Raw genomic sequence first — 72,089 nt, 5'->3', positions numbered from 1 at the left:
ATCCAAAATACTCCATGAAAGATTTCCAGAGAAAAAATACCCAAAAACCGTCCTAGAGAATTCTAAAAATACGGCCAAACATGAAGAACGACCAATCCAACCTAGAAACGACAATGAAGTGGACAAAAAACCGACTAATAATGGTCCAGATATTTGTTTTATTACTAGATACAACTCCAAACAAAACGAATTAAAGAACATCCTTAAAAGACATTGGAAAATTTTGAAAAACGATCCTTTCATTTCGGAGAAATTGACAAGCAATCCAAATATTATTTTCCGTAGAAACAAAACATTAGGTAACATTTTGGCCCCATCACGCCCCGCAAAAAATAAAAGGAAAAATAAAACCACCTCCACTTTTCTTCCTAACATCATGGGATCCTATAGATACGGATCATCCGGCTGCAAATGCTCCGACAACATCAGCCATAGGAGAAAAGATATTGATACAGGGATATCTGATAAATCTTTTATAATTAAATAACTTTTGAGCTGTGCCTCTGAACATCTGGTCTATTTGATTGAATGCTCGTGCCAGATGAAATACATCGGCCGCACAAATAATTCCCTGCGAATGCGAATAAATCAACACAGGTACTATATAAATAAGGGCTTCCTAAAACATAGCCTTTCCAAACACTTTTTCCTGCACCATAAGTCTGACCCTTCATCTATGAAAGTTACCCCCATCGAACAGATTCCAAAGGGAGAATTTTCTAGGTTACGAGCGAAAGAAATGTTTTATATTTATTACTTTAATACCTTACATCCCCATGGGCTCAATGAGGTTCTCGAAAAAATCTAGTAATCCAAAATATCTTTTACACCAACAAAAATACAGATTTTAATATATGCATTTTCATGCACTCTATTTTACCACACTGTTTTAATATCGCACTTTATTGTAAGTCTTGTTGTTTATATCTGTACTTAATAACTTATGAATATTGATTAATATGCGTTCAATTTTATTCATATTAATTTTATTATCCATTTTTTGCATGTGTTTTATGAATTTAGCTATATTCATTGATTCTTATTAGAGATGAGCGAACACCAAAATGCTCGGGTGCTCGTTATTCGGAACGAACTTCCCGCGATGTTCGAGGGTTCGTTTCGAACAACGAACCCCATTGAAGTCAATGGGCGACCAGAACATTTTTGTATTTCGCCGATGCTCGCTAAGGTTTTCATGTGTGAAAATCTGGGCAATTCAAGAAAGTGATGGGAACGACACAGCAACGGATAGGGCAGGAGAGGGGCTACATGTTGGGCTGCATCTCAAGTTCACAGGTCCCACTATTAAGCCACAATACCGGCAAGAGTGGGCCCCCCCCCTCCCAACAACTTTTACTTCTGAAAAGCCCTCATTAGCATGGCATACCTTTGCTAAGCACCACACTAGCTACAACAAAGCACAATCACTGCCTGGATGACACTCCGCTGCCACTTCTCCTGGGTTACATGCTGCCCAACCGCCCCCCCTCCCCCCCACAGCGCACATCAAAGTGTCCCTGCGCAGCCTTCAGCTGCCCTCATGCCACGCCACACTCATGTCTATTTAGAAGTGCGTCTGCCATGAGGAGGAACCGCAGGCACACACTGCAGAGGGTTGGCACGGCTAGGCAGCGACCCTCTTTAAAAGGGGCGGGGCGATAGCCCACAATGCTGTACAGAAGCAATGAGAAATAGAATCCTGTGCCACCGCCATCAGGAGCTGCACACGTGGGCATAGCAATGGGGAACCTATGTGCCACACACTATTCATTCTGTCAAGGTGTCTGCATGCCCCAGTCAGACTGGTAATATGCACCTTAACAGTAACCGCGTTGGTGGTAATGTGGTGGTGACTGCGGACCTAGTAGCACGGTTGTATTTTGTTGGTTTTCGGAATGCGGCCAGGATTAAGTGGGCTGTGGCGGGGGGATGGTGTGGGGGCTCTCTTGTAGTGTCGGTAAAGGTGAAATTCTTGGACTGCCACCAGACGAACCAATGCAAAGGCATTTGCCAAGAATGTTTTCCCTGTTGGAGGAGGAGGGGGATGTTTTTGAGGCACTACGTGTCCTCTCCATGTGTCCGTGGTAATATGCACCTTAACAGTAACCGCGTCGGTGGGAAATGGCCTCGCCGCCATCATGTCTTTGGGAAGCCTCTGTTTCCACACCCCAGAGACATACCATTAGCAGCGGTATAGGCAGAGCCCAGAATGCGTAACATTTCAGCCGTAGCATTAGGACAGGCCCCACTAACATATCAGTAGCAGCATTATAGGAGGAGCGCAGTCTTCGTTCCATGTCAGCAATAGTAGCACTCAAGACAGGCCCCAGTAACAATTCCGAAGCAGCAGTATAGCGGGAGCGCAGTCTTCGTTCCATGTCAGCAATAGTAGCACTCAAGACAGGCCCCAGTAACAATTCCGAAGTAGCAGTATAGCGGGAGCGCAGTCTTCGTTCCATGTCAGCAATAGTAGCACTCAAGACAGGCCCCAGTAACAATTCTGAAGCAGCAGTATAGTGGGAGCGCAGTCTTAGTTCCATTTCAGTAGCCTTAGTATAGCCAAGGCACAAGTTACATTTATGTAGCTAAAGTGTAGGCCAACCCCACACACCTTTCTGTACCATGAGTGCAGGCGAAGAACATAGAAATTACTATGATTACACTGTAGGTGAGAGCCCCAAAAAATTGGTGTACCAACAGTACTAATGTACCTCAGTAAAAATTGGCCATGCCCAACCAAGATGGCAGGTGAATCGCTTTGGTTAATGTGGCTTAAGTGGTAACTAGGCCTGGAGGCAGCCCAGTGTAACGAAAAATTGGTTCAAGTTAAAGTTCCAACGCTTTTAGGCGCATTGAAACTTATAAAAATTGTTCAGAAAAATTATTTGAGTGAGCCTTGTGGCCCTAAGAAAAATTGCCCGTTCAGCGTGATTACGTGAGGTTTCAGGAGGAGGAGCAGGAGGAGGAGGAGGAATATTAGACACAGATTGATGAAGCAGAAATGTCCCCGTTTTGGATGGTGAGAGAGAACGTAGCTTCCATCCGCGGGTGCAGCCTACGTATTGCTTACGTATCGCTGCTGTCCGCTGGTGGAGAACAGAAGTCTGGGGAAATCCAGCCTTTGTTCATCTTGATGAGTGTTAGCCTGTCGGCACTGTCGGTTGACAAGCGGCTACGCTTATCTGTGATGATTCCCCCAGCCGCACTAAACACCCTCTCCGACAAGACGCTAGCCGCAGGACAAGCAAGCACCTCCAGGGCATACAGCGCTAGTTCAGGCCACGTGTCCAGCTTCGACACCCAGTAGTTGTAGGGGGCAGAGGCGTCACCGAGGATGGTCGTGCGATCGGCTACGTACTCCCTCACCATCCTTTTACAGTGCTCCCGCCGACTCAGCCTTGACTGGGGAGCGGTGACACAGTCTTGGTGGGGAGCCATAAAGCTGGCCAGGCCCTTAAAGACTGTTGCACTGCCTGGGATGTACATGCTGCTCGATCTCCGCACCTCCCCTGCTACCTTGCCCTCGGTACTGCGCCTTCTGCCAGTAGCGCTGTCGGCTGGGAATTTTACCATCAGCTTGTCCGCAAGGGTCCTGTGGTATAGCAACACTCTCGAACCCCTTTCCTCTTCGGGAATGAGAGTGGGCAGGTTCTCCTTATAGCGTGGGTCGAGCAGTGTGTACACCCAGTAATCCGTTGTGGCCAGAATGCGTGCAACGCGAGGGTCACGAGAAAGGCATCCTAACATGAAGTCAGCCATGTGTGCCAGGGTACCAGTACGCAACACATGGCTGTCTTCACTTGGAAGATCACTTTCAGGATCCTCCTCCTCCTCCTCCTCCTCCTCCTCAGGCCATACACGCTGAAAGGATGACAGGCAATCAGCCGGTGTACCGTCAGCAGCGGGCCAAGCTGTCTCTTCCCCCTCCTCCTCATCCTCCTCATGCTCCTCCTCCTCCTCCTCCTGTACGCGCTGAGAAATAGACAGGAGGGTGCCCTGACTATCCAGCGGCATACTGTCTTCGCCCCCCCCGTTTCCGAGCGCAAAGCAGCTGCCTTTATGGTATGCAGGGAATTTCTCAAGATGCATAGCAGAGGAATGGTGACGCTAATGATTGTAGCATCGCCGCTCACCACCTGGGTAGACTCCTCAAAATTACCAAGGACATGGCAGATGTCTGCCAACCAGGCCCACTCTTCTGAAAGGAATTGAGGAGGCTGACTCCCACTGCGCCGCCCATGTTGGAGTTGGTATTCGACTATAGCTCTACGTTGTTCATAGAGCCTGGCCAACATGTGGAGCGTAGAGTTCCACCGTGTGGGCACGTCGCACAGCAGTCGGTGCACTGGCAGCTTAAAGTGATGTTGCAGGGTGCGCAGGGTGGCAGCATCCGTGTGGGACTTGCGGAAATGTGCGCAGAGCCGGCGCGCCTTTACGAGCAGGTCTGACAAGCGTGGGTAGCTTTTCAGAAAGCGCTGAACCACCAAATTAAAGACGTGGGCCAGGCATGGCACGTGCGTGAGGCTGCCGAGCTGCAGAGCCGCCACCAGGTTACGGCCGTTGTCACACACGACCATGCCCGGTTGGAGGCTCAGCGGCGCAAGCCAGCGGTCGGTCTGCTGTGTCAGACCCTGCAGCAGTTCGTGGGCCGTGTGCCTCTTATCGCCTAAGCTGAGTAGTTTCAGCACGGCCTGCTGACGCTTGCCCACCGCTGTGCTGCCACACCGCGCGACACCGACTGCTGGCGACATGCTGCTGCTAACACATCTTGATTGCGAGACAGAGGAGGAGGAGGAGGAGGGTGCTTTAGTGGAGGAAGCATACACCTCCGCAGATACCAGCACCGAGCTGGGGCCCGCAATTCTGGGGGTGGGTAGGACGTGAGCGGTCCCAGGCTCTGACTCTGTCCCAGCCTCCACTAAATTCACCCAATGTGCCGTCAGGGAGATGTAGTGGCCCTGCCCGCCTGTGCTTGTCCACGTGTCCGTTGTTAAGTGGACCGTGGCAGTAACCGCGTTGGTGAGGGCGCGTACAATGTTGCGGGAGACGTGGTCGTGCAGGGCTGGGACGGCACATCGGGAAAAGTAGTGGCGACTGGGAACTGAGTAGCGCGGGGCCGCCGCCTCCATGATACTTTTGAAGGACTCAGTTTCCACAACCCTATACGGCAGCATCTCAAGGCTGATGAATTTTGCTATGCGGACGGTTAATGTTTGAGCGTGCGGGTGCGTGGCGGCGTACTTGCGCTTGCGCTCGAACACTTGCGCAAGCGACGGCTGGACGGTGCGCTGAACTACACTGCTGGATGGGGCCGAGGACAGCGGAGATGAGGGTGTGGGTGCAGGCCATGAGGCGGTAGTGCCTGTGCCCTGAGAGGGGGGTTGCATCTCAGTGGCAGGTTGGGGCACAGGGGGAGAGGCAGGGGTGCAAACCGGAGGCGCTGAACGGCCTTCGTCCCACCTTGTGGGGTGCTTGGCCATCATATGTCTGCGCATGCTGGTGGTGGTGAGGCTGTTGGTGTTGGCTCCCCGGCTGAGCTTTGCGCAACAAAGGTTGCACACCACTGTTCGTCGGTCGTCAGGCGTCTCTGTGAAAAACTGCCAGACCTTAGAGCACCTCGGCCTCTGCAGGGTGGCATGGCGCGAGGGGGCGCTTTGGGAAACACTTGGTGGATTATTCGGTCTGGCCCTGCCTCTACCCCTGGCCACCGCACTGCCTCTTGCAACCTGCCCTGCTGATGCCCTTGACTCCCCCTCTGAAGACCTGTCCTCCTGAGTAAGCGTTGCACACCAGGTGGGGTCAGTCACCTCATCGTCCTGCTGCTCTTCCTCCGAATCCTCTGTGCGCTGCTCCCTCGGACTTACTGCCCTTACTACTACCTCACTGCAAGACAACTGTGTCTGATCGTCATCGTCCTCCTCACCCACAGAAAGTTGTTGAGACAGTTGGCGTAAGTCCCCAGCCTCTTCCCCCGGACCCCGGGAACTTTCGAATGGTTGGGCATCAGTGACGATAAACTCCTCTGGTGGGAGAGGAACCGCTGCTGCCCAATCTAAGCAGGGGCCCGAGAACAGTTCCTGGGAGTGTTCCCGCTCCTGAGCAGGTGTCATTGTAGTGGAGTGAGGAGGCTGGGAGGAAGGAGGAGCAGCAGACAGAGGATTCGGATTTGCAGCAGTGGACGGCGCAGAATTGCGTGTTGACGATAGGTTGCTCGAAGCACTTTCTGCCATCCAGGACAGGACCTGCTCACACTGCTCATTTTCTAATAACCGTCTCCCGCGTGGACCCATTAATTGGGCGATGAATGTGGGGACGCCAGAAACGTGCCTCTCTCCTAATCGCGCAGCAGTCGGCTGCGACACACCGGGATCAGGAGCTCGGCCTGTGCCCACACCCTGACTTGGCCCTCCGCGTCCTCGGCCGCGTCCACGTCCTCTAGGCCTACCCCTACCCCTCAGCATGCTGTATTACCAGTGATTTGATTTCACAGGCAGGAAATACATTGGCGCAAGACTGCAGCCAAATATAATTTTTTCCCTTTTTTGAAAACGAAAGGCCCCACTGCCTCTAGTGAATGAATAATCTAAGTTTAATAACTGTGCTGTGTCCCTGCTAATGTGTCACAGAACGTGAGGGTAGCAGAGTTATTAACTCTGGCAGAGCAGGTATTTTTTTTCCCAATTAAGGAAAGCAAATGGCGAAGCCAGGAGTAAAACGTAGCTGGGTGCGTCTGATTTTTAAACGTTGCACACGCAGCCGACACGTGTCCACAGCCCTTAGGACGGACAGAGGCAGGACAAATAGTTTTTTTTTCAGTTTTTTTCCACCAAAAGGCAGCACTGCGTATATTCAATGAACATGAGAAGTTTAATAACTGTGCTGTGTCCCTGCTAATGTGTCACAGAACGTGAGGGTAGCAGAGTAATTAACTCTGGCAGAGCAGGTATTTTTTTTCCCAATTAAGGAAAGCAAATGGCGAAGCCAGGAGTAAAACGTAGCTGGGTGCGTCTGATTTTTAAACGTTGCACACGCAGCCGACACGTGTCCACCGCCCTTAGGACGGACAGAGGCAGGACAAATACAATTATTTTAGTTTTTTTCAACCAAAAGGCAGCACTGCGTATATTCAATGAATAATAACTGTGTTGTGGCCCTGCCTACACAATTCTTTCCCTGCAGTATCAATGGAGGGTGCAATGCTCTGCAGAGGCGATTTTGAGAAGAAAAAACATATGCAGCACAGCTAACAGCAGCCAGCACAGTACTGCACACGGTTAAATATGGCCCTAGAAAGGACCGTTGAGGTTCTTGAAGGCTACACTCACTCCTAACACTCTCCCTGCCTATGCAACACTTCTGTCCCTAATGCCGGGTGCAACGCTCTGTAGAGACGATTTTGAGAAAAAAAAAAAATTGCCACTGCTAACAGCAGCCAACACACAGCTATCAGTGGCCCTAATAAGGACCTTTGGGGGTCTTGAAGCCTACACTAACTACCAATTCTTTCCCTACAGCAGCTCCGGTACAAACAGCACTGTCCCTCATCTAACTCACCAGGCATCTGAGGCGAGCCGCGGGAGGGGCCGACTTTTATATTAGGCGGACACCTGATCTCCCCAGCCACTCACTGCAGGGGGGTGGTATAGGGCTTGAACGACGCAGGGGGAAGTTGTAATGCCTTCCCTGTCTTTCAATTGGCCAGAAAAGCGCGCAAACGTCTCAGGGAAGGAAGTGAAAGTAACCAGAACACCGCATGGTGTTCGTTACGAATAACGAACATCCCGAACACCCTAATATTCGCACGAATATCAAGCTCGGACGAACACGTTCGCTCATCTCTAATTCTTATATTACCATCCATACCATAAGTACCTTATTTCTCTCACCCTTATTGTTCTCCTTGTGTATGTTCACTTTTTAGCGGACTCAGAAATTACCATGCTTATATTTATCTATATATTTATATACATAGTTTCACATACCTTAATCTATATGTATACATATCTACTCTTCGAGAAGTCTATCCCATATGGATTTATTCATTTCCATGCACTTCATTGGAAATAATAACTTTATTATGTTTTTTAATATCCAGTTCACATGTCCGTTCCTTTATGAACCCAACAGCCATCATATGTAATATGTACATTTGTTCACATTCATTACTATCTTCTGCATAATCCAGTCACCTTCCAGTGACTCAAATCCTAATACCCCCTTCAGACATATTATTATAAGTTATATGTATGTTTATATTTATATCCGCTATTATTATCTATATTATCCAGTCACTTTCTAGTAATAAGTTGCACACGTTATTTACATACAATGAGGGTCATGTGACCAGCCATGTGATGCTAGTAAAAAACTTTAATCACGTAACGTCAATCAACGTTATAACGTTACATTCCAGCATCCCTTCCATACCAGAACACCTCCCACAGATGAGAACGTCATTACGCCTCTGCGTTGACGTTACAACCCCAGCGTCTGTTTGTTTTACGTGATCCTCAATACCTCCCACATAACGTCATCACGCTACGACGCCCCTATGTCATGCCGCTAAACTTCAGCGTCCCCTTACTCCTCACTACGTCCACGTGATCATGCGGCGTCATGACGCATCACGTGACTATGCCGCATCATGACACTCCACGTTATCAAGCTATCTCCATCCTTCCTTTTCCACTTTGACACCTCATGTGACCGGTCATGTGACCTTCAGTTTAGTCACTACGTCTTTGTATAATCACACAGGATTTCTCTATAGCCCTCTATGGAATACCTATCTAACACAGTTTACCTATACCTTCTCTCCCATCTCTGCCAATACATTCCATGCAGTGTATCTATTCAAATCACCTATTCCCCCAAAGCCCTCCCCCTCTTTCCCCTCCCCAAACGGAACATGTGACATGTAACACATGACCTGAAAGGGGCCGTTCCACACACACAGGTCCTTCTGACAAGCCAACCACACATCTAAAGATAATTTCTTTTATATATAAATATGTTTTACTGTTGTAATTTCATATATGCTTGATAAAGGCTACCTGTAGTAGCCGAAACGCGTTGCATGTCTATGAAATAAAAATCTGTACTTTGGAACTTCATGAGCACCTTTTCCATCCATAATCTTATACGCCAACCTGGATTCTAGGGGTGTCACAGGCATTGACACCCCTACGAAGTAAGTTACATTTTGTCTCCCTTCCGTTTATCTACCAACTTACTGGAGCACCTGGGGTTTTTTCCTATATTATTTGTGTATCTTGTTTTCTCTGGTATATATTATGCCTAGAGTCACCCCATGATGCTCTCCCTCCTTGGGATGTCTGCCTGACCAGTTCTTTGGATACCTGGTTTTTATACCATCTGCTCTCTTGGACATTTCGGACGAAACCGTTACCCACATCCATGGTACGGTTACGTCTGGGGTAAGTGCCTCTCACTTATTCCATTTCTAATTATAATACGTCTTTATCTCTCCACCCCACATTGGAGCGCCACTAATCTCATCTTTTGCTTTATACAAAAAGGACAATACTCGCTCGAGTATCTGCCCTTAACAAGTATGCTCGCTCATCTCTACTACTGATACAAAGTCACAAGGATTCAAGTACAAACTTGACTTACCTTCATCATGCTATATGGGGAGGTAGCACAGGTGCAAAATACTGATGAACCACTCCTATGCATATCATTAATTGGGGGGGCTGCTTAGTTGGGGCTTGTAAACTGGGCCTAAGACCAAGACAAATATCCAGGACGCAGAAACCTCAGAGGGTTGCAAGAGAAAATATATGTCTAAAATAAAAAATGGAGGTGCTGCCAGATGGACCCACCAATGGTGCTTGAGTGAAATGTGCAGGGGCTAAAAAATAAATAAATAAATCAGTGTCTTGGTGCTTCTCTCCATTGAAGGTCACAAAATAGTAGGATAAAATATCCAACTTCTTTTATTAAATAAATCGAATATAATGTATGACTTTTATAACTCCATGACTCCGCTACAGATCAATCACACTTCATAACACTTGATAACCTACAGCACAACCTAACCTGCTGTGTTCCATAATGCCGCTGATTGGCTGGAACTGCTTTAAACTTTCATTTGTGTGGGTCTCTGGGAGTTGTAGTCTTAGTGGACACCAAGTGTCTTTTCAGAACACAGATATAAACTATAACTCCCAGCGACCCATACAATTGAAAGTTCCAGCCAATCAGCGGCTTTATGAAATACAGCGGGTTGGGTTGTTCTTTAGGTTATGCAGTGTGATTGATTCATCCCTTCTCCTACAAAACGGACAGCTTCCCTTGAGCCTTGTTTGTGAAAAGGCATTTTTAAGTGAAGCTATGAAGCCTTTGGGACCGAGCATCTGAATGCATTTTTGCAAGGGTGATCAAAGTGGGTAAGCCTATTTCATTCTAAAGTCAAAGTTTACCGCAGCACTGTAGGCAAGCTATTTGGAAAATCTGCTGTCAATGCTGACAAAGGCCTCCTTGCTTCTATACAGTCTCCTTATTAAAGGGGTTGTCTCGCGGCAGCAAGTGGGGTTATACACTTCTGTATGGCTATATTAATGCACTTTGTAATATACATCGTGCATTAAATATGAGCCATACAGAAGTTATTCACTTACCTGCTCCGTTGCTAGCGTCCCCGTCTCCATGGATCCGTCTAATTCTGAGGTCTTCTTGCTTTTTTAGACGCGATTGCGCTGTGCGGTCTTCTCCCCTTCTCCTAGGTCCAGGCACGAGCGGTGTTCTGGCTCCGCCCCCTTCTACGCGTCATCGCTTGGCTCCGCCCCGTCACGTGTGCCGATTCCAGCCAATCAGGAGGCTGGAATCGGCAATGGACCGCACAGAGCCCACGGTGCACCATGGCAAAGGACCCGCGGTGCATCGTGGGTGAAGATCCCGGCGGCCATCTTGGTGAAGGAAGAAGGAAGACGTCGCAGAGCGGGGATTCGAGTAAGTAATATGTATTTTTTTTTAACACATCCCTTGGGGTTGTCCTGCGCCGAACGGGGGCCTATGGAGAAGAAAAAAAAAAAACCCCGTTTCGGCGTGAGACAACCCCTTTAATAGCACAATGTGGCAAATCACATACTATAGGGGAAACACTTGTGTTACCCGTAGTTAAAGAGATTGTCAGTACTATGCTGGGGCCTTATGCGTGTGCCATTGTGAAATCGATTCCTTTGACTAATGACACAATTTCAAGAAGAATTGACGAGATGGCTGCTAATGTCCAAAAGCGTTTCTTCCACATTTTAAAGAACACAGAATTTGTAATGCAAATTGAGGAGTCAACGGTTAGAGACAATGAAGCAGTGCTGCTAGCTTACATTCATTTCATTAATCAGACTGAAGAGGTAATGGAGGAACCTTTTAGCAGAAATTTAACCAACACGAAAGGCTCCTCTATATACAAAAGAGTGGAAGAATTTTTCCAAGATTGGTCGATATTGTGGATTTATCACAGAAAAATGGCCATTACTTACTGACTGAGGAGTGCATATAGATGCATCCTCCTCTCACCATGCAGGTAGCTGACTACCAAATGGGGGAGCGAATAACACCTGTGCGGGACACCGATAAGACAACCACTCACACTGCCTCCTGATAATGAGGGGGGTGGATGCTTGGTGTAAACTCCCACACATAGTGGATACAGGGTGCCAGACCATTCTGATATATGTAGTTCACCATGCAGACCAGCAACCTATTAATGATGCCATGATAATTTGGCGGGTTGCCCTGCATATCCATCAGTGAACCACATTGGTACTGCCACCCTGGGCTCCTCCTGGAGTCTTAATGCCACACTGCATGTGAATGATAGATAATAAATGCAAGGCATTGGTTGGATGTTGGCCAAGATACATGAGCCCACTAACCACTTCACGGTTCCTTGCGTTGTAGTGGGTCCTTACACTAATATAAATGCATCACAGAAGGGAAATCAAGAATTAAAAACAATCACAGAAAATGGCCGTTACTTACTGAGTGAGGAGTGCATATGGATGCATCCTCTCACCATACAGTGGTTGTCTCATCGGTGTCCTGCACAGGTGTTATTTCCTCCTCCATGGTGAGAGGATGCATCTATATGCACTCCTCAGTCAGTAAGTAACGGCCATTTTTCTGTGATGGTTTTTAATTCTTGATTTCCCCTTCTGTGATGTATATTGTGGATTTATAGCCCATTTAAAATCTGCTATCCTGGCATGACGACAGTCCACTGTGTGATCCATCGGAAGCACCTTGTTGCTAAACATTTATGTGAGACATTACATAATTCTCTGCACCATGTAATTAATGCTGTTAAGATAAAAGCGCGCTCTTTGAACGAACGTCTTTTACGCAAGGTCTGCCGAGACCATGATGAAGAATTCGAACATCTACTCCTCCACACCGAGGTGAGGTGGCTGTCAAGAGGAAAGTGCTTACGACGCTTCTACAAACCTTTTGACACAGTAGTCGAGTTTCTTCGGCTGATTGACCCAAGCCTTTGTAATGCAATCGAACTACGACGTTTGGACGTTGCCTATCTCACAGACATATTTGACAAACTCAACGAGGTCAAGAAAAAAGCTACAAGCTACAAGGGAACAAAATGAATTTCATTAAGGCTAAAAGGTATAATCTCTTCCTTCATTGCCAAACTGGACCTTCATACCAATAACCTGAGTCGACACGAGTTCTGTCAGTTTCCAAGTCTTCAAGAAATTGCACACGAGGAGGTAGAGGCATGTAAACTAGGTTTCATGATCTATGTACCCTTGAAATACCACTGTGGGAACTCAATCCATTTTCATCAGACGCAGAAGAATTTCATCCCAGATTACAAGAGCAGTTGATTAACTTCAAACATGATAGTGAAGCGCAAGCACTTTTCCAACAATGTGGCTTTGAATGTTTTTTGATTGAAAGTGAAGAATTCCTATCTTATAGAAAGAAGTTACTCGTGTTAGCTTTTCCCATCTACGTACTTAGTGGAGAGGGGCATAAGAGCGTTTCAGCAGCTCCTGCCAAAAGTGAGAAAAGCTTCAGATGTGTGTAAGGGGCGACTTGAGACCAGGGTTGACGAAAATAGAACTAGATATCGCGAAGTTGTCGTCAGCTCATCAGGCCCAAGGCAGCCACTAATGACACAGATTGATTGTGGAAAACATTATTATTAGTCAAGTTTTATTGTTCTTGCATTTTAATTGGTCTTCTGACCATTAAGGATTAAGGTGTATCTTGCATTTTCTTTATACGTTGTACATTTCTATCAAATGACTATTGCTTGCTTCCCCAAAAATTGTACTTTAACTTTGTAAACAAGGTAAACTTTGACTGGGTTTAAACTAGTAAGGCTTGGGGGCGCTGGCCACCATCCCAATACCTAGAGGTGGCGCTGGGCTAAAAAAGGTTGAGAACCATTGATCTAACCTGGGGAGCATCTGGAACCTGGATAAAACATGCATCTTCAGTGTTCGCTTGGACTGCTTTTTTCAAGGGCTTTAAAGAAAAAGGGACTGAAGTTGAGTGGACCGCAGTGATGAAAAAAATGGGCGATAATGATCAAAGAACTGGATGTCCAAGGTGTATGGACAGGGGATAACAAGCCTTTATAGAAACAACTCTCCCAAAATATACACTAAATATTGATTGCACCCAGGTGTAAATACTGAATAAAGATACAATGACAACTGCAGTGAGAAATGCAAAACCTCAATTTATTGTCACAAACCGCTATATACAGTAGTATACGCCATTTTGTAGAAAATACAGCGCCACTTTATTACATGTCAGCAAGAGTAGGAAAACTGTAAACTTGTGATAAACCTGAATAGTACTTCTTATAATAAGCGTTTTCTCCCATCATGCTACTGAAAGGACATTAACCTTTACATATGAGGATGTAATGACGTCATGGATTTACAGTTTGCAGATTATAGTAGAAAGATTCCTACACGCTGCCATCTCTGATCATATCAATTATTACTGAAAACATGTCTAGAGTACATATAGGAGAGTCCTTTGTACAGATAAATCCCAATAGGTGGCGCTGCAGAGGCATTATTCCATCTTCCAATTTGCATATTTCCCAGAGGAGCATGGGTGGCCTTATAAGTCTCCTCACACCTTCTAGGTGCTCTCCCTAAGGAGAAACGATACTCTTCCTGATCCAGAAAAATCCCCCAATAGGAAGCGCTTGCAACGTTTCCAATACAAACATCAGAGCTTTTGTAGTGCTTATCAATTGAACATAAAGAGTTCTCCTTTAACACTGCTAATGTCTTTATGGTATCCCAAGAAGTTGGAACCACCATTGCAGTGACCTGAAACAATCTTGGGTTTAGCAACCGCACACTTATACCTGAGTGATCCTGGCTAGAAGAAAAAAAGGGGGGGGGGCGAGGGGGTTCCTTCAATCTTCAGGGCGTTACCACTTATTTGGTGCAATGCATATAAAGTTTTGCTCATCTCTCATTATACAGTATATATTAAAATAAATATTTTAATGAAAACTTGATATTCTCTTAAATCACAAGTGGGATTTATGCAAATCAGAAGCTTTCTTTACAAAACAATGGAGAAAAATAATCTGGTAGCAAAGAAGTGACTATAACCCAAGTGCCCTGGAGGCAAATGTGAGATACAAGGAGCGTGTACTGTGGTCTCCAGCTCAGTTTAACACATTCATGCTCGTTTCTCTACATCGCCGTCCTGTCCAATGAGTGGTAGGATACAGTACAGGTTCTGCAGACCAGCCAGTGTCTAGGAGTCATCATCTCCTTAGGTGTATGAATAGGTCTGAAGTATGATCTCCATCCCTCGCTTCACTTGCTCTGGTTGAGGAACAGCTTTGTAAAGTGATCCAGTTCGTTTTCAAGATGTACAGCTTTGTTTCTACAAAGACAACGACCACCACAATCATGAGAAACATTAACCATGCCAGAAAGGGCAGCCTTTTTGAAATATCTTTAAGGAATAGCAAGAACTGGCAAAATGGCATAACTGTCTCGAACAAAGAGGAGTGATCTCAACTTTTCTTTATTTAACATTAGAAAAAGGTGTTTTGGGGCTGAAACCCCCTTCCGAAGTTAAGCTAGGATGCGTACTGGAAAAGCAAGATGTACATAAATAGAAAGACGATGCTAGCTACTATTTTTTATTTTTACTTCATTATTTTTCTTTTTTATTATATTGAACCTTTTAATTGTACTTTATATTTTTTCATATTTTAATTCATGTTATATTTTATGCGCCGGGCACATGGTTACAGTATTGTCTTTCGCCAATTTTATTTTCTTGCCCATTCTTGTTTTCATTTCCTCCTCATTACATCTTCCAGCATCTTTCCTTTCATTGTGTATTATTTGCCTTTTCAGTACCCATCCAGTTAACTGAAGAAAGGGTTTTTGGCCGCCAAAAATTGTTTTTCTGCTGATTGTGTTAAATAAAGAGAACTTGTGATCACCATTACTTGTTTTTCTTGGGAAAGTTGTGCCATTTTATTATGCCCACTCACGTGAGCGTCCAACTGATCGTCAGCACTTCTATGTCATCTGACACACATCTGTCCATTACCACCAAAAGGCCTTCAAAATACTTTCCAGGCTGCCTCCTAGTCACGGGATTACTTCGCCTTTTTGCTCCTTTGCATCTATCCTCCTCCCTTTGAGTCGTCTCACCCACTGCATGTTGCACCCATTGCATTATGTCACAGCAGCTAAATGCAATGGCATGTTTTGTAACCGGGACCACTGGAGCACACAATGATGTATATAGTCAATATAACCCCAACTTCAGCCTTCTAAACTATCACTTCTCGCTTTATTTACCTGGAGTCCATGGGGTAACAAGAATCTGAAGTTGCCATTTTAAAAGGCAAATTTAATACAGGCGAATACATGGCTCCTTAGGCAGAGCAGACCCAGGAATTTACTGGAAGTCTCGGTCCACCTTTAGAACCATTATTGTTCTCTTCAGGGCATTTGCAGTAAAAGAATCAGAACTTGATTAAAAAGATATTCTACTATTTTGTACCTACAGCTCCTACACAGAACAATCTGTCCCCATGGTTGCAAACCACTAAAAACCCAGTGTACTCCGATTCTAGTCATGTTCCCTACCATCTATCCGCTACTATTATACAGCCTGTGGGTTGGTAGACATAGGAGACATCCCTAACATGTGAAAGCCCACTCACCATTTATTTCATACATAATGTGAATATTCTATAATTAATTAGATAAAATGCCGTCGCTCATGGTATAAACCAAAAGCACGGAGGACAAATACCTTAAAGTCTTGGACCGGTTCTGAACTTTCTCAAGCTGTCTTATTTCTTCCAACTGTCTGTTGATGGATTCCAGTAGATCCCTTTGAGTAATATCAACTTGCTGACAGAGTTTGGTAAAGATGTTGTCAAGCTCCCTAAAAATAACGATCAAGTAAAAAATATGAGAATATGCCGCAGCCTCCAGTAATGTGACAGGTCATCGGGCGAGACCCACCGATAAGACATTCATGACTTGCTATCTGGACGCACCTCAGAGAATTAGTTCTAGTACATTAACCAGCATTGTTGCACTTACTTCTGCACTTGGTGACTGCAGTTGGCACTGGTAATGCTAACAATCATCTGCAGCTTCTGGGCAGCATAGTTCACAAACTGTTGTTTGAAAGCCCTTTCCTTCGCCCTTGTCGTCCAGGTCAGTCTCTCATACATGTACACGCTTCCATATGCCAACACTGAGCAGGCAATCAGCTTCCAGCCCACAGCTCTCCAGATCTGCAGAGGACGAAAAAAAGATTGTAGAATATTACACAGCATGTGGCTTCTGCAGTATAATATAAGAAGCAGATTAAAGAATAGCTGCACTTTTTTGAAAAGTGTACAGAATAGGGGATTATAGGCACTTTTGCAATATGTTTTCTAAAGCTATTCTGCAGATTTTTTTTTTTGTAAAAAAACCCCTATACAGCCATGCAGCTAGGTGAAGACAGTGCTGAGAAATCAGTCTTGAGCTAGCTAACTGCATAGCTCCAGCTGTTCCCGCACAGACCCCTCTAGTGCAGGCACAGCAGTTTTCATAGAACAGAATAGCTGCCTTATATTACATTTATACACTGCCCCCTGCTGAATTTTTTTATATTTATTGCTCCTGCTGCCATCCCCCAGCACTGTGAAGTGAAGTCGGCTTTTCCTCTTCACAGGTGCCCATTCCCTGCCAAACCAAAAGCACTTTTTGGGGTCAGGGTCTCAGTACATTGGGTTGTGACATATATTATGTCACAGTATGTCACAACCCAATGCACAGGAGTCAGGAGAGGACACTAGGTGGGGTGGGGGTGGGGGGTGGGGGGAGAATTGTATATAAAAATTTAATAGAACAGTGCAGGCACAGCTGGAGCTCCTTCAGCTATGTAGTTTGCTGAGAAACCTGTCTTTTGTTAGCTCAGTCTTCACCTAGCTACATACTATGTTTCCCACAAAATAAGACCCTGTCTTATATTCATTTTGCCCCAAAAGAGGTGCTAGGTCTTATTATACTTACCTAGCAGGCTCTGTCCAGGTCCATCCCGCTGCTTTCTGGAGCTCTAATACGCTTCTTGCAGTCCTCGGCTGCCCACAGAAGATCACTTCCTGGCTACAGGATTCATAAATCCCCACTCCAGGAAACGATGGCTGTGATTAGCTGAGCAGCGCTCAAGAACCAATCAATGCAGCGTACAATGAACCAATCACAGCCATCGCATTGTTTCATCAAACCCTGCTTCGATTGGCTGAGGAGAGCTTAAAAAAAACAAACAATCAATGCAGCGCTCGATGAAACAATGCGATGGCTGTGGTTGGTTCATCGTACGCTGCATTGATTGGCTGAGCAGAGCTTGAGAACCAATCACAGCCATCGTTTCCTGGAGGTGGGATTTATAAATCCCATAACTAGGAAGCAATCTTCTGTGGGTGGCCAAAGACTGCAAGAAGCACGCCGGAGCTCCGGAGAGCAACGGGAGGGACCTGCTAAGTAACGCATTCCTCTTTTTTAATTATTTTTATTATTATATTATGTAATGCAGCTAGGGCTTATTTCCGGGATATGGTTTATATTTTAAGCGTCCCCAAAAATCCTAGGGAAAAAAAAAAACAGGGTAGGGCTTATTTTCAGGGTAGGTCTCATTTTTGTGGAAACAGGGTAGATGAATATATAGAAGCACATTGAGAAATTCTCCTATGAGACTGTAATTGAGCATTTTATAGGAGCAAAGAGACTGACTTCAGTTTCACACTGTAGGATTCAGTCTGAGAGCGGGTCACGTTCTCTAATGGAAGAACCAAACAAAGGCAGAAAGTTTGGGAATAAAGTGCTCAGCAAGTTATTCTTAACTGCATGACTGCTTACCCAATCACAGGAGGGGAGCAAAAAACAAGTTCCAGGGTGCTTCTTTAAAGGGTTGTAAGAGGGGAAGAACAGGACTGCTTTATTTCAGAAACAAACATGCATTATTCACTTACCACTCCTCCAACGATTAGGACTCCCATAGAACCTCTTGATGTCAGTGAAGCCAATCCAGACATGACTGTAACCATCAGCTCCTCTTGTGCTACAGCATCAGGTGTCTGGGCAGGGTTACAGGACGCGGTGGGGGTAGTTACAGGTCGCGGTATCTTTATAAGTAAACCACAAAGCAGCATTTCCTATTATAAGTGTGCAAGGCCATTTCATTAAAAAACATTTCATGTAGAAGAGTTAACTGAACATACCTGAAAAACTGGTTCTGTAAATCCTAGCAACATTCGAGTATTATTGGCCCCCAAGTACCGATTAACAATCGATGTCCAACCAAGAGAAAAGCGAAACTCAATATCTTCCTGGAAGTCGCAGCACAACTTCTCACAGTTTAAGTTATAGCTGAGATCAAATTTCTTGCACGACACGCATGTGCTATATTCACTTTGGACAGCAGGGGGCAGCAAAGGTTTTAGGTTTTCTGAAAATGCAAAAGAGAAGAAGATTTAAAGACATTTGCCTTCTGTTCGGACAGAAGTCTCCAGCTAAGAAAAGTCTCAATATCACAGTGCGCCGAAATATAATCCAGGATGTCACATGGCTTATGAACCACCGTCAGGGTCCACACATCAAGGTCTTCAAAGGAGACTCACAATATGCGCATCCTGTCAACTTACCCAGCACACATCACAAACCTTCAGGATGGCGAATAATGAGCGTACATTAAGGGTCCTTTTATATGGGACGATTCTCGGGCATTTAAGTGCTTGACAGTCGTCCCAACAGAAGTGATAATAGTTCAGTGAATGGAGGTGGCTGAGGATGACTTCTGGCTGCCTGCCTCCATTCACTAGAAAACAGTCGTTTAATTTTTATTCCTGCCTAAAATAGGCTGCCATGGCAACTTAATTACACCCACTGATCTCAAAGTAGGGGGCTGTTTGGGACCATCGAACTCCGATTGAGGCAATTTAATTCCACTGTCATAATTGAAGGGTTAACAGCCGCGATCAGTGCGGGTGCTGATCGGAACTGTTGCACGTGAGTGCCAGCTGTAAGAAACAGCCGGCACCCATATTATATGGAAAAGGTTTGACCCCCAATCCTCCTCCATACAAACCATGAGCCCCCAGGACATAAAATGTATGCCCTGAAATGTTAAGGGGTTAAGAAAAAAAATAAATAAAGGGTGTTTACTCTTTGCAAGAAAGGGGGTCCTACACCGCACCCTAGTAGTCGGTGGGGGTCTCAGCAGTTAGGCCCCTACTGATCAGTTGGTTCATATTAACAGATACCCCTTTAAGCTCAGTGTATAAATGTATACAGCAAGCTCACATGCTCCCTCTACTGGTGGCTGCAGGTAGCTAGGCATTTATCATTTAGCTCAGAAAACCAAAGCTCTGCCCTCTATAAAAGATAAATATAATTAATCAGCACAGAATTTGGGATCTTAAAACGACATGGAGGTAACAGCTGGACATTTAAGCTATGCCTTTGGTAAAATCTTTGTGTAAGACAATATGCTACTTTCCTACAATCTGAGTACAGACAAGGTCGCTAATCAGCAGGTAAAGAGGTTACCTATAATGTCCTCTTGTGCTTTGTATATAGAAGAGTTCACGGCAGCAGAACATCGGTCCGCCAACTTTCTTCCCATTCCTTTCTCTATGTGTCCATTCAGTTCCTATACTCACAAGGGGGGAGAAAAAAAATAAAAATAGTAATACGCAGAAAATAAGATGTGACTTCGCATTCCACACAATCCCAGTTTTGTCATCCTGATGAACCTTTTTTATATCTTAAGATAATAAAATGCATTCAAATTCCCATCGCTGCCCTGCAAACTCATCAGCAGAATGTAGATGGCGGCCTGCATCCTCCTGACAGATCTCATCACTCACACAGGAGTATAATGGAGAACTGGGAGAGTTACCCGGCAGCTATACATCCGGTCCGTCTTTGTGATTAACTGCTGATAAACATACAACCAAGTTATGTGGTTTTTGACTCTTAGCAATCATGTGGCAAAAAAGGTGTTTTAGTGGCCATACCTACTGCGCAGCACCACATCGCGCATGCAGCCATGTAATCATTGCAGCAAGTGCCAGTAGGATAGCTTACATTTTTATAATGCTTCAGAAACTGTTGTGATGGGTGGAAGTCTCCATCAAACCGGTCCACAAGAAGGGATAGATGGCAGATCTCATCCGTCATAGCATCCGACACCTGGCAATATAAAAGTATACATCAATCCACCCGACTAGGACTCCATTGCATCGCCAGACATTATATAATAACGGAGCGCCGGAAGCGAGTGGTGTATTAGTGCGTCAGCGTCCCTTCACCCTACTTCACCTTTTGGGCAGCAATCTTCCGCTGTCGTTTTACAAGCCAATTCAGCCATCCCCAACAGCACCGCCATCTCCGGCTGGGCTCACATTGTGTTTTTGACCTACATATAGCTCATACACTGGGAAAGCTCACGAATTACATGCAAAAAGGTATCCATAGCTTTGTACTGCCAGACAGAAGAGCATCTTTTTTTTATCCTCGTCTTGCCAGTCACTATGCTGTTAAAAAAGGTGCCCAGTAAATAGTTTAAACTTTTTTTTTACAAAAAAAAAAAAATATGGTAGCTTATGGACATCCATTAAAAATATATTGTGAATGTTGGCATCTGTCACAGCCCCCATTTAACGTATAAATCGTGAGCTTACACACCATGTAAGTAAAATAGAGTCCAAAAACTAGATGTAAACAGGGTCTTACCTGCACTGGGCTGAACCTGAATTAGGGTGCGTTACGTTTATATGGGATAAGGTGGATACAGCTCTGCCGTGCATACGCAGCTCACAAACAGCTCTGCTACATTCATTTTCATCAGGACTATAAATACTAATGCAAACTAGGTTACCAGTCTGTGTACAAAAGTTTTACCTTCTATAGCCAGAGTTTCTCTCTACTCCCAGGCATGAAACTGGTCACCTCATCATGAAAAGGTCTTTATCAGGGACCTTTGATTAGCTTTACTGCTGCCTGCTGTGCCTCACGGGGCTCAAGAACCTTCTCAGTGGAAGATCAGCACTTCCTCTTGCCCTGCACTCATTACACAGATCAGTGTAGGGGAGGTAGAGAAGCCTGCAGCCTCAAAATTCTGTAAAGGACTTAGAGTGCTTTATTAGCACTCCAGTTTATTGTTAAGAAAGCGTTCAGGGGGATCTGGCACTGCCAGATCCTCCTGCCATTAGATTATAGGATGCACACACTCTTAGCAAGAGAAGATTCTTGCTAAAAAAATGCATTTACCTAGTCCAAAAAATAAAGTTTATTTGTGTTTTTTGAATGATTTGGCTATTTTTTTTATATGTAAAATTGATTTTTACTTTAACAAGGATTACAATCCCTTGTTTTAGTTTCATTTTTCATCCCACATGAAGGCTTGTTTTTTGTGGGACAAGTTGTATTTTAAAGGCTCCATTTAATGTATTGGGAACCTTTACAAATTATTTAAGTGGGGTGAAATGAAGGCAAAAAAACAAATATAAACCTGCACTACAGTTTTTTGGATATGGTTTTCACTGTGCAGTAAAAATGAAATGTAATGGCAGCACTATTTGGTACAAGGTGTACTGTAACTTAAAGGAGTTGTCCGGCCACGCAGGGTGAAATTTTTTTTTATAATAATGCATGTGAGCGGTTAAATGGCTGGGATTGGAGGTTTCGTGTCACCCGTCACATTAAAGCAGGAGTCCACCTGTCAGCCGACAGACAAGCTCCAGCTCTTCTAAATGCAAGATTCCTGTGCTGGCCTTGGGCTAGGCCACAGTAGGCTAGTCTAAGGTCCCTTAGTGACCATTGCGCAAAAAACAAAAATTGCATGGCTGCCACCAATTTCATGTGTATACTGCCAGCTACATCTGCAGTCAGGGTAAACAGATTGGACAAGCTGAATTTCCACTTCCAATCCTTTGCTCTCCTTGGACACAAGTGCAGAAGGTGTACATGACTAATGTAGGTGAAAGGAAACTCCAGCAGCTTTATTCTCACGGGGTGTAATGCATCCTAACATCACATGCAATTCCAAGCTACGTTATAAATTCTCATGTTTTTGACCAATGGCTGCACTTTAGAGAGTGGACCACTGTAACCAGAGTTGCAACTATGTCTTCCATAGCACACAGTTCTAAAAAAGCAGGGTTTTAGGTTGTAGATTAAGAAATCCCACCCACGGCAGACAAGCCTCACCTGTTTGTTCACCACCTCAGTGATATGTACAATTCTTTTCTGGACTTCTTGAGATAGGATCTTCATCTGATTCTGTATAAACTCTAGCCGATCCACCTGGTATTCACGGTTTTCTATTGCATTCACCCTGAAAATACCGGCACACCACAAGTGTCAACATACACCAATACCCCGTTTAGATGGAACGATAATCATTCAGTTTAAGTGCATGCAACGACTGGATGATGAGCGAAGATCGTGAGCTTCCCACTTGTCGTTCAGTTTCAGCCGGCATAACCACCAGCGGGGGGGGGGGGGCTGGCACTTATGGTTCAGTTTAAGCACTGATTGTTCAGGATATCACATAGGAGTGTGAAACACTAAACGACTAGCGTACGAGAACCACACGATGCTCACCGAGAATCCTGCAGTTTAAACAGGCATCACGAGCGCGGACGAGGAGCCAATAACTTCATCAGCTCGAGCAAACGAGAATTGGGAGATTCTCCGTCCATGTAAAATGGCCTTAACTCCATAGCAGAGGTGGGTAAGGGAGGAGGGGGCCAGTAGACTAGTATTCAATCCCATTCACCAAATTATTTGGGCCCAGCACAGATCCTGAAGGTACCCCACTGTTAACTTTAGCCAGTTTTGAAATTGAAATTGTATCATATATGACCCCATCTCTTAACGAATGCTTTGCTGATATGGCTATACAGTTCACCAGCCCAGGCTTCTGGAGCTTCATTACAAGGCTATTGTGAAGTACAGTATCAAATACTGGTTTTCAGTAAGGCCGAATGCACACGACCGGGTCGGTTTCCGCATGTGGGATCCTGCAGCAGAATCCGACCCGCTGCCCTGTGGGTGAGCCCGGCGTACCTGTCCGGATGCTTCTCATCTGTGCTGTGGATGTGCCGGCCAGCGCAGCGGTGGACATGTGCAGTAAAGATGTGACCGCACCGTCGCTAGGCAATTAGGCGGATCCTGCGGGCTTTCTGCAATGAGGATTGCAAAAGTGCCGTGGGACGAATGGCTTCCATTGACTTTAATGGAAGCCGTCCGCATGGAATCCGGCTCAAAATAGAGCATGCTGAGATTTTTCCCCATGAGCGGGGGTGAGGTGGGAAGCAATTAATTTCCGCTCATGGGCATGAAAACCCGCTTTTCCATAGTAAAAGGTATTTTCTGTGGAATTCAAAGGCGGACGTCCGCTCTAGATTCCGCAATGCAAATCAGACTGTGTGCATTGAGCCTAAATTATTTCATCACTGCTATAATGTTAATTATTTTTGGAACGCACAATTTAAATTTTATATGGATCCAATTAATAGTCATTTTGCACCATTTACGGCATTAGGAAAAAAGGATTATAATTTTAAAGGGTTTTACAGCAATAGGACAAATGAAGACAGAGGGGAAGCAGTTCTTGCTGAAGGAGGATTAGCTACACCAATGTATTGTACAAATGCATTGTCCGACTTCTAGCTCTTGCGCTGCAGGAAGCAGACAGCTCCATACATTATGTAGTGGCCTGGGTTGGTACTGCAGTTTGAGTCCTACTGAAGTCTCTGCACAATGTATGCGCAGGGTGCTTCCTGCAGCAAACCAGCTAGAAGTTGGACAAGCCTTTTCAGCATTACATGAGCCTAATCCAGGCACGGACAGCCTATTGCTTCAGAAGCAGTATCCACTCCCCAAAATGGGTCAATCATTGTGAGAAACAGCCCCTTTAAGACTGGTCCTTGTTTGATACATGACATCCCTTGAACTATATATAGAGAATGGAAAACCAGATCTGCCTACCTTTTATCAGCAGCCTCCACGTTAATGGCATCCATTATAGCTTTCACAGTATCTGTAATTTGTTTAGCTCTGATAGTGTGCTGCTCAAACTTTGTTTTCACTGCTGACTGCGAGATACATTCCTGTGGGGCCCAAGTCACAACACATTACTGTGATCCCATCCAAAGCACGGCAGGAATAACAAAAGGCAGATGGCACCAACCAGTGCCCGAGGAAAGGACTCGCTGCTGCTCAAATAAATATCAAAACCAAAGACGACATGGCAGAATGAAGCAGGAACATGAATGATGATGCAACAGCGGGCGGACGTCCTCCTCCTACTCAGCACAGTAATGTGTATTAGTACAAAGTAACGTGCAAACAAAAGAGAAATGACCGGCAGTCATACGAAGGATGGAATGGAGATTATGCGATCAACTGAACCACTATTGTAGAGGTGGCCATAAGGTAATGAAATGCAACGACTACACCAAAAAAAAAAATACCCATTTTATACAACAATCGTCTGACCACCTACCCTGGACCCTGAGGACTTACATAAAGCAACGACACAAAGAAGGGTTCAAAGTGAACTCCACTCACTGACTCCCTACTCCGTAGAAATGTCATCTAGTGGTGGAGAGGCAAACCAGTAAGTGCCCCCATCGGCCACGGTCTTATTCTCAGGTCACAAATTAAAAGAGCAGGACAGGGTAGAAGATGATGAACAACATCACCCAAAGTTAACACTTTTATCTACACTGTTCACAATTAGGTACTCTTTAAAGGGTTTGTCCAGTTACCGCACAACGTCCCTCCGACACTGTTTATTCCAACAGCGGTCCTTAGGTCAGGTGATCGCTGCAGCATCACACTCCCGAATTCCTGGCATCACTGTGCTCAGAATGTGAGCACTGATGCCACAAGAGTGAGCAGTGAAGCTGGCTGCAGTAGTCACCCAACTTTTGGGGACAGCAGTTGTCACAAACACCAGGACCACATCAATGTAGCAGCACTGGATTCCAGCAGAGGAATAAGTACAGCTCTGTTTATTACTGTACTTCAGTCAGCTATATTTAAGGGGTGCTATCCAGTAACCGAACCACCTTTAATGGCAGAATTGACTGTATGCGCACAGATTTAAATCAATATCTCGATTATTGATTTCCCTGCTCTTTCAGGGGATTTTGTTAGACTGATGGACACATCATTTACTAGACACAAAATACAAGATGCTCCAACTAGTATGTCTAAGGGTAGGGCCTAAGGACCGGATGGTCTGCCTCTGAAAGCTTTTCTAAATTACACGGACCGATTGGCACACTAGTGGCGAACAATGTCTGAGCACACCTATATTTGTGGTGCACCATCAGATTCTTTAAAATTCCACTAGTTTATCCTGAAGCCTGGTAAAAACCCTGTAGAATGCGATTCATACCACCCCATTTCGCTTCCAAATACGAACTATATTTCCCCTTTTAGTTACGGTGTTCTTTACGTGACCTTAGTAAGCATCCTTTCAATAAAAAGGGTTTAAAAAAAAACAAAACCACAACCCAAAACTATAAAAAAAATTGGTTAAGTCCACAGGAGGCCCCATTTCCACATGTAAACTACACCTGTCTTTGGAGTCACTTTTAAAGTAGAGCTTCACACAAAGGTTTTCATCGAAGATTTTTTATTGCAGTTTTTTGAGCAAAAGCCAGAAGTGAATTCAAAGTAGATTAGAAATATAAATGGACTTGTACACCTCCTCTGGGGAAGGCAATGGCAAACCATCCCACAAAAACAGTCTGCCAAGAATACGTCACAATGTGACGTCACCCCAAGAGTCAGTCATAACTTGTTGCTTGCATCAGGGGACTTTACATAAAAAACCTTCTACCTGCTGGATTCATTTCTGGCTTTGGAGCAAAAAAAAAACTTGCATGAAAAACTAACAGAAAAACGTGTGGAACGTGGAATTTCTGCTGCAGAAAATATGCTGGAAATCTACAGTGGGCAAATCCACACTTAAATGGCGCTGCTTTTACCTCATATTTTCTGCTAAGGGTTTTAACCCTTGAACTTCAAAAGGAAGAAATCCATAGCATAAACAGACACGCTGCAGATTTAGAATCTGCTATATATAATTATACACGGTGGGGAAAAAAAAGTATTTAGTCAGATACCAATTGTAAAAGTTCTCCCACTTAAAAAGATGAGAGAGGCCTGTAATTGACATCATAGGTAGACCTCAACTATGAGAGACAACATGAGAAAACACATCCAGAAAATCACATTGTATGATTTTTAACGAATTTATATGCAAGTTATAGTGAAAAATAAGTATTTGGTCGCCTACAAACAAGCAGGATTTTTGGGTCTCACAGACCTGTAACTTCTTCTTTAAGAGGCTCCTCTGTCCTCCACTCATTACCTGTATTAATGGCACCTGTTTGAACTTGTTATCAGTATAAAAGACACCTGTCCACAACCTCAAGCAGTCACACTCCAAACTCCACTATGGTAAAGACCAAAGAGCTGTCGAAGGACACCAGAAACAAAATTGTTGTCCTGCACCAGGCTGGGTAGACTGAATCTGCAATAGGCAAGCAGCTTGGTGTGAAGGAATCAACTGTGGGAGCAATAATTAAAAAATGGAAGAGATACAAGACCACTGATAATCTCCCTCGATCTGGGGCTCCACGAAGATCTCACCCCGTGGGGTCAAAATGATCACAAGAACGGTAAGCAAAAATCCCAGAACCACACGGGAGAACCTAGTGAATGATCTGCAGAGAGCTGGGACCAACGTAACAAAGGCTACCATCAGTAACACACTACGCCGCCAGGGACTCAGATCCTGCAGTGCCAAACATGTCCCCCTGCCTAAGCCAGTACATGTCCGGGGCCGACTGAAGTTTGCTAGAGAGCATTTGGATGACCCAGAAGAGTATTGGGAGAATGTCATATGGTCAGATTAAACCAAAGTAGAACTGTGTGGCAGAAACACAACTCATCGTGTTTGGAGGAGAAAGAATGCTGAGTTGCATCCGAGGAACACCATACCTAATGTGAAGCATGGGGGTGGCAACATCATGCTTTGGGGCTGTTTCTCTGCAAAGGGACCAGGACGACTGATCCGTATACATGAAAGAATGAATGGGGCCATGTATCGTGAGATTTTGAGTGCAAACCTCCTTCCATCAGCAAGGGCACTGAAGATGAAACGTGGCTGGGTCTTTCAGCATGATAATGATCCCAAGCACACCGCCAGGGCAACAAAGGAGTGGCTTCGTAAGAAGCATTTTAAGGTCCTGGAGTGGCCTAGCCAGTCTCCAGATATCAACCCTATAGAAAATTTTTGGAGGGAGTTGAAAGTCCGTGTTGCCCAGTGACAGCCCCAAAACATCACTGCTCTTGAGGAGATCTGCATGGAGGAATGGGCCAACATACCAGCAACAGTGTGTGCCAACCTTGTGAGGACTACAGAAAACGTTTGACCTTTGTCATTGCCAATAAAGGATATATAACAAAGTATTGAGATGAACTTTTGTTATTGACCAAATACTTATTTTCCACTATAATTTGCAAATAAATTTGTTAAAAACCAGACGTGATTTTCTGGAGGTGTTTTCTCATGTTGTCTCTCATAGTTGAGGTCTACCTATGATGTCAATTACAGGCCTCTCATCTTTTTAAGTGGGAGAACTTGTACAATTGGTATCTGACTAAATACTTTTTTTCCCCCCACTGTATATATTACTGGACTGGTGAACTACATGAGTTTTGTACTGTAAATGCTAAGGGATTTCTGCAGCATTTACACTGTGAAGGTGGTCTAAGGGTTTTTGTTTTAAGCATCTAAAAAATTCCATAACTTTCTTGCAATTTCTTGTGGCATTCTTTGGCCACAATGTTAGTCTTATGCTCTTCCCTGTGGAAAATCCTATTAGAAAATTGTCAGCAGAGATGCCATATACACAGAGCATCCTGCGACTTTGAAAAAACAAAAAACACAACACACTACAGCACTTAGAACAGATACTATCAAAAGTATGGCTGTTTGAGCAAGAATAGTTTCACGGACTGATGCAAATATTAAAGAAGCCACCGTGGTCACCAGAATGCCGTGGCCCCTTCAAACAGCTGATTGGTAGGCCTGCCAAGAGCCTGCTTTAAAAATCAGATATTAAATGCCTATCAAGAAGCGACACTATCAATTTCTAAAACCTGGCTATCCAATTTGGAGAATTAAGAAAAAAAGGGGGGGGCGGGATTTTCTTCCTGTATAAATTTGTAATATATAGTTTTAGCTTAGTAGGGAAACAAAGAAATGAGAGAACATGTTTGATACAGACAGTCCTGACACATCCATACATGAAGGAAGGGGAATAAAATTAAAACAGGTAAGAAAAGCAGGAAAAGAAAAGCAAAAGGGTAATTGTCCCCCAAAGAAGTGAATCTAGAGGTCAGCAATGATGAACAGGCTGACCGATTAGAACACACTGCTAGAGCTAGAGTAGGAAGGAATGACATGGAGAAAGACTGAAACAGGAGAGGTTAGTAACTGCACCGCAGGAAACATGGTACAAGGAGTACAGCATTACGTCTTATACCCTAGGAGTAAGGACTCTCACACAGGCGCATTTTTACATAGAACATACAGCATTTGTTTTAGCACATTTTCAGCGTTGCAGCGCATTTTTTTACTATCAGAAACTCAGCCCGATATCGCACTTGGGAACGTGCGGTTTTCCGACAGATGTAAGGAGTTTGTGTGTCAACAATGCCTTGCATCCCTTCTGGGAAGTAGGGATCCTCCGAGGCAGGTAAAAGTCACACCTGGAGGATCGGCAAGTGTTTCTTATTGTTTGCAGAGGGGGACCTCGCATCACACTCGCGTGCGCCTCGCACGCCTTACGTTGTTTTTTGCTGGCCCATTGGAAAACAATGGGCGAGGCGTTCCAAGAGGAAGCCCACACATGGCATGCCGTAATTTTTTCGCAACACGAAAATCTCAAGTGATTTTCTTGGCTGTGTGAAAGAGGCCTTGCTGCACAAAATATGCTCTGAAATTAAAAATAAATAAATAAATAAATAAATTAAAAAATGCAGGCAAATGTTTACAAAAATGCTGCTCTGCGCGCTGTAAAGCGCTGAGATTAAAAAAAAAAAAAACGCAGCATTTTTATGAACGCTTGTAAGAGAGTGGAGTGGCCTTACTGTTCTGCTCCTTAAATTCCCATTAAAAGAAATTTAAAAAAACGGACATTTCTTTTTGTTTATAGAAAATAATCTGAAGAAAACACAGCTTTATTTCCAGTGACTTGTGCCTGTACATTTCCCCAGCGAGCCTAAACTACGCCCTACATGAAAAGCTTTACAGCCCCCAAATAAACTAACAGGAACGTTCAACCTGATTACACCAAGGTTTTATACCCAAGAACAACATTGTACCTCAAACAGCTTTTCAAATCTCTGGAACTCCAAGAACCTTATCGGAAACCCCTCAGCAAGAGCTCCACCTAGGAAGAAAAAAATAAATAAATTACAGAAAATTACTATGGATTTTTTCAAAAGGACTAAGGCCAGGTACAACATTTCAGTTTTACATTTTTTTTCTTCCCATGAACAGTTAAAAAGTGTAAAAGCTCCAAAAATGTTTAGTTAATCTAAAGTTATTGTGCTGTTGGAACAGATGACAAAGACTGATGAGAAATTTTTTTTTTTTTTTTTAATCTTCGCTCTCACGATTCAGGGGAATCTTCCTCTAAAGATTGCACTGGCACTGCAAATCCAATTCTTTTCACAGAGCCATGCATGTGCTCTCCTATACAAGTCTATGGGAGAGCAAGCACATCTCAACAATCACTTGAGTCACAGATGCCTCCTGCTGTGGGATGGCGCAGGCTCATTTCTGAGTCTGTGCCACCCAAAAGACGTAGGTTTATGTCCTGTTGCGTTAAGTACCATGCGTCCAGTATGTAAACTTGCGTCCTGTGGCACTATAGGGAACTTTGAACTTGTCACATCCCCACAGCGCTATAAACTAAGTTATGGTGCTATTAGGGAATGTTACAGGGAGCTGGTTTATTATATTTTTTTTCTTTTTAAAGAAAATTCAAGTACTGAGATTGATTGTGTTCATATATAAAAATATACTATAAATGAATGTATAATACTCAAACTGTGAATGAAAGTATCTTTCTTGATACCCGTAGATAGTATTACCTCTTGTACTGCACATAGTCTTCAGCCTATCTGCTTACAGGGTTTACTAGCGGCGAGGACTAACTTTGTAAAGTTACCTTATTGAACTTCAGCCTAGGCCTAAGCGTATCTCCCCAACAGGCTGATTTAGACAACGATTTTTGCTCAAAAAGCGCTCAAAGCCATCTTTTGAGCGATAATCGTGTCTAACTGCACTGACATCATGCAGTTTTCGTTGCTGATCACTGATCATACAGCATGCTGAAAGCGCAGCGATCAGTTATCAGGAATTCACAGCCAGATAAAGCTGATACTATTGTTTCAGCTGTATCCTGCTTCCTGAAGACAGGCGGGGTATAAAGAACACAGCAGTCTAGCTGTGTTCTGCATTCCCCACTCGGAGCGCACAGCTGTATAACAGCCAGGCGCTCTGAGCGGGGAACAGCTGGATGCAGAAGACAAGTGGGGCCACCCTGCTTGTGTTCTGCATCCTCCATTCAGAGCGCTCGGCTGTATAACATCAGCAAAAAATTTGCTTGAAAGTTTTGCAAGTTTACTGGCACTGTATAATAGACGGTAGAAAAAAAAACCTCAAATTATCCACAGGACCTTAGATTTTTAGGGTCTAAAGATGGATTAGAATTAATTAGACAACAGAACGAATTGTAAAACCTGTAGAATGAGATCTCAGAATCTTGTCATTTACGGAATGTGGAAACTGAACTCCACCTACCAGCCTCGGGCATCCCTTGTGCCTTATGCATCCTGGCACTTAGTACCTCTTTGGCAGAAACAAAAAATATGCGATCTTTTGCTTCTGAACGATCCACCACTTTCAATTCATCCACCAAAAAAGACTGGCAGCGCTCAGTATGTTGTTTACGCACCTGTAATACAATGCAGCTATAGAAATAACCCCGATATATGGCAATCCTACATATTCGTGTTATCAGAAAGGTATTAGGTAGAGATGAGCAAGCGTACTCGTCCGAGCTTGATGCTCGTTCGAGTACTAGGGTACTCGAGATGCTCGTTACTCGAGACGAGCACCACGCGGTGTTCGAGTCACTTCCATTTTCTTCCCTGAGAAATTTGCGCGCTTTTCTGGCCAATAGAAAGACAGGGAAGGCATTACAACTTCCTCCTGTGAAGTTCCAGCCCTATCCCACCCCCCTGCAGTGAGTGGCTGGGGAGATCAGGTGACACCCGAGTATATAAACTGGGGCCGGCCGCGGCTCGCCACAGATGCACGCTGAGAGACATTAGGGAAAGTGCCGTCTTGCTGTAGCTGCTATAGGGAGAGTGTTAGGCTTTTATCGTCGTCTTCAAGAACCCCAACGGTCCTTCTTAGGGCCACATCTGACCGTACTGTTGAGGCTGCTTTTAGCAGTTTTGCACATTTTTGTTTTGTATATCGGGCGTGCAGACCATAGCGTCCTCAGTCTGCAGTCATTTTACAGAGTATAGGGGCAGTACTGGTGAGGCAGGGACAGTGGTACAGGGAAAGAGATATACTGGCTATATAGGTAGTGGGCTTTTTCAAAAAAATTGGAAAAGAAAATCTTTGGGTTGCCTGTGACCGTGTTCCGTTTACTGCTGGGGGTAGTAGTCTGCTGCGTGTCTGCTGGGGGTAGTAGTCGCTCATTAATACCCAGCTAGGTGTTACTGCAGCCTTGCGCATAATTTTTTCTGGCTGCACTGTGCTTTCAATAACCACAGTCATCCTCCAACAGGGAAATCCATATACAGGCTATATAGGCAGTGGGCTTTTTCCCAAAAATTGGAAAAAAAAATACTATATTTGGGCTGCCTGTGACCGTCTTCAGTTTACTGCGTGTGTGCTGGGGGTAGTAGTCGCTCATTAATACCCAGCCTTGCGCATAATTTTTTCTGGCTGCACTGTGCTTTCAACAACTACAGTCATCCTCCAACAGGGAAATCCATATACAGGCTATATAGGCAGTGGGCTTTTTCCCAAAAATTGGAAAAAAAATACTATATTTGGGCTGCCTGTGACCGTTTTCAGTTTACTGCGTGTCTGCTGGGGGTAGTAGTCGCTCATTATTACCCAGCTAAGCGTTACAGCAGGCTTGCGCATAATTGTTTCCTGGCTCTACTGTGTCCGTTACATGATCGCCGTCATCCCGCCAGAGGGAAACAGTATACATATATACGCTGCATACGGTGTCCGTCTGGTTTTTCACCTCACCATTTTTAAAAATTGAAGCAAAATACTTAAGGCCTACACTTTTGCTACATAAATGTAACTGGGGCCTTGTCTATACTGCAACTACTGAAATGTGAAAGAGACTGTTATCTCCCTAAACTGCTGCAACGGGAATGTTACTGTGGCCTGTCTTGACTGCTACTGAAATGGAACTAATACTGTGCTCCCCCTATACTGCTGCTTCGGAATGGTTACTGGGGCCTGTCTTGACTGTTACTATTACTGAAATGGAACTAAGACTGTGCTCCCCCTATACTGCTGCTAGTGATATGTTACTGGGGCCTGTCTAGACTGCTACTACTACTGAAATGGAACTAATACTGTGCTCCCCCTATACTGCTGCTAGTGATATGTTACTGGGGCCTGTCCAGACTGCTACTACTACTGAAATGGAACTAATACTGTGCTCCCCCTATACTGCTGCTTTGGAATTGTTACTGGGGCCTGTCTTGACTGCTACTATTACTGAAATGGGCGGTTGGGCAGCATGTTACCCAGGAGAAGTAGCAGCGGAGTGTCATGCAGGCAGTGATTGTGCTTTGTTGGAGGTAGTGTGGTGCTTAGCTAAGGTATGCCTTGCTAATGAGCGTTTTTCAGAAGTAAAAATTGTTGGGGGGGGCACTCTTGCCGCTATTGTGGCTTAATAGTGGGACCTGGGAACTTGAGATGCAGCCCAACATGTAGCCCCTCACCTGTCCTATCCGTTTCTGTGTAGTTCCCTTCACTTTCTTGTATTTCCCAGATTTTCCCAAATGAAAACCTTAGCGGAGCATAGGTCCCATACAAAAATGCTTGGGTTGCCCATTGACTTCAATGGGGTTCGTTACGCGAAATGAACCCTCGAGCATTGCGGGAAGTTCGACTCGAGTAACGAGCACCTGAGCATTTTGGTGCTCGCTCATCTCTAGTATGAGGGCATCTTCACATGCTGTAGATTTTAGAAAGAAAATCCGCATTGCAAAGTCCATACCAGATTTTGACACGGATTTCACCCCTTCATTTACAGGAGTGAAATCGGTGGAGAAAATCCGTAATATAAGTGGACATGCTGCGCAGGTCAATCTATGCTGCGGATTTTGTCAGCCACATGTGGATGGAAGTTCTAAGATTCCATCCACAATGCTTGTATTTTAAATGCTGCGGATTTTCATCTACAACCTGTGTGAACATACCCTTAGATGTTCTGTAGTAACACTGTTGTTCTTACACGACTCACAATATCAGGCAAATACAGTAGAAACTACTTAATATATCACAGAGATCAACTTACATCCTCCATGTACTCCGGTTCAGATGCAGATGCGTCCCAGCGATTATTTAAGATAAATATATTTGGCTTTGAAAGTCTCTCATTGACCTTATGAAAGAAATGTTTTTCCTAAAACAGTACAGATAACAAAAAACAAAACAGTTACATATAAGTCTTAACCCTGAAACCATACGGCTAAGCCCCTGGCAAATTGCTCTATATTGGTAATCTTTGGGTCAGGATCACAAAGTACAATTTGGTACATGTATTTTTGCATATTTCTAGTCAAAGTCAAGAATGATACATAAGGCAAGGACAAAGGGGTTGTTCCACAAAAAAATATTGTTTATAGTCAAGTACAGCCGATAAGTGTAAATACAAAATGCTTATCATTAAAGAAACGGTTTACATCCTCCGATACTGTAGGACTAATGTTAGAATAGCGCCACCTGCTGTATTTATTCTGTATCCACCTCATAATTGTTGCAAGCTGGTCACACCTAATCAGCCCTGCTTCTCTCCAGTACAGTGTCATTCTCTTACTCAGCATCTCTTCTGACATCAGAGAAGATGCAGCAACTTCAGAAGCAGCCGCTCACCACATCAGGGATCCCTCCACATATCTATGGAGCAGAGAGAAGAGACACCGAGCATGTGCGACCGCATGTACGACCACCTTGGAAGATTTACTGAGGTGGAAACGAAAGCAGCAGGTGGAGCTATTCTTAATCCTAGAATATCTGGGGATAATTTTTTTAAATAAATATAAATACATAAAAATCTTTATAATTATCAGCTGTATTTAACTATAAGCCATATTAAGACGGGACAATCCCAGTGAAAAAAAAATAAAAATACCTGCATTCAATAAAATTCATTATGGTGATGCATATACTGACTGAGAAGAGCTGAATATGTCATGTAACATTTTGTACTCTCAGTGCACTGTGATCGTACTTGGTGTGGAGTGAAGACAATGTAGTCAGTCATATGATGGGGATTGGTGGTGGTGGGGTAACAAGACTTCAGGTTGGACAAGTTACACTCATGACCTATTACACATAACGATTGTCACTCTAAACATGAAGCCATCATGCACTTTTCATTTGTCGCTCAGTTTCAGCCTGCATAAAAATAAATGGCTGCTTCGCTCACTTCTCATTACGGCTAAATGACTCCTGCTCAGTGTGTCACATAGAATGTAAAGCACTGAGCGAGAAGTGAGCGATGATCTGCCTATCTAAATGTTCTACACAAGCACTGACATCACTCGCTCGTGCGCTTGTTTAACCCCTTGAGTGGCGGGTTTCCTACCACCCTGTCGTGCCCACCAGGGCAGGTTTTTTAAAATGGTCTAATCATTGAATTTCAACTAATTTTGCAGTTGCGTCTCAAGAGCCATAACTTTTGCATTTTTCCATTGACATGGCCATATAAGGGCTTGTTTTTTGCGAGTTGTGATTTTTTAAACAGGGGGGAGGAAAAAAAGAAATGGGGAAAAAAGAAAAAAAGGGGCCATGTCATTAAGGGGTTAAATAATGCATTAACTTCCTTCTCTGGGTCATTACGACGCATGGATACCACATGTGTGATTGTATTTTTGATTTTTTACAAAGTAAAGGGAGTCAAGTGTTTTTATTATTTTTTTACTTTTGTTTTTTTCTTACTTTTTTTTATTTTGTCCCTTTAGGGGACTTCCACAGGGACCCATCAGGACCCCTGATCCCATTCCGGGGGTCCGATGGTGACAGCCCTTTACATGCTGCAGTGACAGCCCTTTACATGCTGCAGTCACATAGACTGCAGCATGTAAAGGGTTAACACAGCAGAAATCGGAGGTTTTCTCTGATCTCTGCTGTAAGAGCTGGTACCTAGCTGTCCTCTCACAGCCAAGCACCAAGCTCTCCCTGCCACAGAGACCATCCGCTTGCTTCTGACAAGCCGATGGTCTCTATGGCAACCTGTAAACAAAGCAGGAGGTTGCCGGCATATCGGCAATATCTTCTGCTGGTTTTTCAAAGCCCTTGCTTTGTTCTCTGTGGGACTGTGCAGGCAGAGCACACTGTCACAGCTTGTGGCAGTGTGCTCTGCAGCTTCCATAGTGATACATAGCCCGGAAATCTTCCGGGCTATGTCGCTATGAGCAGTGGAGCTCGTCCCGGAAAATTTCCGGGCGTGCCACTCAAGGGGTTAAATGAGAATCGTCCCATGTAAAAGGGGCAATAAAAGGAGATGTTGGAAGTTCTGTTAAAGGACCAGCTATTGTCGCCGGCAGATGCACAGTGCTTCTTCTCTACTTGGAAGATACATGATATTTAACGCAATGCTCCAAGATGAACAGATTTGATACTTGTAATCCCGTATTACCGTGTTCATAAGTGTAGATTCTGAATTCGCCACTAGAACGAACACATCAGCGTCAAGGCAAAATTTGTCAATCCAGCTGTCTAGTTCTGTAGTCACATCTGTTCCTGGGCTGCAATAAAACAGCACATTCCTTTTAAAAAGCTCTCTATTATATATTTACATATCATTATACATCAAGTCTCATCCCATATATAAAAAGAGTGAACACATGAGAAAATGGGAGATTGCACATTACATGTGGTAACACAACTCCATAGACTGAACGATCAACGCTCCCAGTGTTGTAGGATTAACCTCTGATTATTGTTTGGTTGGCAGGCTTCATAGACTTAGTAGCACTGACACGTTTATTCCACCAACATGTCACATATTACATTAAACTACTGGTGGCTCCTGAAATCCACAGCAGTTTGCCCACCAGTTATATAGAATGAAGCCAGGCTCATGCAAAGGCATTCCAATTGCGGAATCCACAATCAGCGTCCGCCTGGAGGATCCACAGCAAAACGCAGGCATTGAAAAACATCAGCTTTAACTGATGGCAAATCGCTGCAGTCAATTACAGAAAATTCAGGTACACAGGGTCGCTGGCTGGGTTCACAGCCAAAATCCACTGCAGGCCTCCTATGTCCAACTGGCCTAAGGCCTCATGTCCATGGGGTTAAAATCCGCAGCGTTTTTCCTGCACGCGGATCCACGCCCCATAGGGATGCATTGGACACCCGCAGGTAGTTAAATACCTGCGGATGTCATTTTCCCCTTCAGGCGTGAATCCACACGCGGGAAAAAATCCGGACACGCTCCATTTTAGTGCGGGTCTCCCGCAGGCTTCTATTGCAGCCTATGGAAGCCGTCTGGATCCGCGGAACACCCGTATCATAAGTAAAACTCACCTGTCCTGGACGCTGCAGGTCTCCCTTCCTTCCCGGCCGGACCTTCTTTCTTCAGCCCGGCAGATGTGCTCTGCATGCTGGCAGCGTGCCGCGCACATGCGCCGGGCCGAAGGAAGAAGATCCGGCCGGGAAGGAAGGAAGAACCGCAGCGTCCGGAGAGGTGAGTTTATTCTTTTTTGGCCTCATGTCCGTGGGGCAGGAGGGACCTGCTACGGATTCTCCATGAAGAATCCGCGGCGGGCCTGATTTTCCCCGTGGACATGAGGCCTAAGACTAATTACATTTTAGGATACCTTCTCTGCACATCTGCCACATTGCAGCCCCTTCCCCTAGAGAACTATTAGTTTAAGATTTTGGAGGATCTGTGTGTATTTTACAAATCCTTCAACTAAACACATGAATCTAGTAAAAAGTGGTAATAAAAAGTTAAAATCCTGGTACCTTCTAGATGTGCGTTTTAAATGCTTGTACAGCACAATAATAGTGAAAATAAGTTATGTAGCACCACATTTAACCATCAAGCCTCACCTATCTACAAGAACCAAGTCATCTCTGAGAAGTGCACATTTTGCTTTGGGCCAGAAGACATGTACAAGACATCCGGCCTCCAAATCTTTATCCATATGAAGGGCATGAGCCAGCTGATTGACAGTCTGCACAGAGAAAGGACTGTTAGTTCTGTGCACAAAAACTACTACATAACATACATTTAAAGGGGCGCTTTGCTTTGAATAATGCCTTTTTTGTTAGACAGACCCCAGTGGTCAGCTGTAACCTGTTGGGAAGTCCAGCAGCAGCCCTACAATGCACACACAGGGTAAATTAAATGGCACACGGTTCCCATGGCTGATGAATGACTTCAATTTACAAGAAACTGCATGAACTCAGAGTTAATTGTGTCCAGTGTTCCACTAGGGCAGTGTTCCCCAACTCCAGTCCTTAGGGACCGCCAACAGGTCAGGTTTTCAGGATTTCCTCAGTATTGCACAGGTGATGTAATTATTGTCGGTGCCTCAGACATTGCCACAGGTGTTCTTACCATAGGATATCCTGAAAACATGACCTGTTGGTGGTCCCTGAGGACTGAAGTTGGGGACCCCTGCACTAGGGGACCCACTTGTACAATACTTTAGCATTTCCTATTAAGCCCTCATCACAGGTAGGGGAGTGGGAGAGGGGTAAATCAGAGAACAGAGGAAGCCCTCTCCTTCATTGTAGCCATTTATATGACGCTATCAGTCCTGACAGTGGCATCTAAATGGTTAAATGGCTGGGATCGAGTTGAGTTGTCTCCAATCCCGGCTACTGCAGCGAGGTGGCAACTGTGTTTTACAGTTAGATCCTTAGCCTTTTCCATATAATTGCACCTGATGAGAGGAAATAAGGTGCACTTGCACTTTCGCAAGACTTTTTGGAACAGTCTGTTGTGTGTGTCTACATGAGGATCAGCACTTGCCATTTTAACTATTTTACCCAGTTTTGAATTTTTCAGTTTTCCCTGAGCTAATGGTTGGAGACTGCCATTGTGACTCCCATACACAGTACACAGACCATGGGAGATCCTGCTTCCCCATCATTCTGTGGCACACTCTCGTAAACAGCTGCAGCAGCATGGAGGACATTATACAGCAGTACTGAGAAATGTGACTCAGAGTCCAGGACTCAGCAGAGATTTAACACTTCTGGAGCCTTCAGCAGTGACGGTCGCCTGGGGTGCATTCACACAGGCACTGTTTGGAGGTGGCAAAAACCACACTGGCAAAACCATGTGCATTTTTTGCTGATGCAGTTTTCTATACAGCCATGTGAATACACCATTTCTCTAACTGCAGCAGTTCTTTCCTTCTCTTCTCCCCTCTTTAGACATATGGACTGTAGTGTACAGATTTTATCAGTACATTCAAAGTGAATGATCAGTGAGGGGGGCAGTAAAAGAATTGCTGATCAATGGAGAAAATATATAAAAGTTTGTGTTCTATTTACGGTTGGTTTATGGAAAAAACTAAGTTTAGCTACTTTAAAACAAATCAGATTTTTCTCAGCGTAATGTAGTTTCTCATTGTAAACAATCACCTTTACACTCTTCTTCTCCTCAGAGCCTTCTGTCATCAAGTAAGCCTTGTCTCCATCTGTGCCCTCCACACTCAGGAAGCAGTTAGTGGTATGTCCTATACCACTGGGCAAGACCTTGTCCCATAGCATGGCATTTATCACTGAGCTCTTCCCACTGCTCGTTCTGAAATAAGGGATAAAGCAAAACAAATGGTCATATAGTATTGTCACAGCGTCCGATAATACAGAGAAAATTTGTTTGTAGGCACCGTTACACACAATCGTCTCTGCCCACCATAAGATGGAACCTAAAACTGACTATCACCCCAGTGACCATCAGGCCTCATACATATGACCATAATAAAAGGAGTATGGCGCTCTACTGTTTCATTCCAATGTCAAATGTTTTTTTAATAAGAAAATCAAAATGGGGAAGAAGGGAAAAAAAAAAAACACACAAAAGCATTGCTTGCTCTAATTATTGAGGTATTCTTCCCTAGAAGTAATTCTCTGTATAATACACCTTCGGCTTTGTAGTATTAATCTGCAGAGACAACCTGTGCCTTTATATTGGCTTGTGTCTCCAATTTAGCTTATTCCGTAAGGTTCCTATTGTGATTATTTCACTGGGTTCTAAATGGGCGTTATTTAGTGCAACTTCACTACAAAGAAGTTAAAAATGACAGAAATACCTGCCAAAAAATGCCACTTTCATGTGTCTCCGTGACAAGACTTCACCAATTCCAGATAGTTTACTTCTATAACTCTGAATCTGCTTTAGGTCCTCTTCACATGTTATGTTCCTTAATTCTGGATTTCGATGGGTTTCTATGGAAGAGGAAGAAAGTTATAAATGTACACAAACGGCTTAAAACAAAACAAAAAAAAATGCTCTGTCTTATGTGGGACCCTTTTTATTGCAATGGGACCACCGATATTTTCAGTTGGATATGCTGTTAATATTAAGCAACACAGGCAGAGCCATTTAAAATCAAAGGATTAGTCCCTACCCCATGCAAAACTGACCCAATGTGTTATGCCCAATATACGTTCCACGGCTGCTTCACACGGTTGAGAAAAATAGTGCAAGATTTGTGCGCTGGGAGAGTCACAAATATGAACCCCGTTCTTTTGAATGGGGTCATACACATGAGCGATGTTTTCCTCCATGGCACCGCGATGTGGGAAACAAATTGCAGCATGTTCTATCTTTCTTAATGCTCTCGTATCGCAGCGCCCATCTTTTTTAGTGGGGCTGGTGGCAGCATCGCACCGCGTTCTAGGTGTAGGCGATACAAGATCTCCCATTCAAAACAAAGGGAGAAACTCCACAATGCTTCGCCACGGCTATCAGCGGTGGTGGAAGATCACTACACCCCCGAAGTGAGGAGAGGCCGTTTTGCCATAATGCCTTGCATCCGTGGGAAATTCACATGGTGAGGAGCACGATATGCAGTCATGATTAACGGCCCCATATCGCGCTTGTGAGTATGAAGTGAGTATAAAGAGGACAGTGCATTACACAGAGATTTAAGGAGAACCAGAAGGTCCAGTAGGACTTGCACTGGGCAAAGTTTCAGTTTTGCCTGAAGTGTTCCTTTATTTCCAACTAAACGAGCAGTCGACTACATCGTATATCTGTGTTAGGCCTCATTCACACTAGTTTTCATATCCTTTTGCCAAAACCGGGATTAGAGGAACTGTAATTCTTCACTAAGCTACAGATTTCTGAGCCGGACCAGCTCAGAAACGGACACTCTTTACAAAAGAGTGTAAAACAGCAAATTTAAAATGCAAGCAGGTACTACCTGGTGTCTGACAGCACAGCGATTTCCATGAACCACTGTACGTCAGCGCTAAATAGCTGAAAACAAAAATCAAAGGCTTATTTAAAACACAAAAAAACCCCACAAACTAGGACAGATGAATAAGTGATACAAAAAGCAAACAAGAAAAAAAAACAAAAACACATGTAACTTCTTTGTCTTAATTATTCCAACAAAAACAAATGAACTGAGGGAAAAACATGGCAAAAACAAGACCATCACATGTAAAACAAAATGATAGAAAAAGATAGATATATATATTATACATACATATACAACCACACACAGTCAATGCACACAGTAAGCAGTAATGAGGTGCTGGTATTAATACGTGCATGCAAAAACTGAAACATAAAGACATCCCAATGACTACAGGAAGATCGCTTGGGATCCAGAATCGTGGGCATACAGAATATATAAATAGGGCCAATAAAAATGATACCAGAGTAAATAGAACAGCAGCAAGAGGTAAATAAAAGGCAAAATATTCCAGTTAGCAGATACCAGGTACTATTATATGAAAGAAGAAAAGGAAAAAATTAAAAAATTTTAAAAAACACCACCACCTGGAAGACATTTTTTTGTTAATAGAAATAGTAGTAATAATGATGGTGATGTTAACACCAGACCCAGGAAGATTAAACAAGAAAAGGGGATTGGTGGGAAAAGGGACAAAACAGGAGTTGAGAACAAGACCAAAAGAGAGAATGCATTGAGGAAGAAGAGAATGGCCATGATAAAATATCATACTGACTCAATCACCTCATTTAGGGCTTATTCGGGCGACCGAATATCAGCCGATATACGGGGTCCCGAGAGGGAGAAAGAATAATAATAATAATAATAATAATAATAATAATTTGGCACCTGGTGGGTCCCATATAACAATGCTCGAGTCAATGGGGTTCGTTACTCGAATAGAGTCTCGAATTTTACAAAAAGCTCAACTCGAATAACGAGGACCCGAGCATTTGGGTGCTCGCTCATCTCTAATTATGAGCTACAGCAAAGTGTCTAGATACAATGTGTAGAATGAAACCATTTGTTATGTTTGACCTATGTTTATTCGTTCCATTGCCAAACATCAACGAGATCAGCGCCATTTACATGACCTTCACACAGAGACCAATTCAGACATATGTGGTAGAAGAATGATCCTTCATACAATCTTCTATTCCCCATACTGTTTCAGCACTGTCAGCAGCACATTTCCCACTTACATGGGGAGATGTGCTGCTAACAATGAATTTTACTGCCATATAAAAAGATGCTTCCTAGTTTGTTGGGTTATTGGCAACACCTTAACGTCATGTTAATGGTCCTTAAAAGTTGTGATTGCTCATTTGTTGAGTGGTCGGTGGCACATCCACATGGCCCAATGGTCAGCAAATAAGTACTCTTAATCATTGGGCTGTCTAAAAGGCCTTCACAGTATTGGAGGCATCACTTATGCACAAGCAGAAGATGAGGCCATTCATGCTCCTGTGGATAATATGCAACTATGGGAGATGGAACAATACCTCTGCAGCCCCACCTATTGGAAGGTAGCATTTCTGCAAGTCAGACTCCATACACAGACAGCTGTTTTGGGGGGTTTGCCCACTACTGCACACTGATGAAGCGCAAACACCCTGAAACAGCTGTCTGTGTATGGATTCTGGCTTGGCTTTCAATTTCCAGTCATTGTTACAAGGCTTGTATAAAGAGTATAACACTGACTTGCAGAAATGCTGCAGAGGTATTGTCCCATCTCCCTTATTATAAAAAAGCTGCATATGTTAGGCTGATCTATATAGTGTAAAAATATCACACGGAGCATTTATTATTTTTCTACAATTCACAGTCCAAAACAGACAGTAAGAGAATAAAGTAAAAACCTCTCACCTTCTACAAATGTAACGCCATCACTGATGTATCCTACCAGCTGATCGAAGATAGAGGTGATGGCCTTCTTGGCCTGCACAAAGTGCTTTAAAGGAGAGACGCCTTTTTCTTCCATGTCTTCTATACAAAGCAAACAAAGTATTACTGAAGAGTATGACAAAGTTTCACTTTTCTATTGTACATACACGTGCTGGGGATACTTTGACTATTGGAAAACGATAAAAACATTAATCATTAGATTTCCACACATCAGGGTAAACAGCCTTCCAAAAATCATTCAACAGACTGTTAGTGTGGAATTCAGCCGGCTGTGAAACACGACACTGTTTACTGCTTACACAGAGCCCTTCTGTCCTTGAGAATGAAGGTCACACACTGTGCCAGCACTGGTGACAATCCCCAACATCTGCATATTACCAGGCTGGGGGGTCTGAGCACTAGATCTAGACTTCTTCCTACTACTTGCCATCACGGGACAACCCCTTTAAACTAAAACAAATCAAACGTAACCCTGTGATAGAATCATGTAGCATACACGGGTCCGGTGCCCAAGCATGCAGAAAACCTTCAATTGTCCAACCCAATTCATACATGTAAATGCTACAATGTAGTCAACACTTTCATTTCAGATGTCTACAGAGATACGGGGTGGTTAATCACCTGCGCGGGGGATTCCGCTTTCCTGCTACGTTCAGGGAGCAGGAAAGGGGAATTCCCGCGCCAAAACGGCTCCGTAAGGACGGAAGCAAACAGTGCCGGACGGATCTAACTGATCATATTGAGGTCCACCTGCTTTCCGGCTCTTGGACAGAAGGAAAAGCACAGCATGCAGTGCTTCTTCCACTATTTTCAGCCGGTTCTGCAATGGAACCATCAGCTGGAGGCTCCAACGAGGATGTCAGACCAGGGTTTTTTTTTTTTTTTCAACAGTCAGTATTTGGTTCACCAGCCATAAATCACCATTAAGGGCTCCTGCACATGAGCATATGGCCACAGTACTACGCAGACATAAAACACTCTACCAATCTGCCATAGGCTATCATGTAGCCGCACACACACATTGCATGTAATAAAGATCGCAGCATGTTCTACCTTGAAGCATATTACGCACGCGTACAGGCCAAGATAGTGCATGGCGATTTGGCCGTATTTTCACTTACGGAGTAGCTACAGAATTTAATCACAGTACTTTAAGGGTTGACTTTTGCAGTGCGATTCGGCAGCACAAATACACATACTCCGGATTCAGTCTGCAGCGCATCTGTCTGGAAAATATCTACAACATGTGATTTTTTTTTTTAATCCCCTCCACATGGCTTGTACTGTGAATACTGCGGAATTTCTACTGCGATTCCGCAAGTGAAAACTCCACAGCAGATCCTGCATGTGTGAAGGCGGTCTGATGAGATGGTCACACAGCGGAATCTAACGCAGATTCCACCAGTAAAACCGTGACAGATATAGGTGTCTAAAGGCACATCCAGACTTAGTATGGTCAGCGTGCAAAATCTACATATTGAATTCCCAACGTCATTCTGCATGGATCCGAGTGGAGTAGTGACGCGTCGCTGGAACGTGTGGTGGATCAAAAAAAGTCCCGTCATTTGTTGCTTTACCCGCTACAGCTCCAAACTGCCCGTGGAGGTGACATCACCACAAGAGCGGTGGATTACAACCTTCATGAAACGGATTTCAGTAGTCCAGCAGCTGCACACAAGCCCACGATCCCCATGTACGGTGCCAAGTGTTGGGTAGAGAGGTGTAAAGCACACGGCCACTGCAGCAGTGGGACGTTCTCTGGAGCGACGGCTCATATCTCACCATCTGGCAGACTAATGGAAGAATCTGGATTGGTGAATGGCCGCAGAATTGTATCAGCATGCATAGTACTCGTGGGATAATGCTGTGGAGCACTTTCATGGTTTGCTCTATGAGAGTGTTCTAACGACTCTCCAGGCCTGAAGAAACAAAGATGGCCACACCAGCTTCTCTGACTACCTGTTGTACACCGTGTACTAGTATGCATCATTAATTTAACCCCTTCGTGACCGTATTACACCTTTTTACTGACCTCACTGATGGGCTTTTAAAGCCCACATATGTGTTTTTAAGGCAATGGCTTAGCTGACTACTGACAGCCAGGCTCCTGCCCTAACAGCCAGGAAAGGAGAAACCTCAGATCCTGCAATTTAACCCCTTACATGCCACAATCAATAGCAAATGCAGCATGTAAGCAGATGACAGGGGGCTGTTTGTGTGAGCCACTGCCACCCAATAGAGCGATTGCAAGGTACCAATGGGTTTTCATAGCAGCCAAAAGCCCAACAAAGGCCTCCATGTGTACCAATTAACTCAGCTCACTGTATCCTGTATCCAGCAGAGCCTTATAGGCTGCTGTCATGCAGTGTACTATTCTGGCGATTGCATCTTTAAGGCCCTTTGAGGGGCTTTAAAAAATAAAAAAAAAGGGTCAAAAAGTTCAATAAAGAAAAAAAAAACTACACATTTTTCCCCCCACACAAAAATGGATAATACACCCCAAAAAGATTTAAAAAAGCAGTACATAACAGGCATTACCGCATTCAAAAACTACCGAATCAATGAAAATATTTTGTTCTCTGACATGGTGGACGGCGTAAGAATAAGTAATGCCAGAAGTGCTTTCCTTTTTTTGCTCCCCAAAAAATGCAATAAAAAGCCACATGTATCTCAAAATGGTACCATTAAAAACTGCAACTCTTCCCACAAAAATCAAGACCTCACAGAGCTCCGCTGCCAGAGCAATTAAAACATTATGGGTCTTTAAAGTGAAGATGCAGAGTCAAATTTTTTTTTTCTTCAAAAAAAAAAAAAAGTGAAAGAATTCTTGAAAAGTCATAAAAAGTCTATAAACTTGTTATGAGCAGTAATCGTGCTGATACGGGTAAGGGTGAATGCAGACGGCCAGGTCAGATCCCGCTAAGAGAATTCTCCTGCAGTGACCACCACAGCTCATCTCCTCCAGTGTCCTCTCTCTGCTCTGTGATGTGCCAGCTGGCACACAGCCACACATGCGGAGAGCAGAGCCGGCGCATCAGTGGTGACGTTTCTGTGCGGACCTCTGCGAGGCTCGCACAGAAATAGGACATGCCGTGATTTGTTTACCTGCGAGTTTTCACGCAGTCAAATCGAGGTTGTCTCCATAGGATTGCATAAACCAATGCAATCCTATGGCAGCATGCACTGATGGAAATTCTGCGGTAAATCTCGCCACGGAATTTCCGCCCGTGTGCATTCACCTCAAGCGTGGTTTCACATCTGCGCTTGAGATTCTGCTTTCCTGCTCCGTAATGTTATGATGGAAAAAGGTCCACATACTGCCTGCCATACTTTGTACAGATGCAGCAAATGTAATCATAACACACAAAGTGTCAAACTAAATTCAACTATAAGAGCTCCTGTCTTCGGACGTAGCGATATCCTGCAGCAGATCGCCGCCGCGGGAGCAGGGGAGAGCTGACGGCTCTCCGTGCTGAGCCTATCTGACAGATAGGCTCGCCGCAGAGAATCGCAGCAAGCTGCAATTTAAATTCCGCGTGCGGAAAATTGCTATGATAGTAAGTCTATGGAAAGCGTTCACTGCGTTCCCCACGACTAGATTATCGCCGTGAGGAACGCAGTGAAAATTCGTCTATTGGACAGGAGGCCTAATGCTGCAATCTGACTTATCACGGTGAGCCAATCATGTTAATAATTGCTACATGTGTACCTTGAGTTTCAGAAAATGTTTAACCTTCAGAGGGTGCCCTCTAGTGCAGGGGTTAGGAACAGAAATGAAGCATCTGCAAAGCTCGTTAACAATCCTTGTACACTGTAAGAAATAAGGTTCAAATGTAAAGGGAACGAGAAATGAAGGGGTGGCGGCGATCTAATGGATGGTAGAAACCACTACAAAAGCTCAACCAGCTGAGGGGAAACCGGTGATTTGTGCAGATTGTAAAGCAACAAGATGAAACAGAGAACAGCATTGCTGTGCCTAATTTTCTGGGTGGAAGGCTCGGGACAGAAAAGCCCAAGAGAAGTTGTTGCTTATGAAATAAGGTGATAAGTTTTGGAGGTGGTGAACTGTCTGTAGCCATCGAGTAACAGACAAGAGCATATATGTTGTGGACCGCTGGAATTTATGACCAAACTAGATATGACACATCTTAATGTATCTTGCTGGTCCTTGCAACCCATACATGTTAATTGTGTATGGGCTGTGGGTTGGACGGCTCCATTAAAGGGGTTGTCTCGAGGAAGCAGTGAATTTTTTTTTTTGCCCAGTCCCCCTAATTAAGCATACATAACTAAGCCCCCCTGTAAATGACTTTTCTAGCTGGTTCGTACTTACCGTTCCAGCGTTTCAGCAACTTATAAAAGTCTCCCCAAGATGGCCGCCGGCTCTTTCCCCTTCGCTTGCTGCAGCCCGACGTGCGCGCTCCCAAGACGCTGCCAGCTGTGTCTCCATGGCAACCAGACGCCCCGCAGCCGCCGACCGGACCCACCGCAGCCGCCGACCAGTCACCCACCGCCAGGCAGCAGGTAACCGGCGCTAGCCCCCGCCTCCCCAGCGCTACGCTCCCGGCTCCCCAGCGCTAGACCCTGACAACAGACGAAGGCCCCGGAGCCCAGCGCTAGGCCCCGGAGCCCAGCGCTAGGCCCCGGAGCCCAGCGCTAGGCCCCGGAGCCCAGCGCTAGGCCCCGGAGCCCAGCGCTGTGGCCCGGGACCTTCACCTGTTAGTCAAGATCACCCCCCGACCCATCACTTACCTGGGCGGCTTCTCGGGGCTGCTGGGCTGGGCTTCTCCGCTGGGCAGCTCCAGTTTCTGCACCTTCCTCTAACAGAGGAAGGTACAGAATGGCCGCTCCAGCGCGCTCCCGAGCAGTGACAGCTCGTCTGCGCATGCGCAGAAGAGCTGTAGCGGGGAGCACACTGAAGCGGCTCGTGCTGGAAGGAGAAGACCGGACTGCGCAAGCGCGTCTAAAAAAGCAAGCTGCCAGCGAATTTAGACGGAACCATGGAGACGAGGACGCTAGCAACGGAGCAGGTAAGTGAATAACTTCTGTATGGCTCATATTTAATGCACGATGTATATTACAAAGTGCATTAATATGGCCATACGGAAGTGCTTAACCCCACTTGGTTTCGCGAGACAACCCCTTTAACTTCAATGGAAGCCGACCGCACAGATTCAGCAGCAAAATAGAGCATGCTGGGACTTTTCTTCCACTTGCGGAATATGAGATTCGTATCCACAAGTGGGGAAGGAAGGAGGAAAAAGAATTCATAAGAACATGCCTTTCAAAGCTCGCGTTTTACCGCCGATCATCCGCAATTCAAGTCTGGTCGCTAGAGCATCATTTCTTTATGTTAACCATAAAAAGGTGATTAATGCACAAGATTTGGTTTTTTCCTGAGAATAACCTCACTTCTCCTCTACACACCATGCTTGTGCTCCACACCACAAACACTTCTTACACACATGACAAGACCGAACATACGGAGCCTGTAGAGCGCAGAACACCGCATGATGCCTCCGTATGGGCACAGTGCAGGCGACTCAGATACACCAAGGGCATTGTTTACCCGTTTTTTCCATCTCTGCCTTCCAAAAGCCATTACTTTTTTATGTTTCCATTGTTCTGGCGGGACAAGTTGTGTTATTTATGGGCTTGATTTAATATACAATATAATGTACTGAGAGATCTTTACACGGGTTTGGGTGGTGGAGAAATGCAAACACACAGCTGAGCTATCTAGGAGGGGTTTCATCTCTACAGCATGGTAAAGGTGATACGCTCACGTTATCCCGTGGGGCCGTACGGTTACGCCAATACCATAGTTATATCTGTTTCTGTACTACTAGAAAAAAAAAAAAAAAATCACAGATCCAAATTTTATTTTTTTGGTTTGTTTTCAACAGAACACTTGAGTGCAACGTGAGGTTTCCCAAGGATTGTTACTTTACTGAAGTGGTGGGAGGCGGTTTTTGCCCCCTTCCCAAAAATAAAAAAAATAAAACTTACAGAGCTGTGAAAATGCACACTGGAAGTCACAGTGGTATGTAAATCTATATATAGAATTTTTGAATCCCCTTCACAGATATAGATATAAAATGTATAAACTTTATTAAATTATTTTAAAAGACATGGGCTTACATTGACACTAACAAACAGAGTTAGACGAAACAGGGAAAACCAAAGAAAAAACCCTGGTTTGTGTATGGGAGATTCACCTTCTCGGTAGTAAGTAGAGACCAGTGTATTAGTCCCTGATGATGTATTTTGGGATAACCCGTATGAGTTCGGTGAATCCCCAGTTATATCACAATGTTGCATATACAAAGTTTTTGTTTTAGGAACCGGTTATGGTGCACTTGAATATTGAAGTTTAACCAGGACCCACAAACAAGCTCTTTGCACCTTGGTAAATGCTAAATCTACCAGCTCAAGGACTGAGCTAGCCCTGGCGTTCGGCGGATGTGAGTCTATCAGCTCGCAGTTTGCCGTCACGCCATAGAGTGATATTTAGAGAATAGGCTCGTGTTCCAAGATAAGCTCACAGAATAGGCTCGACGCGTTTCCCTATCCGGTTTTTGGATAGTTCTTCAGGAGCAAGAGGTATGTATACCATTGGTTGATATGTAGTCTTTTCTGTATACGGTACTTGTTTAATAGAAACTGGTGGCTAAACCGCATATCCACCGGGAAAAACCATATCGTCAATTTATCAATTTTTCACCGACCCTGGTGATAATTGTTCCATATAAAAAAGACTACATATCAACCAATGGTATACATACCTCTTGCTCCTGAAGAACTATCCAAAAACCGGATAGGGAAACGCGTCGAGCCTATTCTGTGAGCTTATCTTGGAACACGAGCCTATTCTCTAAATATCACTCTATGGCGTGACGGCAAACTGCGAGCTGATAGACTCACATCCGCCGAACGCCAGGGCTAGCTCAGTCCTTGAGCTGGTAGATTTAGCATTTACCAAGGTGCAAAGAGCTTGTTTGTGGGTCCTGGTTAAACTTCAATATTCAAGTGCACCATAACCGGTTCCTAAAACAAAAACTTTGTATATGCAACATTGTGATATAACTGGGGATTCACCGAACTCATACGGGTTATCCCAAAAATACATCATCAGGGACTAATACACTGGTCTCTACTTACTACCGAGAAGGTGAATCTCCCATACACAAACCAGGGTTTTTTCTTTGGTTTTCCCTGTTTCGTCTAACTCTATGTTTGTTAGTGTCAATGTAAGCCCATGTCTTTTAAAATAATTTAATAAAGAAAATGCACACTGGTGAGCACAAAACTCGGCCCAATATCATGTTCAGCCATGTGTAGGTAGTTTGACAGCATTTTTATGGACACAGTAACAAATGTGTTTTTATTCAGATTTTTTTTTTAATTGGAAAAAAAAATCTGAAAAGTTCAACTTTTTAAAATATCTTAAGTTTATTAAAAGTGATTTTAATGTTTATTTTCATCCCCATATGGGAATTGAACTTATCATGACACCAACACTTGTACCATACACTGTAAAACGTCTGTACTGCAGTATATGTACCTTTTACTACTGCCCATTAGGCAATGCCATAGTGAGGGCTTAACCCTTTGCAATCCAATTTTGGATTCAGGGTTTCCTAGGGGGCTTTCTCTTTCTGCCATTACACAATGGCGCCATCTGCTGGCTAGAGCCAGTACTGCGGTATGGGACATGCCGGAGAGGACCTCCGACAACAGAGCGGCCAGTAATATACAGTAAGAATACCCTGCCGGACATCTTCCGACATGGAAACTGTACAGCCTTCAATCAGAAGGTCTTCAGATGTCGGCAGTGGATTAGAAAGGGTTAATAGGCATCTTTGCGGACAGTCTAACATGTCAGCCCATTGGCACCCCATGATTGTTTATACCATATATTGCAATACTTTTGCAGTGCAGCATATAGTACTTTTTATTGCTGCCTATTAAGCCCTGCCCAAATAATCACATTGCAAGAGTTTCAGTTTATAATGAACAGAAACAGGAACACCCGAAAGGTCACATGACACTACTAATGAGACCGCTACACACTGCCTACAGTGACACAAGGAGGCCACCTCCAGTCTACTACAACCCTCCATCCACAGCAGTACTGGGGCAAAAGGGGAGAGGTCAGCAGGGGGTCAGGTAGCACCCCATCAGAAGAGGCAGTCTGCAGAGAAACTACAACTCCCGGCGTGCCCTGACAGTGCAGCTCTCAGAGCATGCTGGGAGCTGTAGTTCCGGGACACCGCTGTAATAAAGGCGGTATTTCCACGGACACTGAGCTGCACGCCGGACCGCAGGGTGCAGAGGAACCTGCAGGAGTCGGCGCCGGCATGTACACACACAGCCGGCTGCCAGCAGGACGCCCGCGCAGCGCCGCCTTCACCAGTGCGCTCCTAGTAGCAGTACGACCCCGCACCGCCATGCACATCCCACACGCCCACCACCCGGCGCCCGAGCAGCACTTTACACTGAACCTACCTGGCCGGCAAGCTGACCCGGTAACCTGACACGGGCACAGCCAATCAGAACTAGGGGCGTGCCCTACGTCACTTCCGGAGGGTAAGGATTCTGCTGCTAGAGCGAAAATGCGGCGCTAACTTCCTGTCTGCAAGCGTGGAGCCATCTTATGTGTTGTGCTGCGGCGTCACCGTGCACCCGTTATCTGCAGTATGGGGCTGCTTAGCTGCTCCCTTTTTAATACCTTCCCTTCATAGCTTCTGCCCATGAAAAGACATCAGCCCTCCCATATGTAGCCCTTGTCCATAATTGCCCCTTAAAGGGGTCATCCACAGGATGGGTGATATAAATCTTTGATCACTGGGGTTTCGGAACCCCAGGGATCTGGAAACAGGTGCAACCCGAGAGAGTGAGTCCGGATGACAGGGCTGCACAAGGATCGGGGACAGCTATATGATTGGTGGCGGTCTGACTGTTGGGACCCCAGAGATATAAAGAAGCGGAGGGGCTAAGCCCCCCACCAGGGTGTATGCATGCCGCTCCAATCATATCAATGGGAGGGACAGAAATTGGCAAGTACAAGAGCTCAGCTCTCTCCCCACTGAAGTGCATGAACCTACAGCGTGTATGTGCGACCCCCATTCTTGGGTCTGTGGGGGTACTAGCATCACCATTCGGAACTCCTGCCACCATAGCGTCCAGGATGTCAGCGCTAATGCTAAGAGAACAGGCGGTGATGCAGCAGTCTCTGATTGGCAGACAGTGGTCACCTGACTTCTGCTGTCAACAGAGACGGCTACAACCATAGGGCTGCATCGCCGGGTCAAGGACGGGTGCATACTGCTGTATTGGTTGTTTTCAGACATCTGCACCAAATTTTCAAAAAGTAATTGGACAAGCCCTTTAAGGTTTCTGAAATGTCTAATGCAATAGAGTATCAATGAGAAAAAGCCATGGGTGCTGCCGGGGTTCCCAACACAAGTGTCCGTACTGGTGAAATCAACAGTGTGAGGAGACAACTTGTCTTATGTCAGCTACTGGCATCCGTATCCGCCACTTCTGGACGCCATTTTCCCTTTGGTACACAAATGCCATCCATAGTGTTTAAAGGGGTTGTGCCAAGTTATACATTTATCCCCGTCCACAAGATATGGAATGACTTTATGATCATGGGGGTCCGACTAATCCCAAGAAGAGGGCCTGATCGGTCCCTAAGTCAATGGAGCGGAGGTCACTTCAATGACAGCACCAAAGATTGAATTTCTAATACTTTCGTTGAAAGGAATGGGTCAGCGGTGCGCCTGCACAACCTCAGCTCTATTCATTCAAGGACAGACCGGACTCTAATTCTCCGGATCGGTGGGGGTCCCAGTGGTCAGACCCACACTGATTATAAAGTCATCTTGTGGATAGGAGATAAAACATCTTAAAAGGAGCTGTGCATAAATCCCGCATCCAGGAAGCAATGGCTCTGATTGGTTCATCCAGCATTGCCCAGCCAATCAAAGCAGCGCTGAATGAACCAATGCGGTGGCTGCGATTGCTTCATGGGATGTGGAGGTTGGATTTATGAATTGGCAAATCAATGCCGTGGCTCAGCCAATTGATAAATCCCTCCTCCACAACGCGCTGACTGTTGATTGGTTCTTTCGGCAGTGCTCAGCCAATCAATGTAGCAGTGGATGAACCAATCTCAGCCATCGCATTGGTTCATCCAGTGCTGCATTGATTGGCTGAGCAGCACTGGATGAACCAATCAGAGCCATTACTTCCTGGAGACGGGACTTATGGATATAGCAACCAAGAAGTGATCTTCTGTGTTGGCCAAGCTCCGGAGAGCAGCGGGAGGACCCGGACCATACCCTTTACTCCGTCCCCTGAAAATAAGCCCTATCCTGATTTTTTTTGGAGAGGCTTGAAATATAAGCCCTAGCTACATTACATAAAGGAATACATTACCTAGCAGGCTCGGTCCACGTCCCTTCCACTGCTCTCCGTAGCTCCGACGCACTTCTTGCAGTCCTCAGCCGCCCACAAAAAATCACTTTCTGGTTACAGGATTTATAAATCCCGCCTCCAGGAAGCGACATCTCTGATTGGCTGAGCAGTGCTCACGAACTAATCAGTGCAGCGCTCAATCAAACCAATGCGATGGCTGTAATTGGCTGAGCAGCAGTTGAAAAACCAATCACGGCCATTGCGTTGTGAAGGCAAAATTTATGAATTGGCTAATCAATACCACGGCTCAGCCAATTCATAAATCCCACCTCTACAACGCGATTTTGCAAAAATCCCGTCCACACGCTGCCACCAATCTATTGCAGCCAGGCCGCACAAAAACTGACATGCGGCGCTGAATTTAATTCCGCAGCATGTCAGTTCTTTTCTCTTTTCTGCAGCGACCTTTCTCCTCTCTGTGGAGAGGCAAAACCGCTACAAAACCTCCGGCTAAAGGCCACAAGTTTTGAAGCTGCGCTTTTCCAGCAGAATGCTTACGTTTTTTTTTAGGTGTGGCAATTGGCTGAAATTCCATCCTGTGTGACCCCAGCCTAAGTCTTTCATAAGATTTTAACCTTTGATGGATAGGCCATCAATAGTTTACAACTGGGCAATCCCCTTTAAATAGTTAATAATATCAACAGCGAGTCCCCAATGTAGTATAAATCATAGTAATAGAAGCTTAGTCTCCAATAAAAAAAAATCCATAGGGCTGAGAAACGTATGGATAACACATGTATGCAATTAGGTCGGCCCTCAACAAATCGGTTTACAGATTTTGGGTGGTGTTACCAAACGTCGCTAGTTTTGGTATTACAAGCTAAATATGATTCAAGAATTCATGTAAAAAGTGACTTTTTACAAGGCCACCACAAAAAGTGAAATTCTATTGCTTGATTGGCCAGTACAGAACATCACCATCCAATATTTGGGGGCATCTGTCTACGACATCCTGGGGGGGGGGGGGCGTAAACATAACAGGCCCAGGTAAAGGAGGCTCGAATATATCACAACATGATCAAGGACCCGCCAGAAAACACGATGACAGATCGTTCTTGGGTTGTGAACATATCCTCTAAGGTACTGTCTGAAGGAGAAATTGATGTTTTATCTAGTGGGCTTTCTTAGAAGTTCGAATTGGAGGCGCTTAATAATTTACATGAGGACTCGACAATCATTATCAGGGCAGCCGACAAAGGGGGGGGGGGCGTAGTTGTAATTTTGGACACCAGTAGATAAACGATGAGGTCCTCACCCAGTTGAGGGATAGCAACATCTATGAGACTTTGAAAGACAACCCTGCTCCCCAGTATCAGGCCGGCTTGAAATTACTGCTGGATGATGCTGTTGAGCAGGACATTATCGATATCCAATTAGGGGACTTCTTGTACCCAAATTTCCGGTGGTTCTCATCTTACACACTACCCAAAATCCATAAAAATCTTGATAATCCACCTGGGCGCCCTATAGATTCAGGGAGAGATTCCCTTTATAATAATCCTTCGTTGTGGTGGAGGCCAAATCATATATTCGGGGACACATGATTTTTTTCCTGAAAATAAGGGATGTGATCATTGAGGAAAATGCTTTGGTGGGTTAATTCGATGTGGTCTCACTTTACACCAACATTAGCCATTCTTGAGGTAGTGAGGGGACATCTAATGAGATCAGATCTTCCCTATAGATGGATGGAGTTTGTTTTGTCCCTTCTGGAGGATGTTCTACAGAAAAAAAAAAATTCTGTTTGATGGAACATTTTACCATCAAAAACAATAAATTGGTCATTGATCTTAGCATGAAGGCCTGCACTAGGAACCGCGAGTATCTTTTGGTGAATAAACCTAAGAAGCAGCCCGCTAGGATCCAGTTTGTCACTACATATGGACTAGTGGTAAGATATCCCAAATTATTCACAAACATTGGCCTATGTTAACAAAATGCCATCCAGAGGTGGCTGAATTTACATCACCGCTGATGACTTACCGAAGGGGTGGAAACCTGAGAGATAAGCTGGTCCATACATTTCCCAGACCAGGTAAGCAATTTGAGCTGCGTATGTTTGTTCCCAACAAGAAAGGGAATTTTGCCTGTTTGGGGTGCGCTTAGTGCAATAATATGATGTGATGCTAGCTTTTCTCACCCCAGGAATGATGAAATGTATTTTATTAGAGAGAGATTCACCTGTTTGTCTTCTTTTGTTATTTATCTGATCAGCTGACCCTGACTGGATGTCTGAGTAGCTAAACATTTTGTACAGGCTGGACACACGGTTAGTCAGCTTAGGTACCGTACTATAGATCATGTACCTTCTAATATCAAGGAGGTGACAGAGAAAAGAGACGTTGATTTCTGGAACCAAGGAGGGGAGGTGGGAGGGAAGAGAGAGATCTCTCCCCCCCCCCCCCCCCTGCATGCTGCTCGGGCGAGTACACAGTTACTCGATCGAGTAGCAGCCTTAAACGAGCTTATCTCTAGTGGTTATGTGACATGGGCATGAGAAGTGATGACTTCCATAGTTCAAACAATATTCTTTCTTGCATTATAGAATTAAAAAGTTTTTGAAACCTGCTCAGGGTGGTGAAAAATCAAATCATACTCGCCTCATCTGATCCCCTGCTACAGCAATGACATCCCTAACAGGGACATGTGACTGCTACAGCCAATGTGTCACCTTGGCTGGCGATTAGCTACATTGGTCCCAGTATGGGCCATCATCACTGCTGCAGCAGAAAGTGGAGAGCGACAGGGATCAGGTGAGGAGAGTATGACTTTTTATATATTCTTCCAACACCCTGAGCAAGTTTCAAAAATTTTTGGGAGAGGGTCTGGATAACACCTTTACTTAGACACAACTGTGCCCAACATACACAAGCATATTCACCATACTGAATGCAGGATCAATATTACTTATTAGTTTTGTAACACACAGGTGTATTTTGAAAGACAAAAACGGGTCTCAAGTCACCGGGAAAGCTTAGGTGTATATATAATAATACTCCAGCCGGTTCTACTCTTGGCTTTATAACGGTAGTCCTCTCCTTGCTGATGTCTATGAATCACTTTGACAGCAAATAAAAAGGACAAGGACTTTTCTTTCCCCACAATTTATTTTGCTCACATACAGAGAATGAAGGCCCTGCTTCAAATGACTTACATTCAGCCTGACATTGAGTGTTTCATATATGGAAATCAAAGTTTTTACAATTTCATTTATACTTTCCAAAAGTAACAACAGATTTAAAAGGAGAATATATATATAAAATACCATGACACCTCATTCACGGAGCATGCAGTGTTGGCTTTATTTTATCATTCACTACAAAGTTTATTACTACTGCTTTAGAAGCGAGTGTGTTTAGTTTACCAATTGCACAAATGACATCTTCTAGGCATGGCAGACTCAAGTCATTATAAGTTCGGTCCAGAGCCGGCAATAGAAGCTGCTACACACATAACATGTTGCATTGTCTGAGACATCAAAGTGTTCGGATCTCGTACAGTAATTTGCAGACGCCAGAAAATGTGTGTTTTACATGCTAAATGCTTGAACGATTCAGGTTCTCTCGTGTGTCTGAAGATGGGTCTTAAGGTCATCTTCTGATCCGAACCTCAGAAGGCAGCTCCCACACTTATGAGGCATATCGGCAGAATGTCGAAAATCTAGGTGAGTTTTTAAGTCCTCCAGCTGACCTGTTGAGTATTCGCAATATTGGCACAAGTAGACACCTTCCGATGTATGTAGGGTTAAATGCTGACTATATTCTAACATGCCAGAAAACCCTTTCCCGCAGTCATCACAGACATGTGGGTAAAAACGAGTGTGCTCTATTGCCACATGTCTGTTCACATTGGTGTGGAGCCTGCTGCTAAAGCCACAGACCTGGCATACGAAAAAGTTCTTGCATTTATCGAAACTGATTTTATTTAATAGACTGAATTGTCCGCGTCCTCCGTTGTTATAGGCATCGCTTAACTCTATGAGACGGCACGTATGCTCGTTCACTACATGACTATGCAGATCCTCTGGATCGTTGGTCTCGTGTTCACAGAACTGGCATAAGTATTGTTCGTCACAACTGTGCTCCTGAAAGTGTAGGTACAGTTCACTACTTGTGCAAAATTGCAAATCGCACTGCTCACACCAGTAGAGAAAGTCATTGAAGTGAGCATCGGCCACGTGTTGACTCAGATTCTCAAATGAGCCGGTCTTGTAATCGCAGTGCTTACAGCTCAGCTGCTCCTCTTCGTGCACTTTTCCATGTTCCACTAGTAGCTCGTCACTAGTAAAGCTCTGCTTACACACCTTGCAGATGTGAGACTCAGCGCACTTGTGCTTCAAGATCATATGCTGCTTCAGATCAGAGAAGTATTTGCTGTTATAGTCGCACTGCTCACATCGAAAGAGACCGCTACTGTTGGCCCTCAGCAATGGCCACTTCTGAGGTGTTGTCAGATTGGAGGAGGGGCTGCCTTCTGGGCTGTCTTGTATCTGAAGTGGGACATCATCTTTTATTTCTTCCTCGATGACCGGGGACGGAACACATTCCGGCTCTTCAGTATGGACTTCCACAATTGCTTCTTCATGAACGGGTTGTGGTATCAACGTGGGAGACTCGCACATCTCTCTGCTGTCCCCATTAGTACTGGGCTGTTCCTCTATGAAACAAAGTTACATTTCTTGAATATCATTTACTCACATTCTGTTTATCACATATCTACAGCATGGCTCCAGACTAAAGAAAATTACCTAGGAGCCACTGGCTCTAAGCTGAAAAATCTAAAAGGCAAATAAAATTTTAGTCCACCTTTGAAAAAAATATAAGCTTAAAATTATACATACATATCTCTCACTATAATAAGACCTAGAGAGTATTCACACGTTCCACGGCTGAAAAAAATTCACAACAATTCCACACTATTTGGCGCTGATTCGCACAAAATGGAACAAATTTTGATGTGGATTCTGTGCATTTTTTTCAGCTGTGGAAAATCTGCATCATATCAGCTATGTGTGAGCGTAACGTAATGCTCTCACTATCCCCTGTAGTAATAGGGTCTCCACTAAAGGGTCATATCTGTGTCCCCATTTGGTAATGGCACCCAAGTGGGCCTTATTAGTAAAAATAGCACCCCTAGTGGCCGTTTCTTGCTTCCCACGTCCTGCTTAAAGGGGTTCTGTCATAAAAAAAAACTATACCCCCCCATTTCTCTCCAGTCAGTTTTCTTACCGCATCTTCTTCCCACAGATCTTCTCCTGTCTCTTGCATTCCTCCCAACGCCCCCGGGCACGTCACCTCCAGCTGGCCGATTTTTCTGCTTCCTGTGACGAAGCGTCCATTCTCTGCAGTCTTCTTCCTGCCGGCCAATGTATGCTACGTCATTAGTGACGTAGTGTTCATAGCCCAGCTAATGCAGAGACTGCGCATGCGCAGGGTCTTGCTGCAATAGTATGGGAACTCTCGCGGTGAGACAGAACGCATGCGCAGTCTCAGTAATAGATCAGCATTTCTTCTTAAGCAGTGAACGTTATGTCACTAGTGACGCAATTCTCACTAAGCTATCGAAAGAAGAATGCAGAGAAAGAACGCTCCATAACAAGGAGAAGAAGATCCGGCTGGCTTGCACTGAGGCGACCCGGGGGACTGGAGAAGATGCGGTAAGGAGTTTGCCTGGGAAGGAATAGGTAAGTACTGATTTTTTTTTATAACAAAACCCTTTAAACTCTGGCCATGCAGTGATGTTTTCACAAGCTGTAGTGCTGAGCCGGTGAGGGCTTCCAGATGCTGTATGCAGAAGAAATCCTGACTCTTCATCTCCTGCTCGTACTATACTCTAGAACAGGAGATGGGGAGGAGTCAGGATTTCCCCTGCATACAGCGTCCAGAACCTACCTACTGACTATGGTCAGTCATTCCATGGCGCCACCGCTCTGCTTGCCTGAGTGACGTTCCTGGTGAGCAGCTAGGAACGTTTGCTAGACCTCTATATAGCATGGGGGAAATGCATTTAAATCTACAGCCACGAAAACAGGGCTAGTAGGAGTGGGTAAAGACACTGTAAAGTCTTGTCACCAGCTGCAAATTATAGGTTGCATTAACCATTTTGTTTGCCATATTGATGCGTGTGAAAAGTGTGCAGGAACAAAATGACCCAGTCGCTTGACCTTCATCGAGTTGAATAATTCAACTTTTGCATGATGCAATCAAATCATGTAATGATCACAGGCTTTAAGTAAGTGGAAAGTGAGATTGCCAAGTAGAAGTAGCATCACTTTGTACTATTCCTATTGTATATAGGGGGGGGGGGGGGAAGTACCTCTTGGACAAAGAATTACCCATGAGAAGTACTATCGTATTTACTGGCTTAACAGCAAGAATAGTATGCTAAGGCTATCTTCACATTTGTATTGTGAATGGAAGCCACAGAACTGCTGGATCAGTCGTAAAGAAGATACCACAAACTTTCGGGTGCAGACGTGATGGCTCATACAGATATGAACGTATGTGGTGAGTCTATGAAGTCTTATATATGTTTGTTTTCACACAAATCATAGACAGGATAACATGACTAGTGCAGATATGTAAGGCCCCATGTCCATGACCGAGGCAGAATATCGCTAGCGATATTCCACCGTGGAGGAGGAGAGCTGACAGGTCTCCGAGATGAGCCTCACAGCATGCCGTGATTTAAAGCCGACGAGCAACGAATCACTATGATTCTCTGCTCGTGGACGCCGGCGCTGCAATTTCCATAGTAATCCTATGGAAAGGATTACAGAGCGTGATCTGCGGGCGATTTAACTAAGACCACCTGTATTATTCTTGCCCGTTTCTATCTTTCTTTACTCACCTTCACTTTCTGGAGCTTTGGGTTCAGTCTGAATTATAGAACAGATACTGTAACAGTGATCAAAGTAGATCCCGTTATTTTCTACAGTTTTTACTGGAAGAGCAACATCTAGGAAAAAGGAGAAAATAAGATAGTAGTTAAATACGTTACATATAGGGCAAGATTAGGACATATGCATATTCAGGAAATGAAGAGTACAAGTCTGGCCTTTATTATGAGGACTATGCGGTCAATATAATAGGAAAGCTCTGGTCTCATCATCTTACCTGGAGGAGTAAGAGTTGTATTCTGTCCCGCATACCGAGAAGGGAAGGAGGTCTTCCTTTTACGTTTCTTAGGATGTTCATTCATATCTCTGCAGTCTAAAAACAGATTCAAGCATTTAGACTACCTAATAAAGTGTGATCTTCCACACAAGAAACCAACAAACACAACAGTGTGTGGGGTGGAGGCTTGTGCACACCGCAGCAGCCAGCTGTGATCTCCAGGATTTCTGTTTGCTGCAGATTTCCCAAGGAGGCAATTAAAAAGGTTAAACTATTTGGGCAACCTCTTACATGAGCGCACACTGTGCTGCTACTAGTATGGAAAGCTTGGGGCACTACAGGAGCAATATGGAATCACATGGTGTCCATTCATAGGAATGACTGATCATGTAATAGACGATCGTCCAGACCAGGAGCCATGGATCACTCTGGTTACAAACGAAGTGTCAAGTTGGACATCTCCTCCTTTGATGTTCATATGCCCCAGTACAGCACAGGTACAGAGGTGATTCAGTTGCACATGAGCAGCATAAATGACGCCGCACCATCGCTAGGCGATGACGCAGATTCTGTGGCCCGTCTGCATGGACTTCAACGGCAGCCGTTCGCGCGGAATCCGCATCGAAATAGAACATGCTACAATTTTCCGTCTGCAAACAATTTCCGTTCGTGGACAGGGTAAAGCGATTTTCTATAGCAGGTCTATGGGCAGTATTTGTTGCGGAATCCGGAGACGGACGCCCGCTCTGGATTGTGCAAAGCAAATACACCCATGGGCATTGGGTATAAAGCATAACATTTATAGCAGAAGACTTTTCTATTGAGATGTCAACATGACAAGACATTTACATGATACTAGACATCCCACTATGTGAATTCTACTTACATATGTTTCCTGATCAGTTCTCATAGGCCGGAGATGGAAAGAAGTTTTCTAGGATTCTCAGTTATTCTATAGAAAAGCACAACACAGATTAGCAGAAGAGACACCAATCCTCCACAATAGTGAACGCCAATACTATTATACAATAACACTACCCACTGATAAATGTTTACGGCTGGGTTCACATCTGAGTTGGAGCTCCCATCGCTCTCCTCCTACCTCTGACTGCTTCTTCAGCGTCTCCTTCGCTGGCTCTATCTCGTCTTCGCTTCCCCTCGCTGTCGGGGTGCCCCCAGGGCTCGATCCTCGGCACCCTCCTCTATCTGCCTTGCCCCAATCAAACAAACCAACCGCAGATTTGGCCTCCAATATCATCTCTATGCTGTCGACACCCAGTTATACACCTCCAGCAACAGCTCTGCACCTTTCTTCCAAAACATCACTGACTGTCTGCTGTCTTTAACACCATATCCTCCCTCTTTCTCAGACTTAGGCTGGCTGTCCACGGGCGATGCGGCTGCGGGAGCCGCCGGCGAATCTCTGCCGGTCAGCCCTATCTAATATATACGCTGAAAGCGGAGAATCGGGGTAAATCGCAGCATGCTGCGAATTGCCCGCCGCGAGTGGAGAATCACAATGATTCTCCGCTCGTGGACAGGTGCCAGCGCTTTCCATAGCAATGCTATGGGAAGCGTTGGCCGGCGTGATTCACTGTCGGTTTACCGCCGGCGAATAAACTGCCGTGGACAGGAGGCCTTAACCTTGCAAAAACTGACCTCCCCGTCTTTCTGCCTTCCAACATCTCCATATCAGTATCTGAACCACCATAACCCCCAGATAGCACGCCTGCTGCCTTGGGGGTCACACTGGACTCTGATCTCTCCTTTACCCCCCGCATGCCACCTGTGTTGCTGCCCTCATCCATTCCCAACTCGACTACCGTAACTCGACTTGACTACCGTAACTAGCTGCTACTTGGCCTTCCCCTCTCCAACCCATACTAAATGGCAGCCAGGCTTATCTTTCTGTCCAGCCGTTACTCAGACGACTCTGCACTATGCCAGTCATTGCACTGGCTGTCCATACTCTGCAGAACCAAATTCAAACGCCTCACCCACAAAGCTCTCCATGGTGCCGCACCACCATACATCGCCTCCCCCCTGTTCGTACACCCCGATCTGCTAACACACTCAGACTAAACACTCCTCTTATATGAACCTCACATTCCCCCCTCCAGGACTTCACCAGAGCAGCACCCATCCCCTGGAACGTTTTACCCCAAGATATCCAGACAATCCTCGATGCACGAAATTTCAGACGTGCCTTAAAAACACACCTCTTCAGGGAGGCATTCCAAATCTCCTGACCTAGTCCCACACCCCTATGACATGCCCCTGCCCCTCCCTATGGCTCCCCACACCTTCCACTAGGCCTGTGTGTACATCTCCTGCCCCTGTACCTCCTTATCACCTCCACCCCATTTGTCTTCTAATAACTGAATACCACATGTAACTGTCTGGTCTGTGTTCTCCCATGCTTGAAAGCGCTGCAGAATAAGTCGGCGCTACACAAATAAAGATGATTATTATTATTGGATCCGGCACAAAACACCAGAAGAAAAGCTCTGCATGCAACCCCGGGCAGCTGAGCAGACACAAAGGACCCCTTTATAGTCAATGAGGGTCCGTCCCGTTCCAAGTCCGGCCCGTGTGACCATGGTGATTCCCTGTTCCCTGAACGCAGTAAAGGGGAACCCCCAACGCAGGTGTGAAACCACTTTTACCGTGTAAAGCTCCTTTTACCAGAGCCGATTATTGGGCGCTCCCACACAGGAGCGATGGCCGTCCTATGAATGGAGGCGGCGTGGGCCGGAGATCGCTTCCACCCACCTCCATTTACAGACACGGACTATCGTTCACAGTTACACGGACAGACAGCCCTGTAGAAACTGAACGAACGATAAGCAGATTAATTATCGTTCAGTCACTGCAAAACGATCATTCAGATTGGCGCAATGCAGCGATAATTTGTGTAAAAGGGCCCCGAGTGCTCCCCGTATATAACACGATCCCCGTATGACGTAACGATTTATAGCGCCTGAACCCAGGATGTAAGGGAGTAAGAGGCGGCAGTGAGCGGCGCGTTACAGGCTATATGCCACATCACTGCGGTCAGCACTGCGCAGTACGCCATTCCTTCTCCCCCATCACTATGTGCTCTCCATATGGGCACAGCAGGACGTGGGGGAGGGGGTGCTGGCACTTGTACCTACCAGGGAGATGTAACCTCTACGTGTGCCCTAATGACGACACTCCATTATACCAACCACTGCAGGAATAAATGAGGACACCTACTTGCACCCCAACATATTACCACCTAGAACAGGTCGCTTCTAAACGGAGCACCAATTATCTTACCACAGCAGGCGTAAAATGGCGACGTGACTGCGCTCCCCGCACGGCCGCCTCTGTCCTGACAGGCCGGAAAGTCGCGCAGCACAAGCTCAACCCTTCCCGAGGCTCGAGAGCAACGAGCGTAGAGGCACGAACAGTAGGGCACCGGCAATGGGAGTGTGAGCTAAAGAGACAGCGACATCTGGTGGTCGCCAGCGTTACTACAACTGCAGTGATGAATGCTAGAACTAATAATGCTGGCTGGGAAAAGCACAAACACTCCGCACTGTGATGTGGGATTACTGATCTCATGGCTGTTTAGTCAGACATTGTTATGCTGTCAAAGGGGTTGTCCTAGATATTTAAAAGAAGGAATGATCAGCCGACCAACTAACAAATGGTCGTTTGTCAGCCGGTCGTGTAATTAAGTAGACCATAATGGTGGCCTCGCACACCAGCAGATTTTGGAAAACACACTTGCAGTTTTTGAGGTAGTTTTTGGAGTCAAAGCCCTTCCTTTAGGTCTGATTCACACGGACATATTTGCATATCCGCAGTGAATAGAGCCCATTGATTTCAATGGCTTTGTTCACATGAGGGTATTTTGCGCATGCATTTCGTTCGTGCAAAATAAAATTAGCAGCACGCTCTATTTTCCTGCGCATTTGCGCGCAAATTAGCACATATTGAACTAATTAACTTTATGCCAAATTTAAGTGAATGGGAGCACAATTTGTGTATGCAAAAAGTACAGTAAAACACGCACATGTGCAAATACGCAACTCCGAATGCACGCGTAAAGACGCTGCGGCTGTGTGACAACGGAGGTGTAGTTCTCACTTTTTTTTTATCCACTGTTGATTCAAAAAAGTGGATTAAAATCTGTAGGTGTGATTTCCCACAAAATGCTGTATGTGACGCCCCCTAAAAATACTCGCTGGTCTGCTGCATATCTTATGCCCCATTTAGGCCGTCTGGGCACGGCAGATTTGCATTATGAAATCTGGAGCGGGCGTCCAGCCCAGATTCCGCAGCACATGTAGCCCATAGCATTCTATGACAATATGTGATTTCCTGCCCACGAGCGGAAATTGATCAGGATTTTGTGCTCACGGGGAAGAAATCGTAGCATGCGGCAATTTTTTGTTGAGGGCTTCCATTGAAGTCAATGGAAGCTGTCCAACCCACGGCCATTCTGCAATAATCATTGCAGGATGGTTGCGGGAGCTGCGTCATCGCCATAGTGACAGTGCAGAGTCATCTGTACTGCGCATGTCCACATCTGCAGCACTGGAAGAAAACGCGAGGCAGGTACGCTGGGACCAATAGCCAGGCGCCGCGTCGAACTCTGCTGCGGGATTCAACCCAGGCGCATGCCGTCAGACTTAGTCAGGACAACAGGTGCCTAAACGACTGCACTTAGAACGCTGACATCACCGTATTTGACGCTCATGCAGAGCATCTAGACCACATGTGTCAAACACAAGGCCCGCGGGCCGAATCCGGCCCGCTGCCTTGTGTTATGTGGCCCGCGGCGTGCCGACGCCGCTGACCACTGCAGCAATTACCAGCTGGGGTGCCTCAGCTCCCCGCTGGTAATCACGCCGGCAGCGCTGATCCCGGCGCACACTGACGTCAGTGTGCAGCCAGGATCCTCCTCCCCGAGTCCCCTGCTCTTCAGTTTCGGGCTCAGCACGAGCAGAGGAGGAGCGGCACTAACAGGAAGGAAGAGATAAGTAGATGGGTTGGGGCGCTTATTATTGTTAATGAAAGGGCTTATTATTGGGGGGGGGCTTATTGTTACTGAGGGGGCTTATTACTGGGGCGGTCATTACTGGGGGGGGCTTATTATTGTTACTGAGGGGGCTTATTACTGGGAGGGGGGCTTATTATTGTTACTGGGGGGGGCTTATTGTTAATAAAAGGGCTTATTACTGGGGGGGTATTATTGTTACTGGGGGGGTCATTACTGGGGGGCTTATTGTTACTGAGGGGGCTTATTACTGGGAGGGGGGCTTATTATTGTTACTGGGGGGGGCTTATTGTTGCTGGGGGGGGCTTCTTATTGTTGCTAAAGGGGGCTTATTGTTGCTGAGGGGACTTATTACTGGGGGGGTCATTACCGAAGGGGGGCTTATTACTGGGAGGGGGGCTTATTATTGCTACTGGGGGGGGCTTATTATTGTTAATGAAAGGGCTTATTACTGGGGGGGTCATTACTGGGGGGTATTATTGTTACTGAGGGGGCTTATTATTGTTACTGAGGGGGCTTATTACTGGGGGGGGGCTTATTGTTACTGAGGGGGCTTATTACTGGGGGAGTCATTACTGAGGGGGGCTTATTGTTACTGGAGGGGCTTCTTATTGTTGCTGGGGGGGCTTCTTGTTGCTGAGGGGGGCTTCTTATTGTCGCTGAGGGGGGGCTCATTACTGAGGGGGGCTTCTTATTGCTGAGGGGGGCTTGTTACTATTACTGAGGGGAGCTCATTATTACTGAGGGAGGCTTATTACTGGAGGGGGCTTATTACTGAGGGGGGGTTAACGTTGCTATGGGGGTATTACTACTGGGGGGGTTAATATTACTAATTGGGCCACTTTGGGGGTCATTATTTTTACTGGGGCCACTATCAGGGTCACTATAAGGGCTTGTTCATATGGGTGTAATTGTATTTCGGTTGCGCAAATACGCTGCGTATTTGCGCTATCGAAAATCGCTTAGGCCTGTATATTTGTGTTTGCAAAAATGAACGCAGGTGGGCCCATTGAAATGGTGCGCAAATATGCAGTGAATACATAGGTTCCTGCGCATTCACCATGTATTTGTGTGGCCCATGCACACGGGCAGAAATTCCCCGGTGGGATTTCCCGCAGAATTTTCTCCTGTGGAAGCTGCCATAGGATTGCATTAGAAAACGCAATCCTATGCAGACGGCCGCGATTTGTCCACATGAAATCTCTGCAGAAAACAAATCGCGCCATGCGCTGTTTCTGTGCGGGGCTCGCAGAGCTCTGCACAGAAATGTCACTCCCCGGCTGCTGGCTCCGCTCTGCGCATCGCCGGCTGCCCGGCAGCCAGCACATCACAGAGCGGGAGCAGGTAAGTACCGCGCTGGTCTCTGCAGGGGCTCGGGTCGGGTCCCACTGCGAGAGTTCTCGCAGCAGGATCCGACCCGGCCGTCTGCAGGCGGCCTTACAATCGGCCCTTTGAAGGTCACCTTAAGCCTGATGCAGCCTTTGATGAAAATGAGTTTCACACCCCTGATCTAGACAGACAGAGTTCACCGCTAGATTAAGGAGTTCACCCGCGATCCAGCAATAAGTGGACGAATCCTAAACAATTTTCTTTTGCATTTACATGTGACGATTATTGCTCAATTTTGTTTGTTTGAAGGAATTTTGGGCAATAAACGTCCCGTGTAAATGGCCCTGTACCGTGTAAGCGGGGAGATGTGTAGCCGATCGATGGCAGCTGTATGGCGACGAACGATAGTGTTAGTGATGATTCGCCCCCCACAGAGCAGATAATCCGTCTGTGTACACAGAAGCAATGAGCGCTGACCAACATGCTCATTGCCAGTCAGTTGCCATTAGCATGGGCAGATTATCTCCTCATGGGTTCGATCCCCCGCTGCTCCTGTCCTCCCCACCGAGCTTTGTTTACATGATGGCCCAAATCACAGAAGATCCCTTAAAAAGTAAAATTTTTATTATATTATCCTAAAAAACATACACACAGTGGGCTTAATCATCAACTGATGATAGGACAAAGACAAGACAATGAATAGAAACACATAAGGGTGCGCTCGTGTGGGACTTGGTGCAACTTATCCAAGGAGATTTCAAATCGCAGTCATATACATATGAGGTACGGCTGCATAGGTCTCCACTTGCGAAAAGTAGATGTTTTCCACATACATAACTAGGGTGGCTTAAGTATGATTGTTTGACGTCACGTCTTACCACCCTGTCCCAGACCAGTTACTTAGTTTAGCTATCCGAGCACCGCTGATTTTATGTTTATTTCATTGGTTCAACTTGATGAAATAATCAATAGATCAACGACGAGATCAATTGAAGATACAGAATGAATAAAGGGTTCGATGAAATTAAGATAAAAAAAGTTGATCTTGGTATGAACCACAACACTAGCTGGTATCGCATAGTTTTTAATTGTTATTATTATTGGATAATGAATCCTCCGAAATACAATGCGATACCAGGTAGTGATTATTACTCCCTTCCTAAGTAAATAGGTTGCCCGATATTTGACTAGTCTCCTAATATAAGGAGATCTATCAGGCAAGTTGTTGGGGTTACCCCTCTCAGACAAACATAGTCCGTCCGAGTTGCCTCACTTTTAATGCCTAGCGCTTACAAAATTCAACCTAAAATAGAGAGTGATATCCCTTCATCTAGGTCTCAGTTTAAATAGATACTCCTGCCTAGCTGCCCATATTTTGGATATTGAGGCTGAATAGAAAGCGTTTCTGTTTAGGCTGAAAGTTAGAAGGAGGGAGAGTTATGTAGCCTCCTGCCCACCATCTGCCAGAGACCTAGATGAAGGGATATCACTCTCTATTTAGATTATCGACCATACGGTTCTTGAAAAGTCGAAGGTCCGACAGAAATGCATCGAACCCTTTATTCATTCTGTATCTTCAATTGATCTCGTCGTTGATCTATTGATTATTTCATCAAGTTGAACCAATGAAATAAACATAAAATCAGCGGTGCTCGGATAGCTAAACTAAGTAACTGGTCTGGGACAGGGTGGTAAGACGTGACGTCAAACAATCATACTTAAGCCACCCTAGTTATGTATGTGGAAAACATCTACTTTTCGCAAGTGGAGACCTATGCAGCCGTACCTCATATGTATATGACTGCGATTTGAAATCTCCTTGAATAAGTTGCACCAAGTCCCACACGAGCGCACCCTTATGTGTTTCTATTCGTTGTCTTGTCTTTGTCCTATCATCAGTTGATGATTAAGCCCACTGTGTGTATGTTTTTTAGGATAATATAATAAAAATATTACTTTTTAAGGGATCTTCTGTGATTTGGACTTTTATGTAAATTAGTTCCCTCTGCCTCTGTGACTTTTGTTTATATGATGAGCTCATATACTCCTATGACTACTGCTGCGAATCACTGGCCTTAGTGGTATATATGGCACAAGAGCACTAAGGCCAACAATTCACTGCAGAGGTCAGGTGAACAAAGCACAGCATGGAGGAGCAGGAAGGGGCTATGAAAGTACTGTTTTAAGATGGCCTGTGTTACACTTGTTATTCAGGGGTTAATACAGTGGCGTTGATGATGACGATTATCTGTTTAGTCGCATCTGACCTTCTATCACTCCATGGATTAATTTTCTCCACGCGTTTCTGTCTTTCATCATTTCTTTCTGTTCCGCGATTGACATGTTCATGGTGGCCTTGATTGTATCTAGTCATCTTGTTCTTTGTCATCCTGATCTTCTCTTTTCACTGAAGCATCAATACTGTTTCCAGTGAGTTCGTACGCATCATGTGACCAAAATAAGAGAGCTGCTGTTTGATGATTTTGCCCTCTAGTCTGACGCGATCTAACACTACCTTGTTCGTTGTCATGGCGGTCCAAGGTATCCGCACTATTCTCCTCCAGCTTCATAGTTCAAACGCATCAACTTTACTTCTGTCTGTTTTCCTGAGCATCCAACTTTCACAACCATACGTCGTTATGGGAAAGATGATTGCATTGACCTGTCTGGATTTTGTTGCAATGCTAATATCCTTGCTTTTCCAGATCTTTTCCATTCCTTGCATTGCATTCCTACCAAGTGTAATCCATCTCTTGATCTCAGGTCCAGATTTGCCGTTGCAATCGATTTCGATCCAAGGAAGATGAAATCTTGGACCCACTCTACTTCTTCGTTGTTAATTTTTATGTTCATTGTACTGTTGCCTACTGTGGTCATGCCTTTCATTTTCTTGCTGTTGAGGTACAGTCCCATGCTTTAGCTTTCCTTTTGCACTCATTGGATAAGGTATTCCAGGTCCCTTTCCACAGGGTTTAGCTGGACTGAACTCATATCAATGTAAGTATGCACATGTCACATAATGTATTCATTCATCAGTACTAAACTTTTGTAATGATTTGCTACTTTTAGGGTGTTGTCTCCCATGATTGGACAACTACACTTTTCTTTGTTCTACTTTGCTAACTAAACACTGGTTTGGCTCCTCAGTAGTGACTTCACACAGTTGATGTATCTTGTTCTTTCTCTGATGATCATCGCTAATTAATTTGTACACATGAGAGAACTCCGTTCCCGGTAGCCTTATTGCCGATTCTAAATTTACAGGGGTACTCCAACAGAACCAAACTGGTATGTATACCTTCTTTTGTTATTTGAACACATTTCTTGCCCTTGTAAAGTTTCTTATATATTTCATGGCTCGTTCAAGAGGCATTCACGTTTTCCATCTATCTGTTCCGACTTTTGATGCAGAGAGATGGATTTAAACGGTTCCCTTTTTTTCTCCAGAATTTGAATAAAATAAAAAGCTTTCAGTTTGCTCCCTTTCAATTAGGTGTCTTTCTCAAATGCTATTTGTTCGATTTGAGGCCTGTATCACACAAATGAATTTCGGTTGCACAAAAAATACGCAGCATGCTCTATTTTCTTGCGCATTTGTGCAGGGCAAGAGCATATATTGAACTAATTACACTAATTGCCCTTTTCAATGAATTGAAGCATGTTTTTTTGTGTGCGTGCAAATGTGCCCAATCTGCGCTCACAAAATGTACAGTAAAGTGCTCACATGCATGTGAAAATATGCAACGCCCATTGCTCGAATGCACGTGTACATGCGCTTACATTGGAGTGACACCGCCCTAAGGGTGCATTCACACAAACGTATATCGGCTCGGTTTTCACGCCGAGCCGATATACGTCGCCCTCATCTGCAGGGGGGGGATGGAAGAGCCAGGAGCAGGAACTGAGCTTCCGCCCCCTCTCTGCCTCCTCTCCGACCCTCTGCACTATTTGCAATGGGGAGAGGCAGGGCAGGGGCGGGGCTAATTCTCACCATTAAGCGCCGCCCCATCCCGCCTCCTTTCATTGCAAATAGTGCAGAGGGGCGGAGAGGAGGCAGAGAGGGGGCGGGAGCTCAGTTCCTGTTCCTGGCTCTTCCATCCCCCCCCCCCCCTGCAGATGAGGACGACGTATATCGGCTCGGCGTGAAAACCGAGCCGATATACGTTCGTGTGAATCCAGCCTAAAACATGGAATCCTAATAGAACAGAAGCAAACTGAAAGATTTGTTTGCCTTCATTTTTAGTTTTTTTTGTTTAAACCTATTGAAATCAATGGTGAAAAAAACCTGAATGTTTATGTTGAGTTTTAATCTCCCTGCTCCAAAAATGAAACAGAGAGACTGAAGGCCTGAATGCAGGTGTGAACGAGCCCTCGGGCAACCCTTTTCAGTAATAACAATCAAGTCATCACCTGCTATATTATCATACATCTGTCCATGGGGACCTCTGCGGTCTGCCCTTTCATCCATGTGTGAGTGCAATGAGTCTCTTGGGGTAGGATCATGCAGCACATATTTCTTGCAGAAATTTGCACAACTGCAAATCAGTTCCATCTAACTGAAGGGATTTCATCGTCAGCAAGCAAACAGATTTCTGCAATGAGGCAGTCACAGAACTTTTTGCAACAAATCTGCTGTGTCTGAATTGCCTGTCAATTTTAGAAATGCAAAATATGAGACTTGTGTTTGAAGACCTGTGCTTCTAGCATGCCTTCACCGATGCCTTTGTATGGTTACCTTCAAATGACAAATTTTTCATATGCGGATTTGCATGAGAATCTGTAGCAGATATCTAAAGCCGCTTTCACACAGCCAAGAAAATCGCGTGAGATTTGTGCATTGCAAGATGCATAAATCTCGCACGAATAAGAAACCCA

General features: G+C 44.9%; 2 protein-coding genes across 5 annotated transcripts; both read right to left on the bottom strand.

Moving 5' to 3' along the window:
• Positions 1 to 13,709: 13,709 nt before the first annotated feature.
• On the bottom strand, positions 13,710 to 51,825 carry MFN1 (mitofusin 1). Of its 4 annotated transcripts, none has more exons than XM_066601430.1 (18): positions 51,765 to 51,825; positions 43,218 to 43,337; positions 40,200 to 40,335; positions 39,529 to 39,691; positions 37,984 to 38,108; positions 36,563 to 36,671; positions 34,217 to 34,324; positions 31,453 to 31,606; positions 29,967 to 30,034; positions 24,546 to 24,667; positions 22,761 to 22,887; positions 20,637 to 20,741; positions 20,097 to 20,199; positions 18,770 to 18,996; positions 18,521 to 18,673; positions 16,599 to 16,795; positions 16,303 to 16,437; positions 13,710 to 14,907 (listed from the first exon to the last, which is right to left on the bottom strand). In XM_066601430.1, the coding sequence occupies exons 2-18, from the start codon at positions 43,330 to 43,332 to the stop codon at positions 14,838 to 14,840; spliced, it is 2,217 nt and encodes a 738-aa protein (XP_066457527.1). In that variant the 5' UTR covers positions 43,333 to 43,337; positions 51,765 to 51,825; the 3' UTR covers positions 13,710 to 14,837. The 4 variants fall into 4 exon arrangements, with proteins under 4 accessions (XP_066457527.1, XP_066457549.1, XP_066457538.1 ...); XM_066601452.1 differs by having other exon boundaries at positions 43,218 to 43,334; positions 51,765 to 51,799; XM_066601441.1 differs by lacking the exon at positions 51,765 to 51,825 and adding an exon at positions 46,966 to 47,067.
• A 5,004-nt stretch (positions 51,826 to 56,829) lies between these two features.
• ZNF639 (zinc finger protein 639) lies at positions 56,830 to 64,288 on the bottom strand. Its single transcript, XM_066601417.1, has 5 exons — positions 64,157 to 64,288; positions 61,743 to 61,808; positions 60,857 to 60,952; positions 60,591 to 60,698; positions 56,830 to 58,397 (listed from the first exon to the last, which is right to left on the bottom strand). Exons 3-5 carry the CDS (start codon positions 60,939 to 60,941, stop codon positions 57,295 to 57,297), a joined length of 1,296 nt encoding a protein of 431 aa, XP_066457514.1. The 5' UTR covers positions 60,942 to 60,952; positions 61,743 to 61,808; positions 64,157 to 64,288; the 3' UTR covers positions 56,830 to 57,294.
• Positions 64,289 to 72,089: the final 7,801 nt, after the last annotated feature.

This window comes from Eleutherodactylus coqui, chromosome 1 (genome assembly GCF_035609145.1).
Source record: "Eleutherodactylus coqui strain aEleCoq1 chromosome 1, aEleCoq1.hap1, whole genome shotgun sequence".
In the NCBI taxonomy this organism is placed as follows: domain Eukaryota; kingdom Metazoa; phylum Chordata; class Amphibia; order Anura; family Eleutherodactylidae; genus Eleutherodactylus; species Eleutherodactylus coqui.
The sequence above is the reverse complement of the archived record's forward strand: the minus strand, read 5'-3'. Positions and strand labels throughout refer to the sequence as shown.

Bases quoted from the DNA above. Each gene is read 5' to 3' on its own strand.
- MFN1 (XM_066601430.1), bottom strand. From the start codon at position 43,332: ATGGAAGAAAAAGGCGTCTCTCCTTTAAAGCACTTTGTGCAGGCCAAG. The intron at 38,109-39,528 runs GTGATTGTTTAC...TTCTCTGTGCAG, and splicing joins AGGAGAAGAAGAGTGTAAAG to ACTGTCAATCAGCTGGCTCA. The intron at 18,674-18,769 runs GTATGTTCAGTT...TTACTTATAAAG, and splicing joins TTACAGAACCAGTTTTTCAG to ATACCGCGACCTGTAACTAC.
- ZNF639 (XM_066601417.1), bottom strand. From the start codon at position 60,941: ATGAATGAACATCCTAAGAAACGTAAAAGGAAGACCTCCTTCCCTTCT. The intron at 60,699-60,856 runs GTAAGATGATGA...CCTTTTTCCTAG, and splicing joins TACAACTCTTACTCCTCCAG to ATGTTGCTCTTCCAGTAAAA. The intron at 58,398-60,590 runs GTGAGTAAAGAA...TTTGTTTCATAG, and splicing joins CAAAGCTCCAGAAAGTGAAG to AGGAACAGCCCAGTACTAAT.